We start from the raw sequence: 72,089 nt of genomic DNA, 5'->3' as shown, positions 1-72,089 counted from the left end.
ATCTTAGTATGATATATATACAGTTAAATGTTGTTACAACGATAATCGTTACATATATGTCTCGTTTCGAAATCATTAAGTTAGTAGACTTATTTTTACATATGTATTTCATTGTTAATACACTTAATAATATATTTACTTATCATTTAACATAATTAACCAAGTGTATCAATATCTTAATATGATTCATATGTACCTAGTAAGACGTTGTTATAACGATAATCGTTATATATATCGTTTTCGAGTTTCTTAAATTAATAGTCTCATTTTTATGTATATAACTCATTGTTAAAATACCTAATGAGATACATACTTATAATAAAATCATGTTAACTATATATATAACCATATATATGTCATCGTATAGTTTTTACAAGTTTTAATGTTCATGAATCACCGGTCAACTTGGGTGGTCAATTGTCTATATGAAACCTATTTCAATTAATCAAGTCTTAACAAGTTTGATTGCTTAACATGTTGGAAACACTTAATCATGTAAATAACAATTTCATTTAATATATATATATAAACATGGAAAAGTTCGGGTCACTACAGTACCTACTCGTTAAATAAATTTCGTCCCGAAATTTTAAGCAGTTGGAGGTGTTGACGTATCTTCTGGAAATAAATGCGGGTATTTCTTCTTCATCTGATCTTCTCGTTCCCAGGTGAACTCGGGTCCTCTACGAGCATTCCATCGAACCTTAACAATTGGTATCTTGTTTTGCTTAAGTCTTTTAACCTCACGATCCATTATTTCGACGGGTTCTTCGATGAATTGAAGTTTTTCGTTGATTTGGATTTCATCTAACGGAATAGTGAGATCTTCTTTAGCAAAACATTTCTTCAAATTCGAGACGTGAAAAGTGTTATGTACAGCCGCGAGTTATTGAGGTAACTCAAGTCGGTAAGCTACTGGTCCGACACGATCAATAATCTTGAATGGTCCAATATACCTTGGATTTAATTTCCCTCGTTTACCAAATCGAACAACGCCTTTCCAAGGTGCAACTTTAAGCATGACCATCTCTCCAATTTCAAATTCTATATCTTTTCTTTTAATGTCAGCGTAGCTCTTTTGTCGACTTTGGGCGGTTTTCAACCGTTGTTGAATTTGGATGATCTTCTCGGTAGTTTCTTGTATTATCTCTGGACCCGTAATCTGTCTATCCCCCACTTCACTCCAACAAATCGGAGACCTGCACTTTCTACCATAAAGTGCTTCAAACGGCGCCATCTCAATGCTTGAATGGTAGCTGTTGTTGTAGGAAAATTCTGCTAACGGTAGATGTCGATCCCAACTGTTTTCGAAATCAATAACACATGCTCGTAGCATGTCTTCAAGCGTTTGTATCATCCTTTCGCTCTGCCCATCAGTTTGTGGATGATAGACAGTACTCATGTCTAGACGAGTTCCTAATGCTTGCTGTAATGTCTGCCAGAATCTTGAAATAAATCTGCCATCCCTATCAGAGATAATAGAGATTGGTATTCCATGTCTGGAGACAACTTCCTTCAAATACAGTCGTGCTAACTTCTCCATCTTGTCATCTTCTCTTATTGGCAGGAAGTGTGCTGATTTGGTGAGACGATCAACTATTACCCAAATAGTATCAAAACCACTTGCAGTCCTTGGCAATTTAGTGATGAAATCCATGGTAATGTTTTCCCATTTCAATTCCGGGATTTCGGGTTGTTGAAGTAGACCTGATGGTTTCTGATGCTCAGCTTTGACCTTAGAACACGTCAAACATTCTCCTACGTATTTAGCAACATCGGCTTTCATACCCGGCCACCAAAAATGTTTCTTGAGATCCTTGTACATCTTCCCCGTTCCAGGATGTATTGAGTATCTGGTTTTATGAGCTTCTCTAAGTACCATTTCTCTCATATCTCCAAATTTTGGTACCCAAATCCTTTCAGCCCTATACCGGGTTCTGTCTTCCCGAATATTAAGATGCTTCTCCGATCCTTTGGGTATTTCATCCTTTAAATTTCCCTCTTTTAAAACTCCTTGTTGCGCCTCCTTTATTTGAGTAGTAAGGTTATTGTGAATCATTATATTCATAGATTTTACTCGAATGGGTTCTCTGTCCTTCCTACTCAAGGCGTCGGCTACCACATTTGCCTTCCCCGGGTGGTAACGAATCTCAAAGTCGTAATCATTCAACAATTCAATCCACCTACGCTGCCTCATATTCAGTTGTTTCTGATTAAATATGTGTTGAAGACTTTTGTGGTCGGTATATATAATACTTTCGACCCCATATAAGTAGTGTCTCTAAGTCTTTAATGCAAAAACAACCGCGCCTAATTCCAAATCATGCGGCGTATAATTTTGCTCGTGAATCTTCAATTGTCTAGACGCATAAACAATCACCTTCGTTCGTTGCATTAATACACAACTGAGACCTTGCTTTGATGCGTCACAATAATTCACAAAATCATCATTCCCTTCAGGCAATGACAATATAGGTGTCGTAGTTAGCTTTTTCTTCAATAACTGAAACGCTTTCTCTTGTTCATCCTTCCATTCAAATTTCTTCCCTTTATGTGTTAATGCAGTCAAGGGTTTTGCTATTCTGGAAAAGTCTTGGATGAACCTTCTGTAGTAACCAGCTAGTCCTAAAAACTGGCGTATGTATTTCGGAGTTTTCGGGGTTTCCCACTTTTTAACAGTTTCTATCTTTGCCGGATCCACCTTAATACCTTTTTTGTTCACTATGTGACCGAGGAATTGAACTTCTTCCAACCAAAATGCACACTTTGAAAATTTAGCGTACAATTCTTCCTTCCTCAATACTTCTAACACCTTTCTCAAATGTTCACCGTGTTCTTGGTCATTCTTTGAGTAAATAAGTATGTCATCAATGAAAACAATGACAAACTTGTCAAGGTATGGTCCACACACTCGGTTCATAAGGTCCATGAACACAGCTGGTGCATTAGTTAAACCAAACGGCATGACCATAAACTCGCAATGACTGTAACGTGTTCTGAAAGCAGTCTTTGGAATATCATCTTCTTTCACCCGCATTTGATGATACCCGGAACGTAAGTCAATCTTTGAATAAACAGACGAGCCTTGTAGTTTATCAAATAAGTCGTCGATTCTCAGTAGTGGGTAGCGGTTCTTGATGGTAAGTTTGTTCAACTCTCGGTAGTCGATACACAACCTGAATGTACCATCTTTCTTCTTGACAAACAAAACAGGAGCTCCCCACGGTGATGTGCTTGGTCGAATGAAACCACGCTCTAAAAGTTCTTGTAATTAGCTTTGCAGTTCTTTCATCTCGCTGGGTGCGAGTCTATAAGGAGCACGAGCTATTGGTGCAGCTCCTGGTACAAGATCTATTTGAAATTCAACGGATTGATGTGGGGGTAATCCCGGTAATTCTTTCGGAAATACATCGGGAAATTCTTTTGCGACGGGAACATCATTGATGCTCTTTTCTTCAGTTTGTACTTTCTCGACGTGTGCTAGAACAGCATAGCAACCTTTTCTTATTAGTTTTTGTGCCTTCAAATTACTAATAAGATGTAGCTTCGTGTTGCCCTTTTCTCCGTACACCATTAAGGGTTTTCCTTTTTCTCGTATAATGCGAATTGCATTTTTGTAACAAACGATCTCTGCTTTCACTTCTTTCAACCAGTCCATACCGATTATCACATCAAAACTCCCTAACTCTACTGGTATCAAGTCAATCTTAAATGTTTCGCTAACCAGTTTAATTTCTCGATTCCGACATATTTTATCTGCTGAAATTAATTTACCATTTGCTAATTCGAGTAAAAATTTACTATCCAACGGCGTCAATGGACAACTTAATTTAGCACAAAAATCTCTACTCATATAGCTTCTATCCGCACCCGAATCAAATAAAATGTAAGCAGATTTATTGTCAATAAGAAATGTATCCGTAACAAGCTCCGGGTCTTCCTGTGCCTTTGCCGCATTAATATTGAAAACTCTTCCGCGGCCTTGTCCATTCGTGTTCTCCTGGTTCGGGCAATTTCTAATAATGTGGCCCGGTTTTCCACATTTATAACAAACTACGTTGGCATAACTTGCTCCGACACTACTTGCTCCGCCATTACTCGTTCTGACACCATTTGTTCCTTTCGTTCTGTTAACCCCTGGTCCGTAGACCTCACACTTCGCCGCGCTATGACCATTTCTTTTACACTTGTTGCAAAATTTGGTGCAGAACCCCGAGTGATACTTTTCACACCTTTGGCATAGCTGCTTCTGATTGTTGTTGTTGTTGCGATTGTTATTATTGTTGGGACGATTGTTGTAGTTGCTGTTGTTGTTGTTGTTGTTGTTGTTGTTGTTGTTGTTGTTGTTGTTGGGCCGTTTGTTGTAGTTGCGATTGATGTTGCGATTGTTGGGATAATTGTTGCGATTATTATTTTAATTGCTGTTGTTGTTGTATTGGTGATTCTTATCACCGTTTTCCTCCCACTTTCTTTTGACTTGCTTCACATTGGCCTCTTCAGCCGTCTGTTCTTTAATTCTTTCATCAATCTGGTTCACTAGTTTGTGAGCCATTCTACATGCCTGTTGTATGGAGGCAGGCTCGTGTGAACTTATATCTTCTTGGATTCTTTCCGGTAATCCTTTCACAAACGCGTCGATCTTCTCTTCCTCATCTTCGAACGCTCCCGGACACAATAGGCACAATTCTGTGAATCGTCTTTCGTACGTGGTAATATCAAATCCTTGGGTTCGTAACCCTCTAAGTTCTGTCTTGAGCTTATTGACCTCGGTTCTGGGACGGTACTTCTCGTTCATCAAGTGCTTGAATGCTGACCATGGTAGTGCGTAAGCATCATCTTGTCCCACTTGCTCTAAATAGGTATTCCACCATGTTAACGCAGAACCTGTGAAGGTATGCGTAGCGTACTTCACTTTGTCCTCTTCAGTACACTTACTTATGGCAAACACCGATTCGACCTTCTCGGTCCACCGTTTCAATCCGATCGGTCCTTCGGTTCCATCAAATTCCAAAGGTTTGCAGGCAGTGAATTCTTTGTAGGTGCATCCTACACGATTTCCTGTACTGCTAGATCCAAGGTTATTGTTGGTATGTAGCGCAGCCTGTACTGCGGCTATGTTTGAAGCTATAAAAGTACGAAATTCCTCTTCATTCATATTCACGGTGTGTCGAGTAGTCGGTGCCATTTCCTTCAAAATAGTCAAATAGAACAAGTTAATCATACAGAATATTAAGAGTATTTAATAGTATTTCGTAGCATAATATGAACTCATTTATAAAAGTTTTTTCTTCATATTAGCGTTTTATAAGTTTAAATTCGGGTAGTACCTACCCGTTAAGTTCATACTTAGTAGCTAATATACAATTCAACTACTACAATTCTATATGAAAAACTGATTATAATAATATTTCGCGTTCAAACTTTTATACAATATTTTACAAACTTACAATACCGCTTATTTTACATAAAGCATGAAATATAGCACACAATAACTTTGATACAATATAGTTGTGAAGATAATTCTAGCTAGCACATAAGTCGTTCAGCAAAGGCAATAAAGACACGTAATTCATACGTCCAGAAACAAGTCATGCATTCTGGTTTTACTAGGACTACTTCCCATCCTTGGTCTTGTGGAACATAACCGTTATGGCCGTTAATAAGACAGCGTGTTGTAACATCGTCAAAGGGACGAGGGTTACGTAATGACCAACAGTCTCGTAATAACCTAAAAACCTCATTTCTTACCCCAATTACCGACTCCGTCACTTGTGGGAACGTTTTGTTTAATAGCTGTAGCCCGATGTTCTTTTTCTCACTTTGATGAGAAGCAAACATTACTAACCCTTAAGCATAGCGTGCTTCTTTATGTTGCATGTTAGCCGCTTTTTCTAAATCATGAAGTCCTATATTCGGATACATTGAGTCAAAATAATTTCTTAACCCGTTGCGTAAAATAGCATTTGGGTTCCCCGCAATATATGCGTCAAAGTAAACACATCGTAACTTATGGGTTTCCCAATGTGATATCCCCCATCTTTCAAACGAAAGTCTCTTATAAACCAAGACATTCTTGGAACGTTCTTCGAATGTCTTACAAACTGATCTCGCCTTAAATAGTTGTGCCGAGGAATTCTGACCGACTCTAGACAAGATTTCATCAATCATGTCTCCGGGTAGGTCTCTTAAAATATTGGGTTGTCTATCCATTTTGTGTTTTTAAACTGTAAAATAGACAAGAGTTAGATTCATAAAAAAAATACTTATTAATACAAGCAATTTTTACATATATCATAAAGCATAAGCACACTATATTACATATATTACACCACACGAATACAACTATCTTATTCCGACTCGCTCATTTCTTCTTCTTCGGTTTTGGTTCGTTTTGCCAAGTTTCTAGGGATATATGATGTTCCCCTAATACTAGCTGTCGTTTTCCACAACGGTTTAGAAAAACCTGGTGGTTTAGAGGTTCCCGGGTCATTGTTACAACTTAAGGACTTCGGGGGTTGACGATACATATAATGTTCATCAGGGTTGGAATTAGATTTCTCTATTTTTATGCCCTTTCCCTTATTATTTTCTTTTGCTTTTTTAAATTCAGTTGGGGTAATTTCTATAACATCATCGGAATTCTCGTCGGAATCTGATTCATCGGAGAATTGGTAATCCTCCCAATATTTTGCTTCCTTGGCGGAAACACCATTGACCATAATTAACCTTGGTCGGTTGGTTGAGGATTTTCTTTTACTTAACCGTTTTATTATTTCCCCCACCGGTTCTATTTCCTCCTCCGGTTCCTCCTTTTCCGGTTCTGATTCTTCTTCCGGTTCTGATTCTTCTTCCGATTCCTCTTCGGGAACTTGTGAATCAGTCCAATATATATTCGACTCTTCGTTATTATTAGGTGAGTCAATGGGATTTGTGCTAGAGGTAGACATCTATCACACAATATCAAACATGTTAAGAGATTAATATATCACATAATATATACATGTTAATAATATATAGTTTCCAACAAAAATGTTAAGCAATCATTTTTAAAGAAAACACGGTCGAAGTCCAGACTCACTAATGCATCCTAACAAACTCGATAAGACACACTAATGCAAATTTTCTGGTTCTCTAAGACCAACGCTCGGATACCAACTGAAATGTCCCGTTCTTATCGATTAAAAACGTTCCATATTAATTGATTTCGTTGCGAGGTTTTGACCTCTATATGAGACATTTTTCAAAGACTGCATTCATTTTTAAAACAAACCATAACCTTTATTTCATAAATAAAGGTTTAAAAAGCTTTACGTAGATTATCAAATAATGATAATCTAAAATATCCTGTTTACACACGACCATTACATAATGGTTTACAATACAAATATGTTACATCGAAATCAGTTTCTTGAATGCAGTTTTTACACAATATCATACAAACATGGACTCCAAATCTTGTCCTTATTTAAGTATGCGACAGCGGAAGCGCTTAGTATTCACCTGAGAATAAACATGCTTTAAACATCAACAAAAATGTTGGTGAGTTATAGGTTTAACCTATATATATCAAATCGTAACAATAGACCACAAGATTTCATATTTCAATACACATCCCATACATAGAGATAAAAATCATTCATATGGTGAACACCTGGTAACCGACATTAACAAGATGCATATATAAGAATATCCCCATCATTCTGTGACACCCTTCGGATATGATATAAATTTCGAAGTACTAAAGCATCCGGCACTTTGGATGAGGTTTGTTAGGCCCAATAGATCTATCTTTAGAGTTCGCGTCAATTAGGGTGTCTATTCCCTAATTCATAGATTACCAGACTTAATAAAAAGGGGCATATTCGATTTCGATAATTCAACCATAGAATGTAGTTTCACGTACTTGTGTCTATTTTGTAAATCATTTATAAAACCTGCATGTATTCTCATCCCAAAAATATTAGATTTTAAAAGTGGGACTATAACTCACTTTCACAGATTTTTACTTCGTCGGGAAGTAAGACTTGGCCACTGGTTGATTCACGAACCTATAACAATATATACATATATATCAAAGTATGTTTAAAATATATTTACAACACTTTTAATATATTTTGATGTTTTAAGTTTATTAAGTCAGCTGTCCTCGTTAGTAACCTACAACTAGTTGTCCACAGTTAGATGTACAGAAATAAATCGATAAATATTATCTTGAATCAATCCACGACCCAGTGTATACGTATCTCAGTATTGATAACTCAAACTATATATATTTTGGAATCAACCTCAACCCTGTATAGCTAACTCCAACATTCACATATAGAGTGTCTATGGTTGTTCCGAAATATATATAGATGTGTCAACATGATAGGTCGAAACATTGTATACGTGTCTATGGTATCTCAAGATTACATAATATACAATACAAGTTGATTAAGTTATGGTTGGAATAGATTTGTTACCAATTTTTACGTAGCTAAAATGAGAAAAATTATCCAATCTTGTTTTACCCATAACTTCTTTATTTTAAATCCGTTTTGAGTGAATCAAATTGATATGGTTTCATATTGAACTCTATTTTATGAATCTAAACAGAAAAAGTATAATTTTATAGTCAGAAAAATAAGTTACAAGTCGTTTTTGTAAAGGTAGTCATTTCAGTCGAAAGAACGACGTCTAGATGACCATTTTAGAAAACATACTTCCACTTTGAGTTTAACCATAATTTTTGGATATAGTTTCATGTTCATAAGAAAAATCATTTTTCCAGAAGTATAGCTTTTAAATCAAAGTTCTTCTTAGCTTTTAATTATCCCAACCAAAACAGCCCCTAGTTTTACTACGACGGCGTATATCCAGTTTTATGGTGTTTATCGTGTTTTCGGGTTTTAAATCATTAAGTTAGCATATAATATAGATATAGAACATGTGTTTAGTTGATTTTAAAAGTCAAGTTAGAAGGATTAACTTTTATTTGCGAACAAGTTTAGAATTAACTAAACTATGTTCTAGTGATTACAAGTTTAAACCTTCGAATAAGATAGCTTTATATGTATGAATCGAATGATGTTATGAACATCATTACTACCTCAAGTTCCTTGGATAAACCTACTGGAAATGAGAAAAATAGATCTAGCTTCAAAGGATCCTTGGATGGCTTGAATGTTCTTGAAGCAGAATCATGACACGAAAACAATTTCAAGTAAGATTTCCACTCGAAATAAGATTGTTATAGTTATAGAAATTGAATTAAAGTTTGAATATGATTATTACCTTGTATTAGAAAGATAACCTACTGTAAGTAACAAAGGTTTCTTGATCTTGGATGATTACTTGGAATGGATTTAGAAAACTTGGAAGTAAACTTGCAATCTTGGAAGTATTCTTGATTTTATGAAACTAGAACTTTTGGAATTTATGAAGAACAATTAGAACTTGAAGATAGAACTTGAGAGAGATCAATTAGATGAAGAAAATTGAAGAATGAAAGTGTTTGTAGGTGTTTTTGGTCGTTGGTGTATGGATTAGATATAAAGGATATGAAATTTTGTTTTCATGTAAATAAGTCATGAATGATTACTCATATTTTTGTAATTTTATAAGATATTTCATGCTAGTTGCCAAATGATAGTTCCCACATGTGTTAGGTGACTCACATGGGCTGCTAAGAGCTGATCATTGGAGTGTATATACCAATAGTACATACATCTAAAAGCTGTGTATTGTACGAGTACGAATACGGGTGCATACGAGTAGAATTGTTGATGAAACTGAACGAGGATGTAATTGTAAGCATTTTTGTTAAGTAGAAGTATTTTGATAAGTGTCTTGAAGTCTTTCAAAAGTGTATGAATACATATTAAAATACTACATGTATATACATTTTAACTGAGTCGTTAAGTCATCGTTAGTCGTTACATGTAAATGTTGTTTTGAAACCTTTAGGTTAACGATCTTGTTGAATGTTGTTAACCCATTGTTTATTATAACAAATGAGATGTTAAATTGTTATATTATTATGATATTATGATATATAATATATCTTAGTATGATATATATACAGTTAAATGTCGTTACAACGATAATCGTTACATATATGTCTCGTTTCGAAATCATTAAGTTAGTAGTCTTATTTTTACATATGTATTTCATTGTTAATACACTTAATAATATATTTACTTATCATTTAACATAATTAACCAAGTGTATCAATATCTTAATATGATTCATATGTACCTAGTAAGAGTTGTTATAACGATAATCGTTATATATATCGTTTTCGAGTTTCTTAAATTAATAGTCTCATTTTTATGTATATAACTCATTGTTAAAGTACCTAATGAGATACATACTTATAATAAAATCATGTTAACTATATATATAACCATATATATGTCATCGTATAGTTTTTACAAGTTTTAACGTTCGTGAATCACCGGTCAACTTGGGTGGTCAATTGTCTATATGAAACCTATTTCAAATAATCAAGTCTTAACAAGTTTGATTGCTTAACATGTTGGAAACACTTAATCATGTAAATAACAATTTCATTTAATATATATATAAACATGGAAAAGTTCGGGTCACTACACATAGCCGCTTTGAACTCCTCCCATGGCGTAGCATACGCCTCATTAATACCTTGTGCCTGTGCCATGGTGAAAGGACCCGTTCATATACATTATAAACGATTCACAATAGTTGATTACATCGCAAGGTATTTGACCTCTATATGATACATTTTACAAACATTGCATTCGTTTTTAAAAGACAAACTTTCTTTACAACGAAAGTTGACAGCATGCACACCATTTCATAATACATCCAACTATAATTGGCTTAATAATAATCTTGATGAACTCAATGACTCGAATGCAACGTCTTTCAAAATATGCCATGAATGACTCCAAGTAATATCCTTAAAATGAGCTAATGCACAGCGGAAGATTTCTTTAATACCTGAGAATAAACATGCTTTAAAGTGTCAACCAAAAGGTTGGTGAGTTCATAGGTTTATCATACCAATCATTTCAATATATTAATAGACCACAAGATTTCCGTTTATAAATATATGTACACTCGCAAGTGTATAAAAGTATTCTATAAGTTGTAGGCACCCGGTAACAAGCCTTAACATTCATGTTTTACCCTCTGAAGTACACCAGATCAGGTGTGTTTAAAATAACCTCGAAGTACTAAAGCATCCCATAGTCAGGATGGGGTTTGTCAGGCCCAATAGATCTATCTTTAGGATTCGCGCCTACCGTACATAGACAAGTAGTTTAATGTTACCAAGCTAAGGGTATATTTCTGGTTTAAACCCACATAGAATTAGTTTTAGTACTTGTGCCTACTTCGTAAAACATTTATAAAACAGCGCATGTATTCTCAGCCCAAAAATATATATTGCAAAAACAATTAAAAAGGGAGCAAATGAAACTCACAATACTGTATTTCGTAGTAAAAATACATATAACGTCATTTAACAAGTGCAAGGTTGGACTCGGATTCACGAACGTATCAATATTGAGATTCAATATTGCAGGAAAGTACGTAGACGCAACGGAGATGATAAACACTAGATTGACCTCACGAGCATACCCATGAACCATACCCATCACCTCCATAGCTATAACCCATAATTTCCTTAGCTTCGACTCATTCAAAAAAACTATTTTGAAATCACTCGGACAGCACTCCGTCGTAATATTTTATGTATACTAATAATATCTTGAAATAATACAAAGAAAATATATATATGTAATTCGATTGAGAGAGTTTAGAGAAATATATTTTTAAGTTTCTATGAAATAATGAAACCTATTGAATTCTATTTATAACAGATTTTTGAATTATTAAAGTGAATTATTAAAGTATGAATTATTAAAGTGAATTATTAAAGTATGAATTATTAAAGTGAATTATTAAAGTGAATTATTAAAGTATGAATTATTAAAGTGAATTATTAAAGTATGAATTATTAAAGTGAATTATTAAAGTGAATTATTAAAGTGAATTATTAAAGTATGAATTATTAAAGTGGATTATTAAAGTATGAATTATTAAAGTATGAATTATTAAAGTTAAAGTAAAGTAAAAGTAAAGTAAAGGTAAAGTTAAAGTATAGTAAAAGTATAAAAACTATGTATGTATAATACGCGTATAAATATATATAATATTAATTTAAATCGTTATATATATTTAATAAAATAAAATATAAATATCGTTATCTTTATCATACTGGTTAAGTAATGAGTTGTCAAAAGTGATTCTAGATATTTATAAAAGTTATATACGTTTTAATAATAAAGTTCTTTTTATATTGAAAACGTCTTTGTACGTTTGAAAATAGATTAATAGAATATTATGGAAACCAATTCTCCACTAACTTTTGTCTAACTTTCGTAAATGACACTTTATGTTTTTATTTTTAAATAGCTTTACAAATTATTCTGAATATCGTTAAGAGGAATAGATTTTCTCAAATCATAGTGGACCTCTCAATAGAGACTTGTAATCATAATTCAATGTTTCTGATAATTCAATCATTTAATATATATTTTTTAATTTCGTTAAAAATCATATTGAAACAAATACATTCGGATAAAGTATTATACGTTTAATACTTTATTAATATTCTCAAGTTATAATATATATATACATATACATATCTATTTATATATAACGGTTCGTGAATCGTCGAACACGGTCAAAGGGTAATTGATTACATGAATGTAGTTCCAAACTTTTTGAGATTCAACATTACAAATTCTGCTTATCGTGTCAGAAACATATAAAGTTTAAGTTTAAATTTGGTCAGAAATTTTCGGGTCGTCACAGTACCTACCCGTTAAAGAAATTTCGTCCCGAAATTTGATCGAGGTCGTCATGGCTAACAATAAGAATGTTATTATGACGAATATAAGTTGATTCATAGGGTTTTATCATGATTGAGAAATATGGATAAAATAATTCAATTACTCAAAACGTATGAGTGAAGCTATCGTAAAAGAGTGAAATGAGAAAATAGGGATTCGTCTTATCTTTTGACGTCATCACGGTTGATCTCCGGATTAAAGAAAATCTTTGTAATCTATATAGGATTTGATTCTTCGATGATTAAGGAAATTATGATCCTCTTCGATTTAATGCGATGATTCATCTCGATTTTTCTGTCGGATATTTCACTATAAATCCACCTCCTTCGTTTCCTTTTAATTCACGCATTCTATTCTTTCTCCCTCAATTCTTACTTTAAAATTATTCGTCAATATGCTTCATCCAGTGCTGATTCTCGATATACTCCTCACTTTCATATCTGTCGTTCTTCTTTTTCATCTACCTCAGGAAGAATCTATTTACTTATACTATACTCTTGGTTTTATAGTGTTTTTTGTTCTCCCGTGTCTTTATATTGCTATATGCATCGATATATACGGTTTATAATTTCTGGGTTGTTGTTGGGTTTTATATCTTCCCTTATATTTCGATTTCCCTACTTCTGTCTTCTATAATCATTGTCATCCCCAATTAATGCTCTCTTTTATTTGCTGCGATTTATACCCCAATTTCTATTTCGGAGTTTTGTCCTTTCGTTTCTTCTTCTTGCGATTAAGCACCGCTTGTAATGGTCCAGAATTCGCATATATGAATTTCGGAATGAACATTTGTTAATGTTCTAAGAAGGAAATTGTAATGGCACGATCTTGACTTGTCAAATTACTAGAATACCTCGGATAAGGCCGAATCATCAAGAAATATTTTCTTGATATTTTAGAGGTTAAAGAGAATACAAGAGTCGTGTAACATAGAACATGATGACGTTATAATCTGTGAATCATCGCGTTCCATTTAGAAACTCAGCATGACTTACTGTAATATAATCACGTTGATCAAGTGTCATTATATTATACTAGTTCATGCTTCAGTTCCCAACACTACTTCAAAAATATTCCTATTTTAAATTCGAAAGTTTCAGAATTTAGAAACTAAAATAGTTTCTTTTATGATGTAATACAGACAGCACGAAGAGGTAAATGATTTCAGATAAGAATAATTATGGAAATATCTTCAGAAATATGGAGGATATTTATAATGAAAGATACGATGATATCTTAAAATTTCTAATATCAGAGGATGATGAAGAATATTGTCCGTAAGGGTTTAGAGTCAGGAGCAAGGTATTCGATAATGACTTCAGCAGACATGGAATCATTTGGATTCTTTGAAGGTAGATTTCGTCCTTGTGATTTATCCACAGTCTTCTTCATGGTTTGCTCAATCCGTATTTTTCAGTACCAAATCTTCTCTTTTTCTGAGCTTTGCTAACACACTACTCTTTATCATCAAACTTTTTACTATTAAGGTCGTTTATAGTTTTTGCTGCTTCATCAGTATTTCGAGAACTAGTTCGCAGTTTAGGGCGTTTTTCAGAAACTTCACATTCAAAGTATATAAGTCCAGAAGATAGACACATATAATTGTTGATGTAGACATGCTGCGAGATTTCAAAATACTGATTGCTAATTTCCGATGATTCGTATGGCAATTCTCGTTACAAGATGCAGATGAGTAAATGATGGGGTTTTGATAAATATAAAGATTTTTCGGAAAATCAAAGATCAATGAAGTTGTTAATAAGTTTACTGCAAATGTGGCGAGATATGAAAGGTTCCCCGGTAATAATGATGAAGGGGTAATCATTATAATAAGGCTTATTCGAATGAACAATTAAAGTTGGTTTGCTGGAGCTGTGACAAAACCGTCTATTTTTAGAAGGGATTGAAAAGTTATTTTATCTAGTAAATGCCAAAAGGTCTGACATGGATACATGTTAAATTATGACTTTGGTTTCAAGAGTTTTTCAGGTACGTAACTGTGGATAACATGTGGTTGGATCATCATCTCGATTGTTCATTATTTGAAGTGTCTTCAGGTATTTCGAAGGGTTTGAACACAAATTATAATCGTTAATATACATACGATGTTCTAACACAATTTTGAAGTTAAAGTATAGCTTTGAAAGATGTAAGAATCTAAGAGTGATGATACCGGTTATAACTTGAATTGAATTCGGCGATTTCAAAATCAGAATATGTAATTAGATTTTTGAACGAGTATGGTTGTTTTGATTTCTATAAAAGAATGTATATTGTTGTGAAAGTAGGGAGTATAATGGATGATTTGCTGAATCAGATTCGAAGAATGTAACATATTAATTGTGAATTTATATATCTCTCGGGTATTACCTACCCGTTAAAAAAATGTCACAATTAATATTTTGTACAAAAGAATTTTATTACAGTCTTTATGGAAATATATGTGTATATTTCTTCAGATGTAATATAGATTTAATGAGTTAATATTAAATTAAACTCACTTGATTTATGGTTAAGGCTAGGATAGATAATTTCTAAACTTTAGAAATTACATAATCGTCGTAGAATGTTTTCCCAATGAAGTTATGAATCAATACTTCATCGTTGTGGTATTCCTTAGTATCTACAGGGCGTATGACGTCGATGTTCATGGGACTGATTGTGAAGTTGAGGTTTGCGATGCGGTTGTTGTTGGTGGTGGTAATGGTACTGTTGATGTTGTTGATGATGGTACTTGTTATGTTGCTGGTGCTGCTGCTGGTGTTTGTAACCTTTGCACCATATTCTCCAAAGCCACTACCCGAGCGCGAAGCTCGTTGACTTCTTCTATTACACCTGGGTGATTGTCAGTTCGGACGAGCGGATAAATAAGATCTAGAATTTGGTGTAGTATATAATCATGACGAGATACTCTGGAAATGAGAGAAAATGGTGTTTCGAACAGGTTCGACGGTAAGTGCTTCAGGTTCATTGCCAAGAGGGCAATGTGGTGGATGGAAAGGATCGCCTTCTTCTTGTCTCCAATGATTAAGGAGGCTACGAACCCATCTCCAATTTATCCAGAATAGATGATGGCTGATTGGTTGATCCATTCCAGTCACACTGCTTTCGGAGCTTGAGTGGGATTCCATTTCGGAATCCGAGGAACTTGAACTGATGACGAATTCCATTTCGGACGATTTGATAAAGGATTTTTCGATACGAAATGATTTTTCGGCTATCGGGTGGTATTCTAACTACATAGAATATCTATATATATAGATAAAAAGATTTCATAGATTACGGAGAAATTTACAGAATATGTCAGGCAAAGTTTACGGTAATAGATGCGATAAGATATGATTTAGCAGATACGCTAAGATATGAATTTTGTCTATACACTATTCATGCAATCAATGCAGCAAGACGTGTCTAGACTAAGAATGATAAGCAGGTAATTTCCTAAGGATGGTAAGTAGATTTCCGACTAAAAATGATAAACAAAACTTTTGACATGCAGACACGGTCGAAGTCTAGACTTACTAATGCATCTTAACAACTATCAGTTAGACACACTAATGCAAGACCTGGTTCGCTAAGACCACCGCTCTGATACCAACTGAAAGGACCCGTTCATATACATTATAAACGATTCACAATAGTTGATTACATCGCAAGGTATTTGACCTCTATATGATACATTTTACAAACATTGCATTCGTTTTTAAAAGACAAACTTTCTTTACAACGAAAGTTGACAGCATGCACACCATTTCATAATACATCCAACTATAATTGGCTTAATAATAATCTTGATGAACTCAATGACTCGAATGCAACGTCTTTCAAAATATGCCATGAATGACTCCAAGTAATATCCTTAAAATGAGCTAATGCACAGCGGAAGATTTCTTTAATACCTGAGAATAAACATGCTTTAAAGTGTCAACCAAAAGGTTGGTGAGTTCATAGGTTTATCATACCAATCATTTCAATATATTAATAGACCACAAGATTTCCGTTTATAAATATATGTACACTCACAAGTGTATAAAAGTATTCTATAAGTTGTAGGCACCCGGTAACAAGCCTTAACATTCATGTTTTACCCTCTGAAGTACACCAGATCAGGTGTGTTTAAAATAACCTCGAAGTACTAAAGCATCCCATAGTCAGGATGGGGTTTGTCAGGCCAATAGATCTATCTTTAGGATTCGCGCCTACCGTACATAGACAAGTAGTTTAATGTTACCAAGCTAAGGGTATATTTCTGGTTTAAACCCACATAGAATTAGTTTTAGTACTTGTGCCTACTTCGTAAAACATTTATAAAACAGCGCATGTATTCTCAGCCCAAAAATATATATTGCAAAAACAATTAAAAAGGGAGCAAATGAAACTCACAATACTGTATTTCGTAGTAAAAATACATATAACGTCATTTAACAAGTGCAAGGTTGGACTCGGATTCACGAACGTATCAATATTGAGATTCAATATTGCAGGAAAGTACGTAGACGCAACGGAGATGATAAACACTAGATTGACCTCACGAGCATACCCATGAACCATACCCATCACCTCCATAGCTATAACCCATAATTTCCTTAGCTTCGACTCATTCAAAAAAACTATTTTGAAATCACTCGGACAGCACTCCGTCGTAATATTTTATGTATACTAATAATATCTTGAAATAATACAAAGAAAATATATATATGTAATTCGATTGAGAGAGTTTAGATAAATATATTTTCAAGTTTCTATGAAATAATGAAACCTATTGAATTCTATTTATAACAGATTTTTGAATTATTAAAGTGAATTATTAAAGTATGAATTATTAAAGTGAATTATTAAAGTGAATTATTAAAGTATGAATTATTAAAGTGAATTATTAAAGCATGAATTATTAAAGTGAATTATTAAAGTATGAATTATTAAAGTGAATTATTAAAGTATGAATTATTAAAGTGAATTATTAAAGTATGAATTATTAAAGTTAAAGTAAAGTAAAAGTAAAGTAAAGGTAAAGTTAAAGTATAGTAAAAGTATAAAAACTATGTATGTATAATACGCGTATAAATATATATAATATTAATTTAAATCGTTATATATATTTAATAAAATAAAATATAAATATCGTTATCTTTATCATACTGGTTAAGTAATGAGTTGTCAAAAGTGATTCTAGATATTTATAAAAGTTATATACGTTTTAATAATAAAGTTCTTTTTAAATTGAAAACGTCTTTGTACGTTTGAAAATAGATTAATAGAATATTATGGAAACCAATTCTCCACTAACTTTTGTCTAACTTTCGTAAATGACACTTTATGTTTTTATTTTTAAATAGCTTTACAAATTATTCTGAATATCGTTAAGAGGAATAGATTTTCTCAAATCATAGTGGACCTCTCAATAGAGACTTGTAATCATAATTCAATGTTTCTGATAATTCAATCATTTAATATATATTTTTTAATTTCGTCAAAAATCATATTGAAACAAATACATTCGGGTAAAGTATTATACGTTTAATACTTTATTAATATTCTCAAGTTATAATATATATATACATATACATATCTATTTATATATAACGGTTCGTGTTCGGTCGAACACGGTCAAAGGGTAATTGATTACATGAATGTAGTTCCAAACTTTTTGAGATTCAACATTACAAATTCTGCTTATCGTGTCGGAAACATATAAAGGTTAAGTTTAAATTTGGTCGGAAATTTTCGGGTCGTCACACATGGTGTTCCACCACGTGAGGGCGCCATCAGATAGCATGCAGGAAGCAAATTTGGTTTTGTTGGACTCGAAACAGTTGCTGACTCGGAATACTGATTCAAGCTTTTCAAACCATCTTGTGAGACCAACAGGCCCCTCAGTTCCGCTGAAGTTATGTGGTTTACAGTTATGGAATTCCTTGTAGGTGCACCCGTTTCGAACGGGTTGGATAACCGGCGGTGGTTCAGCTTGAGGGTTCATTTCCGTCAAGGCTGTGGCGACTCGTTCATTAATCATCTCTTCGATTTGAGCTGCTGTGGCTGTTGTTCGTGTGTTTGCCATTGCCCTTCGAAACAAAAGTTTTGACTTAAGTCAAAATCCAGCATACAACATACAATAATACAGTATATAGTAAATAGGGAAACAACACAACGCATGCCAATATAGTAACGCAACTAGGTACAAATACAACAAAACCAACATACAGTAACGTAAATAGAACACTATGCAAGGATTAAACAACGCAAAGTTCCATTAATTAATAAAGAGTTGCATACATTCGCATAAGTTCACATATTACATAAGGAAAACATGGAACTACAAACGAGATTACAAAATGAAACCTACTACAAAGCTCTATGGTGACGGTGGGTAAAGGATGTCCAGCACATGGGACATCTGCTCCTCGAGCTCAGTTACCCGAGCATGGAGGATCTCCACCTCCCTCATCAGTTCCTCGACAGAGGGAGGGGCTGGCAGAGCAGGCGGAGCTGCTGGTGCAGGTGGTGCTGGTGGTGCAGATGGTCCGGCTCCAGAGGTAGATGTTGCACGGAGGTAAGGCTTACGCACGAACGGATCAGCTGGGTAAGGCACGACCCGCTTACGGGCGGTAACCCTACAACGCTGGCCATGTGCGTCAGTGAATGCTCGTCCTCCGTTGATCCCCGGAATGACGGTGCCATCGAAACGGTACCGTTTCTTCGGCGGGGTGGAGGGTGGCTGCACAGGTGCATCATCAAGGTCCTCCTCGTCGGAGTTTTCATCACTAGAGTCGTCTGTGGATGAGCCGTCAGATGATGAATCAGCTGGGAGTGGCTGCACGGGTGGCTGTACTGGATGTCCTCGAGCGGCCATCATCTGTCGGTATCTGCCGGGCGGAATCGGCACAAGACGTCCATCAGGAGCGCGTCGGCACCACATGCGTAAATGATTACGGAATGGACCTTCCTCGAATTCCGCGGGAATCACAACACCACCGGGGCAGGGCTGTGGCTCCTGAGGTACCGGGGCAACTGGAGTTGGAATCTCTGGAGGGTCCTGGGCTCCGACTGCGGTAACCACTGGTACAGGTGTATGGCTGCTGGTTCCGGAGGATGAAGCGCCGAGGTCACTGGTTAACGGGATCTGTGTGTTGGTAGCAGCAGTATGTGAGGTGGCTGACGAGTCTGAATCTCTGTCCAAAATGATGACAGGTGGAATATCCGACATCTGAACAAGGAAAATAACTTTTCCATATCAGTAAGTCATAAACAAGCATGTATTAGGCACTATAGCAACCTAGCATGGCAATAACAACAGTGCTAAACAGAAATAACATGTGAAAGCAGATTGTAATCATGCAATAGCGGAAATAAGCATACAACAGGTTCGCATGGCAGTGAAGATAAGCAATAGTATGCAGTAAGATCACATAGCAGTAAAAGTAAGCAGTAGCATGCAGTAAGTCTCGCAGAAACAAGTAAACTAGCAAGTTGTAGATTAGTCCTATTAGTGAATCCTACTCGGGTCGGTCTAGACTCACTAATGCAACCTAATTCCCTACAATCAATGCTCTGATACCAACTGTGACACCCCGTACAAAATCATCGTGTACGATTCGCCAACAACGGGATCTTTACACGGTTGAATACTACATGCTGTTTGAAAACCGATTTGCATTCATAAAAGATAACGTTTTTACAAAAGATAGCGTGCATCCTATGAATAGGAGCATAAACATAATTATTTGACCCTAAGGTCGTTACAAAGCCATTGTTTGAAATTAACATAAACTACGAGTGCAACAGAAAAGTTCCATGAATGAGACATCTCTAGTAATGCAGCGGATAACTAATACAGCAGGTCCTTAACATCAATTCAATAACAGCATGACATCAAGTCTAACAGCGGAAGCAATAAACCTCTAGGCACCTGAGAAATACACGCTTAAAAAGTCAACACGAATGTTGGTGAGCTATAGTTTAAGTTGTAATAGTAACGTAAGATAGGCCACGAGATTTCAGTGCTGCAAACAGCGTATCAAATAGTATGAAAAGTATATGTATGACCGTGGGCACCCGGTAACTAGACTTAACGTTTATAACCCCCTGAAAGTACACTTAGCGAGTGCGTATGTTCACGAAGTATTAAACACTCGTTAAATTCTAGCGCAACTAGCCCGAGTGGGGATGTCAAACCCTATGGATCCATATCTAAGATTCGCGTTCACCGGTTCAAAGACCAATGACTAAACGTTACCGTGCTAAAGGGAATATTTATGCCGTTGTATAACCCACACACATATAAAGTTTAATTACTCGTGCCTAGTATGTAAAACGTAAAAGCACATGTATTCTCAGTCCCAAAAATAGTAACAGTGGTAAAAAGGGATGCTATAACTCACAGTGATAAAAGCGGTAAAGTCGGTAATGAAAGTACGCAAGTAGTAAGTCGGTCCGAAAGGTCGTCAACCTAAATCAAAGGTTACTAGGTCAGTAGGTTGTCTTTATAAATTCTAATAGTGCATAAAATAAGTTTAAGTGTCATCATCATCATCATTCATCATCATAAAAGCTAAGTAAGTTCGACAAGAATAGAGATCGAAACAATAGGCTGAATTCGGTCAGGTGCTACGACCTCTACGTAAATCGAAAAGACTCATAGTCAGTGGCTATGGCTCCGTATATGAGTCCCCTAACCAATGACCAATTTCCAGAACCTAACTCGTCTTCGTTTGACCGTGGAGACGGTTTAAGTGCGAGTAGGTCAGAAATTTCAGCACAACGTTAATAGGGTGTAGTGACTCTCGGAGGGCCATAAATCCTAAACCGTAACTCGGATTAAGATGAGGCCTAAACGGAAAATCATATACTCGAACCGAAATAATTGAAAATCAACTTTCCAGTAGCCCAGGTGGTCTGATAAGATACGAAAATCAGTGGACAAGTGCTCCGGTGGGGTTCTTGGTGCTTGATGCTCATCACGGTTCTCATCCTTGATGCTTGTAGCTTCAAGTGTACAACTCGTTGATGGTTTAGCATCACTTTTGACCAAGATTCACCATCAATACACAATATGTTAAGACCAAGTAAGAACACAACTCATTCATGAGTCTTAGATGGATGATGAACCAAGGTTACATCATATCCTTAGTCTTAACACAATTTCAATTCACAATTACAACTAAAGCTACAAACTTTACATCAATTCAACAAGTATAAGCACAATCTAAGTCAAATGAGGTGATGGAACCCTAAGCTAGAGAGCTTGGATCCTTTTCACACAAGTTACAAGGTTGCAAAGCTAGAAAGCTTGAACCTTTCGTGTTCTTGAAGATCTTGAAGCATAAAGCTTGGATCTTGAAGATACATGAAGATTACAAACAAAAGTTTGAATCTTTTTCACAAAACAACATGATCAAAGCAAAAAGAACTTAGATCTAACAAAAAGATATGAAGATTCAAGCTAGAAAGCTTGCATCTCAATTGTTCTTGAAGATCTTGAAGCATAAAGCTTGGATCTTGAAGATGCATGAAGATTACAAACAAAAGTTTGAATCTTTATCACAAAATAATAAGATTAAGTAAAAGAAAGATGAATCTACAAAGTTGGTGAAGATTCAAAGCTAGAAAGCTTGAATCTTCAATGTTCTTGAAGGATTCATGCTTGAATCAACAAGATATAAGCAAGATCAAAGCTAAAAGGAACTTTGATCTCCATAAAATGATGATGATGATCACGAATTTGAAAAGAAAAAGGAAGAAGAAAGAAAACTTACAAGTATTACTAGAAAGAAAAGAAAGAAAGAACAATTGTGTGTGAAAATCAAATGAACAAGTGAGAGGTGAATGGCTAGTATTTATAAGCAAGGAATTTCACTTGGATTGATGAGGTGGCCAAGGCCTCTTGGCCGTGATTTTTGAGGGAGGGGAGGGGGAGACAAAACTTGCTTTATGGATAATGGTTGTCTAAAGTGTGTACTAATGCTAGAATCTCATGTGACAAATAGATAATCCTTATCCATTATGCTAGTATGACTCATTAATTAATTAATTATTTATTTATTTATTATTATGGGTCACTAGTAATAATACTTGGGCTAATTAATTGGATCACTAGCTAGAGTAGGGTGGGCTTGAGCCCAACAAGGTAGAAAGTCCAACAAAACTAACTATTGGGCTTTAGCAATTAAATAAATAAAATTAAGCATTCAAGGGCCCAAGTAATTATTATTATAAACTAATAATTAATATTTCGCTTCCCAAATATTCCGGTTCCGACAAAAGTCAAACGTGTGCGCAGTCCGCGGTTTATCCGTAACGGCAAGTAACACTAACGGTTATAAAGCATCCAATGGACAAGTTAAGCATCCTACGTACTCTAAGGCACGTTTTAACATATAATTGGAAGTAAACCACGTATATCAAGTTTCCAGAGTATAAAGTAACACAGTACGCACAGATACGCAGTTTCGCTAAAATACAAGGCACAAAAGCAAGTCGAAAAAGTCGGGTCGTTACATTTACCATTATTAGTATAGTTACTTAGTGTTATGCCATAAACAAGTGGGAGTCTGTAGGATTAATGAGCAAGGTACAACATATAACTATATGGCCAACTTCATTTGAGCCTTCGAGGTCACACACATATACACCGAGACGTCAAATAAAATATATATATGATGTATAAATATTACTCAAGTAACAAAATAGTAAATCGAAATTAATTCATTTACTATTTATATGAATAGTAAATGAGTCGAAATTAATTAATTTACTATTCACATGAAAGAGACATGATAGAAATTATTAATTATAAGTTACATAACATACCCCTGAAGTATTTGAGAAATACGCTTTATGATATATATTCGTTGTAATTTGGATTCACAGATTTTTCAAAAAGGTTCACGGGTGTTTTGAAAAAATATCTTTATATATCGCACCAAATTAATTCATATCGTATTCTTTCAGAAAACTAAAACACATATTACATATTTTGATTTCATAATATTAACCAAAGGTTGATTAATATTACTTGGGTTTGGACTAGCATCAATTGACGGTCGTTTGAAGTGTAGTGTGGACTATCCAAAGAGACGGTCATACTTTTGATCGTAAGTTTCTCTCCGTCTCATCAATTCTCCAAGAAAGGTATATCGTTAACTCCTCTTTTGTTTTATATTCATGACAATTATTATAGTGTAACTGGATCATTGAGAAAGATTAATCGTGTGCATGTTTCATTAAATAAGTAAAAATTTAATCTTGTTAAATTTTGTTCATAAAATAATAAAAGATTATTATTTTAACTATCCGCTGCATTAATCTGTTTTAGTAAAAGTACTCACGATTTTTCAACATCAAGTGGTCACACTAACATTCTAAAATGGGAGTTGTTTTACCTTATTTGAGTTTGTGTCGCGATAGGCTCGAGTCTTGTAGATAAGTCGGTCAACGGTGGAAATCATGATTAAAAATAGGAAAATAAAACATTGACCATGCATATATTTGAACGAATTGTGTTTTGTTAATTTTGTTAAACTAACGAAAAACCAAGTTGTGTTCCCTTTATATTTAAATAAAGGAGTGGACATAAACATATTTTTCATCTCACGATTCACCGGTGTATCTCTTATCTATAATTTGAACTTATTATTAAAAAAGTTAAGTTGTAGAAAAAATTATTTTTGAAAAAACACTCCTTGAAAAAAATTATTTTTCTTCCTTAAATTATTCTGTCAATTACTACTACTTATATCAGTCAAATAGATGAATTGGGTTTTGGGCTCGAGTAAGTGGATATCGGTTTGTTGTTTGATATTTTTGAGTTACGCGTCGTTAGGCGGTTAGATTTGAGTTTTTAATTTGGGTCTTGTATTTGGTTGTGTTTCGGGCTCGTCTTTTTGTGATGTGATTGTTAAATGCCCGGTTTTAGTTAGCTTTTGATCATTGTTTAGTGGTTAGGACTCGTTTACTGCTTTCGGGTCTTGCATTTTGTATCTTTATTGTTCTTTTTCATCTTTTATTGAAAAGAATTAGTTTTAATGTTATCGTTATTTTAGCAAAAAAAAAATGTCAAATAAATGAATATAGATAATATAATGTTCAATGCAACTTAATGACAGTTTTTAAGAGTGTTCGTCACCAAAATCCTTTTTTCACTTCCACTATAATTTACATTTAGTTTTAACGTTGTGTAAGCAAAGTCACTGTTGAGAGTGTTTAGTCACTGATGTGCCGCTGATGTGACAGCTAGTTCTGAAAGACTTGAGTGTCACCATTGAGAGCACTCTTACTACCCACTTGCAACGTTGAAAAATGATGTTTTATTTTTTAGTATAATTTTCTATTTTCTTAAGAGAATTAGAGAAATAAAAACTCAATAAATCTGACTACCTTTTTAGGGCAACTAAACATTTACTATTGTCTCATCGAACACTTTCTCTTTTGTTAGCTTCGGTTTCTTTGTCTTGCTCTATTTTAATGGTTGTTGTAGTTTCTCTTTATATCTCTTTGTTGTGAGCTCGAGTATTTTTTTTATTTTTGTTGTGGTGTTGAACTCATATGTTCTTATGTTTATCTTCAAATATAATTGGGGCTTCATCTTTTGGATGAAACGAGTAACAACAACTCTTTTATAAAGTTCTAAGTATTTTTTTGAATTAAAAAAAAAAGAATTTGCTAGGGTTGTTTTTAACCTGAATAAAATGATTGTAAATTTTGATTACATACTTGTTACCGGCAGTTATTGAAATTTACAATTACTTTTTAAGCGGTAACGTTCTAAGTTTTTTTTGAAAGAAAAAAAAAACCGAATAAAAATTGTGCTACTGTAAAACGTAAACGTACGAGGTCTATTAACATACATAAAATGATGATTGTACGTGAGGTCTATTAGCATACATAAAATGATGATTGTACGTGATAAATACACACTTACTTTTTAGTGATGTTATTAAAATGTACAACTATTTTTTACAGGGTAATACATTCTAAGTTTAAAAATAAAAATAGAAATTGTGCTACTCCCTATCGTTACTAAAGTATTCATCCGCTTAACTTTTCACATCAGCGCCACATTAACACCAATATCCTATAACTAACTCATAACTAAACACTCTCTGTCATGGCTAAAACAATACTCCTCTTAATATACAACGTATAAGCAATAAAGCATCAAGTCCAACAATAAAAAGTCATTGGGACCGACAATTCATATAACTAACCAAAACTCTTCCATTAAATTCATGGTGAGTGCGGGTAACTAACGCGGGTAACTAAGCCGTGCCTATGGTTCATTACGGGTAACTACGGGTAATGAGCGGATAATGACGGATAATGAAATCATAGCGAGCGGTCTTAGGCCACTCCCTATCGTAACTAAACTATTCATCCTCTTAACCTTCCACATCAGCGCCACATCAACACTAATATCCTATAACTAACTCATAACTAAACACTCGTTATCATGGTTAAAACAATACTCCTCTTAATATACAACGTATAAGTAATAAAACATCAAGTCCAACAATAAAAAGTCACTGGGACTCACAATTCCTATAACTAACCAAAACTCTTGTTATAAAATGGGTATGAAATTGACTGCCGGATTCGTTCTTGAATCGTGTATTCACTTTCTCTATAAAGTATTTCGACCCTACGATTGCCTCGGTTGCACGAAATCTTTACAGGGATAAGACAAGAACGCAATCAGTGTTTTTGGCAATGAAATCACTGATCAAATTGTTAGAGAATATGTGTGTGTTTTCTGTTTGTTAAAACGAAAGCAAAAACATATTCCTATATTTATAGGAAGTGAAAAGGTGCGAGTGAAAGTACGCAACTTTTCAACCAAATGATGTAACCCTTCAACGAAATGACGCAACCTTTCGTTCACATCATTTAGGAAATGACATCACTCTTCATGAAATGATGTAACCATTCATGGTTACCTTTCATCAAAAGATGTAATTTCCAAGACCTTATTGAATTAACTCAAACGAGCGTGCACTCCGCACTCTCCAAACTCGTCATTAAGCTTAATTCGATAAGCCTTTGCTTTCTAGTAAATCCCAATTAACTAAAATGATTGTTGATAACACTAAAATCACCAACAAATCCCCCCCCATTTTAGTGTAATCCTTGATTTACTAAAATAAGTAAACAAACAGAACAAACTAATGCATAAATGAAAATGTTTCAGAAATTGAATTTTCACTTAGTATAATATTTACGAGAATTCGAGTATCAGGGTGTTTCAGAAATTGAACCCTTCCACTCATATGAAGACTATAAAATATTATACACATCAGTTTCTTACATATCCCTAAGACAATCTTGACACTATTATAAGCCATGTGTCCCAATCCTTCAGTGAACATATTGGCAGCTAAGTCCAAAGCTCCATTGAAGCGGCAAAACTTCATGTTCACATAGGTAGCTCTTTTAGTCTTGCACCCGCATATGTAATTTTTCAAAAGAGCTATTAAGAAGTTAAACCTTCAACCTAACTCCACTTACGGGTTTAAACACATACTTTGGGATCAGAATATTTATGTGTTTCAATCTTCAGAAAGTAAGCTTACCTCATTGAATTCAGCTCCTAGCGTTGTACTAGAAGGGAATTGGGCGTCTCACTTTGGAAGATCTGGTTGGACTTCAATCCCACATCATTAGCCAACTTGTGCGCACTTAAGTCTTAGGCTAATTCTTTTATCATGTGATTTGAAATTTTGTTGTGACCCAACAAAATCCACATATATCACACCATTCGTGATCAACTCATGAAACACTAGTTGTCTAAGGCATAAGTGTCTAGACTTTCACTTGTTCAAATACATGCCTTAGTCACAAGATATTCCATCACTAGGGATCACCATGAACTTTAATCTTATTCATTAGGACTTCAATCAATTTCCCTTTACAATCCTTTTATCCAAGGATTTATCAAATTCTTATTTACCATAAGAAACACGCGTGTACTCAAAGTTAAATGATTGATCAGTCATTTACATGTCCACTTTTCACAAGTCACCAATGTAAACTTATAATTTGTACACCCTTGATAATGTATCCACATTATCATTATGCACACAATTATTACCTATTACATTTGATAGTAAGATTACAATATAAACACACCTTAGTCAAATTTACTTATAGAATCAAGAAGTAATGACAAGTAGTTTATAATGTCAATAATCTAAATAACAACCTTTTGATCCAAGATACCTCATCTATACCAAGTGTTAAAATCCAATAACTTGTAGATGTATAATCCTCTTGATCAATAGTAAACACAATATAATTTAATATGCTTCAAGAATTCACATTGTGAGTTAAATTATAATATATGGATGACTTGTACAAGTACTAAAGTACTTAAGCCCCATCAAAATGTATTCCTCTAGACTATGCTTAATCTATCTAACATCATGCTATATTGGTTACTTGATGTAATCACATACATCATACCACCAATTTTCAAAGCAAATCGGTACTTAGAAATAATTAAGCAATATCTAATCCTCATCCCATATCAAAATATATTCGTTTCACTAAGTTGTATCATTTTAATAGATTATCAAATCCTTTGTGGACATATCTCACCGATGAATAAAATTTCATAGTAATTCATTTGGCAACAAAACAATCACCTCACAATCATATAAGATTGTTTTGTGACTTTTAACCAATTATCATCATTCGTTAAATGGTTTTACAATTGTTACCAATCAAACCATTCTGATTACCAACATATAAATATTTGTTGTAGATCAATGTTTTGATAACACTACGGTGCCATCCGAGGAAAATCGTGATTGTTAACCTTTTTCACAAGTAATACTATAATACAATTTAAATGGTGTTGATGCAATATTATTTGATCATGTAAGTGTCAGTTACACATTACATGTTTCACCAATTGCATCATTGTAATTAACAAAGACAGTATACAACTATCTCTATTTGCAGACACCATTACCCAAAAATTATTAATCGATAATGTTCAACCATCTTATTGCAAATAAAGATATCTATGATGATTAACAATGATATAATCAGAGATCTTACTATTTCAAATAGAAAATATTAATAATATAATTATCGATATTTCTATTTCTATTAATAACTTTATTAATCATCATTAACGGTATACAACCACCATATGAATTATGAGTAACTATGGTTTTATATAACAAATTATTAATTTAATCATCATTATATTTTATCTTCAATATTCCCATAAGTTACCGACGAAACAACTGTTTCTCTGGCACCGGAACTACCAATTTACGGTCGTGATCGTTACCAATCAATGATTTCCCGTCATTTTCCATGGTTTTTAAAACCATCGTTAAATGTAAATATATAAGTTGGTTAAAACCACATAATTAGTACTCCACTAATTATGAATGACGTGCACCCGAATGAGTTTTATGAGTATTCTGACAAAACCATAATATCACTGACAGTTACGTAACATAACCGACGTGTAAACAACTTCGGTTACCATATTAAAACTTTTCAGAATCCTCGTTAACTTAAAACCTTTTGGAATATATCATGCATGTTCAATAGAATATCCAAGTTAATGAACCAATTTACTTGATGGAAATAAAATACATGAGTGGATCAAACGATATCTCCACCGATGTCAATTAAAATTATTTAATTCATCAGTTGTATATCTATATGGTCATTATCCACTCAATTAAATCCATCCACTTCCTTGAGTAAATAGAAAGGGTGCACGTGGATGACAAAAACACCCTACACTAAAATATGATTAATAGATTCTCCCACCGACTTGAGTTTTAGATAATAATGTAAATGTAAATGTAAATGAAAACTTACAGACTTGAGTCTGGACGGGCTCGTTGATCCAGTCGATGAAAAGAACACATGACGTAAAAATGCGTGTCCAATGAATTATTCCAAAATACCAAGTCTTAGAAATCTTCCACAAAGAAAATTGCTCTCTTAATCAACCGACAATATCATCAATTTCCAGAAATTGACATTCAACGTTAATTTCTTTACATATGCTTGTCCACCGTCATAATTAATCAATGGGGTGTAACATCTTCCAAACCATCCATAGGCAACCGTACGTCATGCATGTCCAGAAACACGAGTCTTTATCCTTATCACCATGAGAATTCATATCAAATCTCATAACAGTTTCCACACATTCAAATCCATGTTCATCAACAAAATACTTTATAGATTTGTTATAAAATGGGTATGAAATTGACTGCCGGATTCGTTCTTGAATCGTGTATTCACTTTCTCTATAAAGTATTTCGACCCTACGATTGCCTCGGTTGCACGAAATCTTTACAGGGATAAGACAAGAACGCAATCAGTGTTTTTGGCAATGAAATCACTGATCAAATTGTTAGAGAATATGTGTGTGTTTTCTGTTTGTTAAAACGAAAGCAAAAACATATTCCTATATTTATAGGAAGTGAAAAGGTGCGAGTGAAAGTACGCAACTTTTCAACCAAATGATGTAACCCTTCAACGAAATGACGCAACCTTTCGTTCACATCATTTAGGAAATGACATCACTCTTCATGAAATGATGTAACCATTCATGGTTACCTTTCATCAAAAGATGTAATTTCCAAGACCTTATTGAATTAACTCAAACGAGCGTGCACTCCGCACTCTCCAAACTCGTCATTAAGCTTAATTCGATAAGCCTTTGCTTTCTAGTAAATCCCAATTAACTAAAATGATTGTTGATAACACTAAAATCACCAACAACTCTTCCATTAAATCCATGGTGAGTGCGGTTAACTAATGCGGGTAACTAAGTCGTGCCTATGGTTCATTACAGGTAACTACGGGTTATGACCGGTAATGAACGTGTAACTTGGTCTTATAAGGCCACTCCATATCGTAACTAAACTATTCATCCTCTTAACCTTCCACATCAGCGCCACATCAACACCAATATTCTATAACTAACCCATAACTAAACACTCCCTATAATGGCTAAAAAAATACTCCTCTTAATATACAATGTACAAGCAATAAAGCATCAAGTTCAAACAATAAAAAGCTATTGGGACCCACAATTACTATAACCAACCTTCATACTTCCGTTAAATCTATGGTGGAAGCGGGTAACTAAAGCGGGTAACTAGCTCGTGTCTATGGTTCATTACGGGTAATGACGGGTAATGAGCGGGTAACGGACGGATAATGAGCGGGTAACGGACGGTTAACTCACTATACGAGTGGTCTAACACGTAGCGAGGTCTATTAAACATCATACTACCATGCGACTTTCGGCTTCATTAGTGTCACTCTTGGATCTGTTTTTCATTCAATTCAATTCATCAATAAACCATTACATGTGCTTTTCTTTTGTTTGCCCCCCAATTTCCACAAACTTGCCCCACTATCAACAAATTAGTTAAATCCTCAATCAAATCATACTCAAACTGAACTCCATAACCCAAACCGACACTGATTCTCTAAAATTCAGCCAAATGGGTTGCTAAATCTCGGAGCTTTTGATATATAATCATCATTGGATTATCCAATCACCGAGTGATTTGATTTGTTTCACATGCTACTATTTGATCGCGTAAATTGATATAGATATGCGCCGGCGGGCGGCGGAATACCGGCGGCCGGGACGGCGGAGATTTTCAGTTTGGATCTGGGTTGTTCTTGGTTTATGCTGTATTGCTGGATTTATATTCTTAGTAATTCAACAAAATCAAGAATATAAAGATCAGGTGAAACAACCCATACAGGTAGTCAACTTTTATGATTATCATTATCATAAACATTATAACATTATTTGTACATCTTTAGTTTTGGGACAAAGTGTACTCCAATGTACTCAAGTGTACTTAGTTTATAATCATGTATTTATTGTAATTGAATATTAACATGTGAGGTATTAAGTTAAATAAATTTAACTTTACTTTTTGATATAGTGTACAATATGATGCAAGTTAGTTGCATCTTAATGTTAGTAGGAAAAAAAAAATTGCTTTAATATATGTTATAAAAGTTTGTTTAATCAAAAGGTACAATTTCTGAAGTATACTATAGGCAATAGTAATGTTTATAGATTGATACATTTTAGTATAATTTGCCCTTTGTTTTATGCAACTGGTAATCCTTTAAGAGCTGTTTCGTTACGTTTTGTTTTCAAAGTGGTAGATTAACGATTATTAGCGTTTAGATTGCTGAAACTGATAAACCAAATGGATTTATGATTATTTTGGGGTTAGAATACATCTAATCAGGGGCGAAATATGTAGGGGCAGGGGCACCTGTCCCAAGTGGATTCGTACTTTTTAGTGCAAAAATTTTGGATTTTTCGATTTTTGCCTCGAGTGGATTTTTTTCCCCAAAAGTCACTATAATTTGTCCCCAAAGCCTCAATATTTTGCCCAAAAACCTTCATAATTTGCCAAAAAAGGTTGCTACGATATTAAAAAAAATTCATCACCGGTGAAAAAAATGTTTGTTTCCGCCACTGCATCTAATATAAGTCCTTCAATAATCAGAATTTACCGAACTATCAAAAAGCTGATTAACTGATTATCTAATTGTCACAACTCAGTAACATCATACATCTTGTTACATCTGATTATTTAATCCTATCACTTTATTTCTTAGAAAAGTTGAAATTTATTTTTGAAGCAACTATTTATGTGACAATTGAACCTTTTTCAGGATAGAAACGGTGGACGACTACAGTTTACTCATAAGAACCAAAATCAAACGAACGAGATAACAAACACAAATTCATATGCCAGACAACTACTTGTTCAAATGACACTTGCAAAAGCGTATATAGTCATTGCAAAAGAGCACAACAACCATCATCTTGCTTACGAATTGACTTCGAAAATACGAAGCTGCCAGTTTCTGCTTTCAAAAGCCGCCATGAGAGATAACCCGATGACGCAAAATGAAGCAGAACCACTTATCAAAAGCCTATCAACTCTCATATTTAAAGCACAAGATGCACATTACGACATCGCAACAACCATCATGACCATGAAATCTCACATTCAAGCTCTTGAAGAACGTGCAAACGCAGCCACCGTTCAAAGTACCTTTTTTGGACAGTTAGCAGCTGAAGCAGTTCCTAAGAATCTTCATTGTGTCAATGTTAAACTGTTAGCTGATTGGCTAACGATAAACAGATTACAAGAGGTAGCAAACGAAATCAAGAATTCGCCAAAATTAGTAGACAATAAGCTTTTTCATTTCTGCTTATTTTCGGATAATTTATTTGCGGTTTCAGCTGTGGTCAACTCTACAGTCTCCAACGTTGACCAACCGAAACAGCTCGTTTTTCACATAGTTACAAACGAACCTAACTATGGAGCTATGCAAGCTTGGTTTATTAGTAACGACTTCAAAGGGTCTACGATTGAAATTCAAAAAGTCGAAGACTTCAGTTGGTTAAATGCTTCATACTCACCCGTTGTTAGAAAATTAACAGAACCCGCGTTGCAAGAATACTACTTTGAAGGGTCTCGAGATTTAAATAACGAGCCGAAGTTTGGGAACCCAAAGTACGTATCTTTATTGAACCACCTTCGATTCTACATTCCCGAAATCTACCCTCACCTAGAAAAAGTGGTCTTTCTTGATGATGATGTCATCGTTCAGAAAGATTTGATTCCTCTTTTTTCATTAGATCTTCATGGAAATGTAAACGGAGCTGTTGAAACGTGTCTTGAAGCTTTTCATCGGTTTTACAAATATTTGAACTTTACAAATCCGGTTATTAGCTCCCGGTTTGACCCACAGGCGTGCGGGTGGGCTTTTGGGTTGAATGTTTTCGATCTTGAAGTATGGAGGAAGTCTAATGTGACCGCCATTTACCATTATTGGCTAGAACAGAACGAAGATGGAAGCTTATGGAAGTTAGGGACTCTGCCACCTGGTCTATTGGCTTTTTACGGACAGACTGAGCCACTTGACCGAAGATGGCACGTTTTAGGGTTGGGTTATGATCTTAACGTTGATAATAGGCTCATAGCAAATGCAGCTGTGGTTCACTTTAATGGGAACCTGAAGCCATGGCTAAAGTTTGGTATTGAAAAGTACAAACCGTTATGGGAACGGTACGTGAATTCAACACACCCATATCTTCTTGATTGTGTCTAAAATTGAGAGGTAAATTAGGATTCTCAGAAACTGTAGTCTTATTGGGATTGTTTAGATGTTACCATTTTTTTCTTCATGTTGTATTCTTTCTTTCTTTCTTTTTCTGAAGAGAGATTTTCATGAAAGAGCATTATTTATAACATTTGCAAATTTTTGAGTAACAATCTCGCATTCGATCTGACTTTGTTTCTTGTTTCTTACTGTTGATTTAACTTCCTGCAATCGATGTTGAACCATGTTCGTTTGTAGCTAATCAAGCATCATCTATTAAACACATTACCTTTTAGTATCAAGTTACAGAAAGTAGAAACTGACCTCAACAACTTAATCATTTGCGCAACAATGTCCATTAAAGTTCATTGCCAAGCGCACTGCTACCGCTGATTGTGGATGCGATTAATCATAGAGGTATCGTACTAGACTAGAATCTGCAAAGTTATATTAATGGTGTTAGGAATAAAACACGTGAGCCCTGACAAGACTTGATAACCTAGGTTATCAAACCCACTTACAATAAACGAAAATAGTTGATGTATACGAAGAAACTAACAAAAACGATAAAGTCAAGAGAATTTAACGAGGTTATATGTAATCACAAATGATTACTTTAATCCTCGATCACCAAAGAAAATTCTTTTATTGATACTGATGCAGGATTATGTGTGGATGGTACCTAATCCATTAACAAAGCAGGCTGAATATTTGTTATTATTTGGGTCGCAACTCCCGCGAATAGGAGTGGGCTAAAGCCACGTGATGTCAAGTGAAGATAGCTAGCAAACCAGAATTCTTATCTACATTCATATTAGTTATTTTTAATGTTTATCCAAAATTAGTTATTTTAATGTTTATCTACATTTAAGTTTTCTAGTGTTTAGCATCTTCTAGTATTTATATTATGGTTGTACGAGTGGAGAACTCAGTTTATTTTATTATTATTATTTTACGTGAAGTAATAAAAAGAAGCCGTAGGCTTTTGTGTGTTACGTACGAGTAATACAATTCATCAATCGATATTTTCTGTTTGGCCACGATTCTCTTCATTAAATACTTTTCGTAATAGGCAAAACAATACAAGGAAATAGCTTTGAGAACAAGGAAACGCGGTTTCTAGAATTTTCTCCCCGTTAGACACGACTCACGATCGCGAGGCTCTATGCCTCACCAATCTCGCAATCGCGAAACTGCTCCTTACAGCAAATTCCAGTCGCAAGATTTGGACTCGCGATCTCGACCCTGGTGCGGCTATTTTTCCGACTTTTGACTCTTGTTTAACTCGCTTCGCACTCCTAACAATCTCCCACTCGAAGAGACGTTAAACAACATCTATCTTAACCTAACATCATCAACATCAACATCATTATACCACATTGACCCGCTAATTATACCTCCTTTTGATACCGCAGGAAAATTGAACCCGAATCACGCCGCACTTCACCCGATAACCTTCGAGCAAGTGAAGTCTTTCGACACCAAAAAATACCGTTGAGCTACAATTTGATCCTTTTGTTACTAGCTTGGGAAACAAGAACTTCTCTTTGTCTATGGCACCTACCTCCTTAGTTTCGGAGATAACAGGTCGTTTGAGTGCGACCCGACCCAATTAACCCCATCGCCCAAGCGATTCACCCGTACACAATATCATCCACCCGATTTAACTTTTCAATAAAGAATAAACCCGCTAGTAGAACGAACACATGGACATTAGCGATTAAGACCTTGCACGAGAGCACTTTCGCATACTTAATCGTCCACTTTAACACCTTTGCTTTCACCATTGAAACACCGACCACATACGTGCGCACGTCTTTTAACAAACCCGATTTTCCATCCCAAACCAACTCCCATTGTACGGATGTATCATCAACCATGACTCTTAAGGAAACCTCTTGTTCACCTTCCTCGGTCGACCACAACAAAATTGTCATTGGAGAAGATCTACCCGAAGTACCGAAAGCTCTAGTGTACCCAATTCGACCCGAATTTTCACTAGCTTCGACTTCCTTTGAGCTCCCACTCAAACAAGATCCCTCAACAATACCGAAAAGCATTAGTATGCTAGGACTTTTGACATCCACAAAATCACCTAGTCATTCGTCCTTAGGAACTTCAACCATATACATTATGGTTCCCCTTTTAAACCCGCGAGCAACCACATAATCTCCCATAAACACTACCCACTTATGATCTCCAAATAGGACAGGACAATTATCGTCATCCAATTGCCAAACCAAAATTAACCGACTCTTGAGCTTTGGAACGAACCGCACATTCCTCAGGATCCAAGCATAATTCAAGTGTCTAACCACGAGATCACCAATACCCGCAATATCAAGTGTACTCTCATTCGCAGCTCGAACCTTACCGGAGTATTCCTTGAAGTTCACCATCTCGTTCATGTATGGGGAAACATGATACGAGGCACCCGAATCTAAAACCCAAGATTCGTCAAGAACATCTTTTTGACACATCAACACATCTTCGATCACCATAGTCGATACGCTTCCACCCGATTTATGACTGGGGCACTTTGACTTAAAGTGACCAACTTGTTGACAATTCCAACACACCACGTTCTTGCTCCTTGATGGACTTCTTGACCTAGTTCTTCCCCGACTAACACTTAGAACCGAACCCGAACTTCCATTCAAATCTTTTCTACGAATGCCTTCGGTGAGAATCAAATCCCGGATTCCTTCAAAGGTTAACTTAGTAGTTCCGGATGAATCACTAACCGCTGTAACCGTACCGGCCCAACTATCGGGTAATGAAGATAGCAAAAACAACGCCTCATGCTCATCATCGAATCCAATATTCACCGATTTCAAACGAGTTAAAATCGAATTAAATTCGTTAACATGATCCGCCGCAGAGGAACCCTACATCATCCTAGCATTCACCAATTGCCGAATCAAGAAAACTTTGTTCAAAGCGGATGGCTTTTCATACATGTTAGATAAAGCCGCAAGCAATCCCGCTTTTGTGGTTTCACCCACGATGTTGTAAGCAATGTTCTTAGCCAGGGAATGTCGAACAACTCCTAGGGCTTGCCTATCCAACAACTCCCACTCGCCTTGAATAATCTCTTCCGGTTTAACACCCTTCAACGGTTAGTAAAGCTTCTTTTGATAGAGCACATCTTCAATTTGCATCATCCAAAAGCTAAAATCATTCCAATCAAACTTATCAATCTTCACATTACTCTTTTCCGCTATTGGTCCCGTGAAACCGAACCGATGCTTTGATACCACTTGTTAGGAATAGAACACGAGAGCCCTAACAAGAAACGAAAATAGTTGATGTATACGAAGAAACTAGCAAAACGATAAAGACAAGAGAATTTAACGAGGTTATATGTAATCACGAATGATTACTTTAATCCTCGGCCATCAAAGAGAATTCTTTTATTGATAATTTTCGTGGATACATGTATGAGTTACAATAGAATGCTTAAATAGACAAAACAATACAAGGAAATAACTTTTGAAGCAAGAAAACGTGGTTTCTAGAATTTTCTCCCCCGTCAGACACGACTCCTATGCCTCACCAATCTCGCTATCGCGAAACTGCTCCCGACAGCAAATTCCAGTCGCGAGATTTGGACTCGCGATCTCGACCCTGGTGCAGCTATTCTCCGACTTTTGACTCCTTGTTTAACTCGCTTCACACTGCTAACAAATAGTGAAAATTTTTGTTGTTTTCGACGTATTTGTTATCGTTGAGATATGTACTTATGCTACCAATACTAAGAAAAAAAAGATGTATGAGAACTCATATCGAATATTGTTCAAAATTTTATATCCAACTGTTTTCTTTTGCATAAATGCCACTAACATACAATATAAAATATGTACATATGAAATAATACAGTTACAATAATTATAACAGTATGTTATGTGTATGGAAACAGGTTAGTTAAAATTTAAATTCTCCAGTTCCAGAACACCCTGCAATTACATGGAAAAAGAAAAGATTGACAGATCAAAATATAGAATAACGTATATCTAAACTATAACACTTGGGAGTTTGGAGATAACCTTAATGATCATTATAGCTGCATCTTTGTGCAATACTTCATTGTACTCATGACATGAAAGATTCTGCAACAGGACAAATAAAAAAAAAAAAAATTACTCCTTCAAAATAAGTGGAAGATCTAAAGTATAAAATTAATTAAATAATTAATTAATTAATCGGTAAGTGAAAACCAACTTGAACGCAGTTGGGACAACCAGTGTCAACAGAGCAGCAGCAAGAAGTGACAAGTTCCAATGCAGCGGTTAAAAGCTCAGTGAAAATCGGTTGAACCTACATTTGGTCACCCTATATGTCACGATGTCCAATTTTTTTAAAAAAAAAAAAAAAAAAAAAAAAAAAAAAAAAAAAAAAAAAAAAAAAGAAGAAGAAGAAATAAAAAGGTTTACCTGAGCTGAAATGCCGGTTCCCCCTGGATGAGAATCATAGAGTAAAATTCTTTCAGGAATGTAACGTGTGTCGTGAGGATTTATACACTCAGAAGACAAATCAGACGAGTTGCAAATAATATATCTGCATTCAAATAAAATGTTTAATAAATAAATTTACACAAGCTGCGTATGTCAATTGAAAGGTGCGATGTAATAGAAGTTAACTTACAGAGGTATGACATGCAGAAGTGCATGGCCAGCAGCATGCAATCCTCCACGAAAGGAATAATTTTCAGTTTCCACAGCTGTTTTTATTGATTGTGGTACTCGAATCCAAACAGCCTGCACAAATCAAGGTCGATTCAAGTTATTGGATTAGTCAAAAATATGATTATTTGAGACTTATCAGTACGGGTCACACGTGCACCTGTGAGTCGTATGTATAAGTAGGAAGTGAGAGATCAACAGTATCAAATACTCGGTTACTTCCTCTCCATATACGTCTAAATCCAAACCACGTAGTAGTCACTTTACATGGGTTCGATTGGGCACTTGTTCTTGATTTTTGGATATTACAAATCTTCGCTGGGTAGGCCTAAACGACCATATACTATTAGTTATAAATAAGTGTTGAAGCTAGTTAATCTTATATAAAATTTAGGCTGAGATTTGAGACTTACAATCTGACCACCTACAACTTCAACATCTGTGTAATCACGGGTCTTGGTGTAATACTTCAAGTCGGCTTCATGACATAAAGCAACTTTACTATTTAAATCCAGATTCTTGACTAGATAGGTTTTCGCCTGCTGCATGTAAACAGCGCCATCATACACCTGAAAGACCAATTAGCATAAAAGTTCAATCACTACGTGAAGTTACAAACAACTTTAAAGAATATTACAACAGCTACCTGAAAGAAAGCTTTACTCTCTTCAATTTCTTCAAGAACTTTTTCATTTTTCATGTCGATCACCTTGTATCTCTCAGACTCTATTGCGCGTATGCTAACCGAATGAGAAGGCATTTTCTAGTATATAATAGTAGAAGTTGTAAATAAAGTGTGTAAGTAATTTATTTAACATGTATACTCACATTTTGCATACCTCAAGTCCAATGTAGTTCCATATTTGGGCAGAGGGATCCCTAGATGGATCGGTAGTAACATGTCCCTTGCTTTTGAGCGACATTATGGCACTTTTTAGAGAAGGGCCAAAGTACTTTTCGTCATGAACCATACTTAAAGGATGTTCAAGAGAAGCACACATTAAGTGCTGTTCAAGCACTTGTTGGTTTTTAGCATCCACATGACAACATTCAATTGGACCGCCAAAAAGTTTATGAGGATTTTTCATAAAATACTGGTCAAGAGGTCCTTCAAACGCAACGTATATAGCGAGTGATGGCTGTTCCCTTCGTCCAGACCTCCCAGCTTGCTGCCATAAGCTAAAATTGGAGATGGTTGGTCTTGGAGAAACATACAGAAGACTAAGGGTGATTTTGATTACCTCTTAATTGAATGGTTCAGAACTCAATGTTGAACCGTTCAACATTCGGTGCATTTGTTTGTGACATCTGAATAATAAATGGTGTTGAACCGTTCAACAATTTGTGTTGAACCATTCAGAGTCGAAATACTCTTAACCATTTAGCACCTCCATTTCCTTTAATACACTATTTAAATTTATATTATATCCAGAATGTTTATCAAACAACTATATTCTCTTATTAATAAACTTATAAGGTTAATATACTGATTTTACAATCACTCATATAGTTCATTCAGAATGATTATCAAACTATATATTGTCATTCAGACCCAAATTCAATCAAAGCCTTTAAATCATTCAGCTCCTAATCATTATGTTTTATCAAACACACCATGCACGAAAACAGAATCAAGTCACATACCTAGCTATGCTACCAGGAAACCCTAGATGTAGGGTGACATCGATGTGCCCAACATCAATTCCTAATTCAAGGGCATTTGTAGCAGCGACGCCACAAATTTTCCCACCAAAAAACTCACTTTCAATTCTTCGTCTGTCCTGTTATATCATTTATATAAATTAATATCATATATCCTTACAGCATCTTTCTCATCCATTACATTATCCAATCAAACATGCAGATATTAATTAGAGAACAGAATACAGAACGTATGTATGAACCTGAGCAGTATAGCCAGCACGATAAGCAAATACAGATTTTACAAGATTGGGTGCCGTCTTTTGAAGAATTTCGCGCCTTACCACAAGCATCATTACTCACATTAGGTTAATTGTACAATATAAAAATAAGACTGTAATGTAAAGGAAATGGTCACATACGTATAGCTCAATACGAGTTCAGACAGTTTGCGTGTTTTGCAGAATGCAATGCAACGAAGCCCGTGTTGAACAATTTCTGCAAATAGACATGAAATTTCCAAGATAGGACTGCAAAACATTTATTAATCATAATCATCAAAGAGATCACCGAAAGATAGAAAATCAAAAAGCTTAATTGTATACATACAACAAAACTTCAGTTAGCTGTATACCTTGATCGACCAACAATGACTGTTCTATCAGATTTGCCAGTATTTACACTACTTCTGGTTCTCTTGTTTACCTGTAATTTGGCAGATTAAGGAATAATCACTACCTAGTAACAAGAGAGATATAGATGAAAGCGTCGACAAAACTTACAGTTTTCATGCGTAAAGGAGGGTTCCATAAAACAAAGAGTTTGGGGCCTGAAGGGCTGCCATCCTTTTGAATTAGCTCCAATGTTGATAAACCTGCAAGTTCCTGCAGAGTTTAATAAGTGGATGAATATGTTAACTTATAGAAAATAGATAAAATTAAACTTACGTAACATGTCAGAAAAACCAGGTGTATCTGAGTATATACGTATCATCTTACCATTGCATGTTCACGTGGATTGGCAGAGGTTGCAGTGCAAAATACAAACGATGGATCACTCCCATAAACTGCATATATAAAGGCATTATGTGAAGGTACATATTTACATGCAAAACAAAAAGTAGAAGCAAATTTACTTTGAAGACATTATGATTCTCCCTTTAGTTTCACATGTTTTATTCAACATGAGACTTTTTACACTCTAATCTATAAATCCCATTAATACTAACAATGATGTTCCATTAATATATTAGTCAAAATGTTCAGACAAAAAAGACCATCTGGTTAATATCAAGGAATGGGACTTTCGATACTATTTACAAGATTCGATGTGGGTATTTGCATAAATATACTAGAACGTACTGTGAGCACAGAGACGCCGAAGCCTCCTTATAATAAGAGCAGAATGGCATCCAAAAGCTCCTTTATAAGAATGAGCTTCATCAACCACCACAAACCTGAAGCGTAATAACATATTCTTCAACTTAAGAATGATGATATAACAGAGCACAACTACTAATAGTAAACTGAGACACTATTGTGACTATTTAGCAGCATGAATTTCTCAACACAATCAGATATACCTAGCATAGGTTACCTGAGGTTTGTTAAGAATCGACTGAACTGGTTATGAAACGGCAATATTGACATATGAAGCATATCTGGATTGGTGATCAACTACAAATAAGTTCGAACAAAAGTTGGTGAACAGAAGACAGTTGCCAACTGAAAACTGATTACTTACCCAAGAGAAAAGTAATAAAAGACAAAATATCACTAATGGTTCATTTTCCGTCAAGGATGGTCCCTGTGATTTGCATTTGAATCACCGGTGGTCCCTGTGATTTCATTTTTTCGTCAAGGATGGTCATTGTGGATATGCACCAAAGGGACCATCGGTGATTCAAAATGCAAACCACAGGGACCATCCATGACGGAAAAAAAGTACAAGTACAAACCACAGGGACCATTCATGATATTTTGTCGTAATAGAATATAGAAGTTATGAATGTACCAGTCTAGAATTATCTCGCAACCATAATCTATCTTCCTGAGAAGTATCTCCATCATATATTCCGATGTTCAAATCTACATCGAAACCTTCTGTCATAGTTAGTAATGCTCTTAATTGATCTTGTGCCAATGCCTGCATGCATTTTATTCTCATTAGAGAAAGTGCAGATAAGCCATACAAGTGACTGAGGCACTATCGTTGAATAAATGTACCTTTGTAGGAAAGAGGTATAAAGCACAAGCTGAAAGATTTTGAGATAATACTTCCAGAACTGGTAGATTATAGCACAGAGACTTTCCACTAGATGTCATTGTTGAAATAACCACACTTTTTCCAGAAAGGGAAGCCTCAATTGACTCTTCCTGCAAATACCTCAAGATTAAAGGGACAAAAGGTCATTTTACGTTCAGATATGTATTGGTGAAGATTTCACAAATTATACCTGATGGCTATACAGCTTTGAAACCCCGGAAGATTTAAGTGCAGATCGCATTCTCTCGGATAGATAACTGGGAATCTCCACGAAACTGGGTGTTCGGCCATTAATCTCTTCTACCTGTACAATCTGAAAGTTTCAACGTACAAAGAACATCATCTTGCATAAGATAGTTGTTTTATATACACTTGGTAACTTAAATGGTGCTTTTACAATTCTGAAAGTAACTCGACGGACAGTAATAAAAGAGTACGTGGTTATAGCAATTGGAGAATATAACAAATGATTATTTATAAACTTATGTATATTGAAGCTCGAATAAACAAAGATGTAACCTGTCCTTGGGAACCAATGCCTGCTCTCAGATGCTCAACCATTTCTTTAGGTAGCAAAGGATTTGTCTCCTGTAGGGGAAAAGATTATGAACATAACACATCTTACAAATATCTCTAAAATAACGGAGATAGATGATACATACATTACATTGTGCTTCAAGTGAAAAAGAAGATGACGATTCGGACAAGCTTCTCTTTGTTCGTTTAGCATCAGCCTTAGTTTCTTGATGTTTCCCATCAGCTACATGTTCCAATAAATCATTCAGCGAATAGGACTTAATAACCGAATTCCCCTTTTTATCCTGCAGTACATTATGTTATGAACTTTAACAGTTTTCTAAAAAAAAAAAAAGAGATATTAATGTAAGAAAAATATTTAAGCCAAGAATTGACTGACAACTTGACTAAGCTATCGGGATATAGCAGATGAATATACTAATGAAACCTTGAAGATAGATACATAAAGATGAGTCAAGCCAAAATACAAAATGTGAAAGTAAAATCCCAAGTCAACACATTTTCAAGATTCGCTTACTCCAAGGAAACCTAAGCCAACCGAAACTCCAAGCCAAGAAAGGCACTTTCATCAAATAACAGTTGCGGAAAAGAATCTTACAAACATACTAAGCTTACATCCTTAACTATCTTAGTGTGATCATGTAAAGAGATAAATGGTTCTTAGAAACAAGCTCATTCTCAAAATTAGTTGCAGTTCAAGTGACCTATTTTGCCATAAACATTACGTGATCCTAACATTAGCCACAAAAGGACAGAAAAAAATTGTTAAAGCGGTTTTTTATGTTTTAGTAAATATCAAAGAAGCAACAGGACCTTATGTTTACACGTACCATAAGTGATTTAATGGTTGCACATAGGTCTGCTTTGAAGGCACCTTCTCTTTTTCTAATCGTATTAACTACATTTTTGGCAAACACTTTTCTCTTACCTAGATAAAGACAGTAAGAAGTTAGCTTCCTTGTAAATTGACATGCAACCAGAGTGATCATGAAACCAGAAAAAAAAAAGTAAACATGATTAGAAAAGGGACACGTTTACCTTTAGTTGGGTACTTAAGATCTAGATTTGACTTAATGATAACAATCATGTTGTTTGACCTTTTATAGTCAGTCTCATTGTCAATTAACTGTATAACCTGCAAAAGAAAAAACATGATGTTTGAGATAACACTGCAACAAAGACGTATGTATTTTAAAATTCATATGTCAATACCATAGACTACCCAAAAGTTAAGATAATAACACAAATTAGTACATTTCTAAGCACACTATATACATGTACAAGAGAACGTGATGAAGGCTAAAGGGAGGAAGTATAGTGAACATATATGATCACTGTGAGTTATTGTGAGCATGAAAACAGGAGAAACAAGGGCAAACAAATATTCTGACTTCAGGACGTTAAACAAGCCTGAACGAACTAGTAAACGAAAGACAACAATAAGAAGAGTAAGCCACGTACAATACAAGTAGTCTCTGATTTTTGTTATGGCCAATGACATTCTTATGTCTCTATCGGACTACGTCAAGCATAAGTCACTTCTAGGATTGCAACGTCCAAGATGAATCAATAAGAAAATTTGTCTTTAATCTACGTCCAACTAGTGTTGGCCAATGACGAAGGCCCAAGAGAGAAGGATGGATGTGGAATGAGGATGCTTAGGCAGTTAGGTGAACGTGTGGTAAGACCACGTTAGATATGATACCGGATGGAGTTTTTAGGGAGAACCTAGAAGTTGGAACATCATCAACAAGATGAGGAAAGGACGACTTAGAAGGTTCGGTCATGTAATTAAGTGTCCGATTATAGCACCAGATAGAAGAGTAGAGGCCCTCACGGTTTGCCGCGTAAGGAGAAGGGGTAGACCTAGATGCAGGTTGTACCAAAAATTTCAATTATAATAAATCATTGAGAAGCTGTACCACCTAGATAACCGCTTGTATGCCTAGACACAAATTAAATACATGAACTGTATTCTGTTGTCCAATACCCATGGCATTGATATACAGTTCACATAAGCTAATACGTTGTGGTGCAAGTTTAGTCATGCGATGATATAATATGGCCAATTAAACAACCTGAACGAACTAGTGAACGAAAGACAACAATATGAAGAGTAAACCACGCCCAATACAAGTAATCTCTGATTTTTGTTATGGCCAATTACATAATTGTGTCTCTAACGAACCACGTCAAGCATAAGTCACTTCTAGGAATGCAACGTCCAAGATGAATCAATAAGAAAATTTGTCTTTAATTTACGTCCAACTAGTGTTGGCCAATGACGAAGGCACAGTGTTGGCCAATGACGAAGGCACAAGAGAGAAGGATGGATAAGGATGCTTAGGTGAACGTGTGGTAAGACCGTGTTAGATATGATACCAAATGAAGTTTTTAGGGAGAACCTAGAAGATGGGAACGTCATCAACAACATGAGAGAAGGGCGACTTAGATGGTTTGGTCATGTAATGAGACGTCCACTTATAGAACCAGTTAAAAGAGCACTTTGCCGCATAAGGAGAAGGGGTAGGCCTAGACGTAGGTTGTACCAAAAATTTCAATTATAATAAATCATTGAGAAGCTGTACCACCTAGATAACCGCTTGTATGCCTAGACACAAATTAAATACATGAACTGTATTCTGTTGTCCAGTACGCATAGTTCACATAAGCTAATACGTTGTTGTGCAAGTTTAGTCATACGATGATATAATATGGCCAATTACCTTAGGACAGAGCAAAAAAAGATTTGCAAGATCAGCAAGTTCTAATCCTGATCCAAACTTATGTAGCTGGTTCAGTCCTTCCTCTAAACTATGCAGAATAACCTTTTTCAGCCTCACTAGAAGAAAAGCACAGTAAATGTTTAAAAAATAAAATGCCTTCAAAAGAACCTTCAGCCACGATGGACAATGACATAAATTACTACTTTCAGCAAGAAAGTCGATTTCACTGCTCCGTATATTCAAATTCCTTAACATGCAATTCCTAGTTTTTGTATCAGATAAACAACTAACTGAATCCAAAACCTTCATGAACATCTCACAACTTTTTATATCCAGTTCAACATCATCACAAGACTGCAACGCATTCAAAAGTTCATGTATCCCATCATCAAACAAACTCTCATTTTCATCTTTTCGAGCATCCGAACCTGCACTCGTAAAATCAACAGGAGAACGACACTCATTTCCGTCACTCTCTCGTTCCCGAAGAGAAGATAGATCTCGCATCATATCAGACCATGCCGATTCAGCAAATTTCGAAGTGGAACACTGATCGAAATTTTGAGAATTCGTTTCATTCGCGTCCGCCTCTACAGCTTTCTGCTTCTCCTTCTTCGTGAACGGAACGAGAACAATAAACTCTCCACCGGATATCAAATCACTACTTATCTTACTCTGCAAACTTAGTTTTGTGCCCTAATCCAACATATTAAAGTAAACACAATCAGATTGCTGTATTTTATCATACTATTCGAATTAAGCATAAATTAAACCTAATCCTAATAAATCAAATATACATATTACATATAACATATAATATGCATAATCGGATACCTTGAGGAATAGATGGAAATTAGTTGATGAAGTAGCGGGAAGAAAAACTTGTTTGAGAAGAAGCTTGAGATCATGAATTGTTCGATTTGATGAAACAGAGACTGTAATTGATTCACCGGTTAGGGTTCTGACTTCAATTTCCGTCTCTTTTTCGCTCATATCTGCAAACAGTTAGATCGTTGGTTATTGAAAAGTGATTTGTTGTATCAGTGTGAAAAATTAACAGAATTTGTTTAGTTCTGGACTGGTTTAGGGTTTTGATTTGGTAACTGTAACACTGGCACCGTTGAGAACAGATGAACGACAATTAGGGATTTGGCGGGGAATTTTTACATGGGTGAGAATTTTAATTGAAGGGAAATCAAAGGTTATAGCATAGCACTTGGACAATTCAACTCCAATAACGAGTAGTCATGAGTGAAAAATGAATTTTTGAGAGTGACGTGTCAATAAAATTAAATAGTGATGAATCTTAAATAAATTTATTTAAGTTAGATACGACATCATTCCCAAATTTATAGTCCAGTATTCTATTTTGAGATATTCTAAATTAATTGTTTACTTTTATAAATAGAATTTCATAAATAGAAAAAAATAAAAAGATTAAGTTCTATTATGCCCTTAATATATATATATATATATATATATATATATATATATATATATATATATATATATATATATATATATATATATATATGTGTATGATAGGATTAAAAGAGAAATAAAAAATAAGAGTAAAACTGAAAAGTAAACAAAAAGTATAATATTTTTATGATATTTTCTTAAACGGTGTATTTTTTATCTGGAGACAATTAAATTGGGATGGAGGGAGTAAAAGATTTTGAATAATGTGATAAAATATGATTAGAAGTTGGTATATGATAAATAAATTAATAATACATAAAAATATTTGGTGGATTCTGATTGAATTAAAAAAACTAACGCTGATCTTTTTTCTTAGTGACTGTCGTCCTGGCGACTTTAGGGGGCGTCAGATCTGACGCGACGTTGGGGGCTTTAGGCTTCAAAGTTTGTGCCACTTTACATGCCCACTATAGCATCCTTTTCTTTAAAAGGTGTAAAACTGGAAAGTAAGAAAAAAGTAGACAAAAAGTACATGTGACAGTCACTTTTTCTTAAACTGTGTGTTTTTTATATGTGGACTATTAAATTGGGACGGAGGGAGTATAATTTATTGTTATAATTGTTATTTAACCCAACTTTGACTAAATAAGGACTTATTTTTGCAAAAAACCTCAAGTGGGGAAGGGTAAAAGGGTACTTATGCCCACAACAAGTCTCTAGATGATTATAAACACCCCTCACTTCTCATTTGGTGCAGCAAATTTAGAGAGTGTATGTGTGTGTGTGTGTGAGGTTGGCGAATTTGGGAAGAACAAGCTCAAATCTTTGAATCTTTTACATACAACTTGGTCATAAGGTGTCATCCAACACCTAAACATTTACTAGGCCTATTGGTGCTTAAGATTCTTCATCTCATTTTCACCTTTGTGTGATATTTAGGGTTTTCTAACCCTAGTTTGAGGAATGGTAAAATATTCCATTAAATTCGAATTATTTATAGATAGATGATGTTTTTATTGATGGAATTAAGGTTTTTGGTTCAATTCAAACCTTAATTTGAAATTAGGGTTAAGTTTCATAAAATTGAGTTTTGTAAAGATGAGAACTAGTCAAAATGAAAGCTTGTAACTCGTGACTTGTAGGTTTTAGGTCAAACTTGATTTTATATAGTTGACTACATAATTTGTATGTAAAAGTTAAGAAAATTTAAGTTGTTTAAGAATTTGTGCTAAAAGACTATGTAAGTATTGGCTTTGATTAAAAAGGTGTCAAAATGGGTTTGGTGGGTTTTGTAGATGAACCCTAGTTTGATTGGTCTAGATTATACCAAACTTGAATGTGTAGTGATATTTACATGTATGCATAAATGATTAGGTGAATTGCTTGGAAGTTGATAATTGTCGCTTGGCTATATGCTCATTTTGTTGCAAATTAGTCAACCAATGTGAGTTTAATAACTATGTCTATGTATGTGTATGCGATTAAGGTGTCCGGGACATCATGAATAATGTTGATTGTGGAGGAGTCCTCAGGACGTCATTACCTACTTATCGTCTTGAGCATTAAGTTTGAGGTCATGCATCCAGGATACAGGTGGAACTTCTAAGTGTGTTCGGTACGATACACACTAGAGTGTCCAACTAGCACCTGTTTGTGCTTTGATGATTATACGACATTCGGGATGCTAAGGGGGTTTGTTTCATGATGATATGGACAAACCTCGGGATGACACGAGTTATCCTTGGTTATGATGAGAATTTGATTGTGATTGATGGTATGCGTACATGTACATAATTGTTGTTCTCACTAAGCTTTTCGCTTACTCCGTTGTGGTTTAACATTTTGTAGGATCCGGTCACGATAAGGGTAAGCAAGTGGAGATGATAGATTGATTGTGGATGTTGAATTGCTTGAAGTCTTGATTAAATGCTTGTTGTGCTTTTTGTTTTGATATGATGCTATGCGAACATCTTTTGCTTACCTTTGTTCGGTAAATGTATGTGGGTAATCCCGGAACTCTCGCTCTAATATCGTGTCAATTGTTATTTTGGTCTTTTGGGTCAAGATAATCACTCTCTTTTGTAATGGGTCGTTCTATAAACAAAAATGTACTTTGGTGTATGTAAAAACTTGTTAGATTGTAAATTTATAGGTGCATGATGATTAAAACAGGTTGGAACTGAGTTGTTATGCGTTGGTGGCCAAACGGGTCACAATGTGTTAATTTGGGTAAAAGCTACCCTGTCAAGGTCCGATCCCGGAATGGGATCAAAAGATACCAGATTTGGATCGAAGGTAATTTTTCCATAATTTTGATTAGAAAAGGATCCCATAGTGGAATGGTTAAGATCCCATAATGGGATCTAAAAAAAAATTGTTTTTCGACAATGAGTCGAGGTCGTTTCACCCACTCGGATTTAAGGCGTTAGATTTAGGATTTGACAATGCGTTAAAACTGGTCTAAAATAAGGGGAGTGTTTAGTGTGTAACTATATTTTTTATTTAAGATTTGAAGTTTCACTAATGGAGAAATCTTGACGTTTCATGACTTCATCGTTCCGCTACCAGCATTTAACATTAGTTACAACTCGTTGTGCTCTAAATAAACTTAACAATTAGATACGTGATGATAGGCAGATTATTAAAAAACTTATAGTTCAACAAAAGCGAAGTATACCGAGATACCCGCCTATTTTCCTTTTGTGAATTCCGACACCCGTTGTTTTAAGTGAGTATTACATATTAAGAATTGACAAGCTTGTACGAGTTCTACGTTTTCTAAAATCCTAGCAGTGAGAATCAGAAATCGACAGAATGGACCAATTCAACAGGGACTACAGCTGGAAAGTTTAAATGTGTAAATGTTCGAATCAAAGTAGCTACATCACACTTTCTCGTAATAATTTAATAATTGAATAAAAAAGATGTTGTTAGAAGAATTAAATTTTTTCAAAACATTTAGGCATCAATTATAGACTCAAAATATACTAGGACGCTTGAAAGACATCGTAGATGTTATCCACGTTTTGGGGAAGACACTCCAAGACGTTTACGAGATACTACCTTAATAGTGGTCTTCAGGTCGTGACCACAATTTATCCCTCAACTTTTACTAAAGCTACAAATCTGTCGAAAATTTTGTGGTACATAATTATTTTTTGAAAATGTTACATTTTCTATCTTTCATAATATTTCATTGATATTGAATTAAAATCTTATCATATATATTTTCAAAATACTAAACTCTTACCTAAAAATACTCATATTATATTTTCAAAATACTAAACTCCTACTTAAAGATAACATCAAAAGTTCATATTTTACTAAATCCGGACATTTAATATATTTATATATTCAAAGTATATACGAGATTATAAGATGAGATCTTACATTTGTATTTGAATATAAGGAGAAAATGAATATGATACTATTGTACATATAAGCTTATATGACAAACACTTTAAGATCACGTTATTTTAATGCTTTTCATGTAAATTAAAATTCATTTCGACTAATTTATAACATCTTCTAAGATTAAACATCAATTTGAAACAACAAAATTCAAGTAGATTCATGTTATATCTAAATTTTTCTCAAACCTTATTATTAACCGTTATTTCACTTTAAATAGAATGTCACTCGTAGATAGTGAACTCTATGAATAAACATGGTAATAACAATTTTTTTCTCCCTTTGATTATGTTTCTATAATGTATTTCAAAACATTAAATAGAAGAAAAGTATTAAAATAATATGATGTTTGTCATATAAGCTTATATGTACAACAATAACATATTAATTTTCCCCTAAATATAAATGGCTAGAGATATATGCTTGGATATACCTGTAAAACGTGGATAAAATATACTCCTCACCGTATCGCAGTGATACACATATTTATATGTTGAATATGTACGCAACAAACTTAATTTTCTTGTGTTTACAGGATGTGTTAAACGACTTTTATTATCATTTGATTCAGTTTAATTAAATCTTTATTGTATATTAAAACTACAAGAAAAATGTTGATATACTCACGAATTTGACCGTCAGATACTAATTTATGACTAACACGATAACTAGATTAACCACAAATTTAAGTACATCGTATTGAATTCGCAGCCTAACTAAGAAGGCAACATTAATTTATTTTATTAGTACATCTAATCTTCGTACATTGCTTTTGGATTTTCGCGCCATTTAGTGGTTGTTCTAGTAATGTTTTTTCGATGGGACAAATTTTTTCTCAAAAAATAGAAATGGATTAGTTAATAACGTAACGATTAATTATACTAAACTCGCGTACATTATTATGATTCAGTTCAATTCAATCTTTATTGTATAATAACACTACAAGAAAGATGCCGATATATACTCACGAATTTCACCCTCAGATTCTAATTTAAGACTACAACGATAGATTATCCACAGATTTGAGTACGCGTATTTAATTTGCAGCCTAACTAAGAAGGCAACATTAATTTATTTTCTAACACCTTTAATCTTCGTACATTGTTTTTATGCCATTTAGCGATTGTTTTAGAAATGTTTTTCGATGGGACAAATTTTTTTTCCAAAAAATTAGAATTGGATTAGTTAATAATTTCACGTTTAATTATACTAAACTCGCATATAAATAAATACTTAAAAGGATTTCGATCATCAGAGGCGACTGACATGTCCTATGACGATTCTACCTGTGCTGCCAGTACGCCTTCTATATAGTTTTCACATTTAAGTGTTTTTAAACACAATTTTCCTATTTATTCACTAATTAAAATTAAATTTATATAATTAATTGTTAATTTTATTAATTATTACGGAGTATTAATAAAATGACTAAATCAAAAAAGGAGTGTATTATATTTTCATTTAGGAGGGAAACAATATAATTTAAAAAAGTAGCATGATGGGCAGTTTCCATGTATACCTCCAGATTTTTCTCAAGTATTTACAAAAATCAACCGACTCATTTTCAAACCCTAAAATTCCGTCTCTCACAATTTTATTTCAGACATGAGTACGCCGTACACGTTGATGAGATGTCGGATGAAAGATCTGATTTCATGTTTCAACGGATGCAAAGTTATCGAAAAAGACGTTGATGATGAATCCGATCAACAGAATCCGAAAACGTCATCGGGAACTGGTGTTGATATTAGGGAACATAATAGAGATCAGATGAAACAAGTGGAAGATGAACCGACGACGGTGGTCGGTGGTGGTGGAAAAGAGTCTCCGGCGAGCTGGCAATCGTGTGAGTCGGAAGAAGATGAGTATATTGTGTTTTACTTTAAGGATGACGACGTTGGTGGTGACGTCATTGAAGAACGAGGCTTAGATAGCTCGTCGTCAAAAAAACAAGTTGCCGTCCACGGCCGTAATCGGTTGAAGGTTTGTTTACTTATTATGGAGTACGATTTATGTCCAGTTAAAATGTTTGTTCCTGAGTTTATGAATTTGTTATGCATTAGTTATTTCAATATTAAAATGTGAATTTGATTACTTTTTTTGGTGTCATAACTATAAATTAATTAAAATTGACTCGGTATATATAGTAGTTTAAATTGAAGGTTTATTATGAAATCAGAAACAGTTTTTGTGTTTCGATAACAATGATTGGTTTCTCAGTCGTATTTGAGATTATTTGCGTAATTTTTATTTTTATTTTTTTTATTTTTTATTTTTTTTTGAAATGCAACCGTAAAAACTTTCTTGCATAACAAAAATAGTTTTTTTTCATCAAATTAATTAATAATATTAATATCAATTTTTGCATGTATCTGTTGTCAAATAATTCAGATTTCTAAACAAATAATTAGCGTCAGTTTTTTTTTTTTTTTTTTTCGTTTGTATTTTCATTAGATAGTGTTAAGTGTTATTGATGTAATTTATAATTACAAAAATAGATAGATATTACTGATTACTGTATTATTTTTAATTATACTTTTAAATACTGATTTAAATACTGATAAATATTATGACAGCTCAAGCCAGATCGTTACTTTTGAAAATGAAATTTTGGAAATGGATAAAGTTATGACCAATTAATTAGAGCAGTTCATTTTTAATTTTACAGTTGATTTTATTTGCGAATTATTTGGCAATTTTATAAGAGGGATATAAATATATCATCATTTATTTCGATTTTAATCTTTTTAAGTTGAAAGGGTGATAAACCTCAACCTGTTTAATTTGAAAGGGTGATAAGCATCAATCGATTAATATAAAAGTCATTGTTAATTTGTGTGATGGTTTCTATTATGCATATGAAATCAATAATCACTAAATTGATACTCCATAAAGAAATTAGTAGATTAAAATTGCGTTTAAAAGTTCTTTCACAGTAAAAGTTCTTCTAATCTAATCATGACTCCATAAAGAAATACATTAATGCTTTAATTAATACTAGCAACTTATTTATCATGGTATTAAATTGCATTAATTAAATTAAATTTGATTCAGTGTATTTTAAAAATATGTGTTCATCTTACCTATACAGTAATTTTTCTAACCACATTATGGTTGGAAGACCTTGGTTGTCTAAATCCTTTTAGTTAATTTAATTATCCAACGATTCAATTCAATTCAGTTCTTTAGTAATTAATGGAACACTTATCATGCAAGTAAACCTTATCTTTTGTAAAATGTTCATTTTAGTGTTCATATTTTTATTTTTCCTTCATTTGCAAAATAAATATTCATTATACAATATTTCAAACAATCAAAAAGGATCTCAATAGATAGAAACTATATTTATATTGTAGTTAGCAAAGATTTATAAAATTGTATGCATACTCAAAATGTGAAATAGACAGAGTTAGAAAATTAGTGTCTTAGAGGGCTAGTAACGGTTATGTCGTTGCACCCGCCGTTGCCTCCGCCTTCCCATTACACCAATATTAGCAATTAGCCGTTGGCTAGTGGTTGATGTCATGTACTCCATTTCGTCGTTGCCACGTACACACAATTGATCACGGAACCGAAAGCATATATTTGTTGTACATTTTACTTTATTACTTGTACCCGTAAATAATTAATTAATTTAGTGGGTGTGAGGAAGTGTGTGATGAGTATGTCATAGTTGTTAGCAGTTAGTCTTTGGTTAGTGATGAAAAGGAGGTGCTGATGTGGTAGTCCGTCCTGGGATGACATTATGTCATGGTTAAGAGTGCACTAACACTTCATTATGAGTGACTTTTAACTCTCAATTGCTATTTAAACACTTCAATAATTATTAATTTTATGATCTAATTGTAATACAACTTATGAATCTTATTTTAGACTTTTATGCTTAATATACCCTCTAGAATGGTAGAAAACAAACTATCAATCTTTCAATACTCTTCCTCAATAGTAGTACATATGAAAGATCTTGTTAATTTAGTTTTGTAGTTTTTCTTTTAAAACACACAGATTCTTTAGTGACAACAATATAACATGATGTTGTAGAGACAAGAAACACGCAAGACCCAAGTTGGTGCGAAACATGTTCCTGTAGAAACTGAAGATCAGCTGAATCATGAGTCTGAGCATCAAAGGGAGGGATCAAGCGACTCGAGTACTAGCTCTTTTGCGTTTCCAGCGTAAGCAATTAATTACTAATATGTTACTACTAATTATGAAAATTATGAATTTAAGTATTTATAGTGCACAAATAGTTATTTTATTATGCTGTTTTTGTCTACGATAATATGCAGAATACAAAGGGAATGGCCAGGTAGTCCAGTACTGATGCCAAGACCAGAGGGACATAACAAGAGGAGTGTTTGTGTTCAATGTTGTAAATTCTAGCATCATTACATATTTATTTATAATTAAATTAATCATCTTTATACCTACATTTCAAAACATATTTGATCGGAGTTCAAATTCGGCAAAAGTTCAGAACTAAGGATGCAAACCTGATACCGGCAGCCATGGGAATATACTGATCGTCTGTATGTTTTTAATCCCATTCGACGAATCTGCATCTCATCAGTATACAATGAAATTTGAATATCAAGAAATTTGCACATTGCGCTTCATTTCGTTGCAACTTGGTTTGCATGTTTTGTTTATCCTACATTGATTTTGCAATGTCTGATTATGTTAGAATCTTGTATGAGCTTTTATTTATTATTAATGATCCTGCATCCTCAACATTATACATGATTTGATTATCTTTATATGATCTTAATGATGTCTTAGAATGAACATAGTGAAATTATATAAATAGCCAACATTGGATTGGATTAATTGTTATCTACTATGTTTAATAGGTCATTATATTGAAATTTAGAAGGTTCACGGTATCTAACTTACAAAAATAAGAGAAAGATAGTTCTTGAAAGGGGCATTAGATCGACTTGTATCCTTGTTAGGGAAATCGCATCGATGCTTTAATGTAGCCATTGTTCGATAGTAATTATTAAGGAGAAGTAAATCTTGCATATTTGATACATATGCTCATGTTCCGCGGTTGGTCTTATATATAGAAGTTCATCTCTCAAATCATTAAAGAATTAAACAACAGAACATGTTTATTCTCATGTTAAGCATACTCGTGTTACGCATGCTCATCCTCATGAAAAAAATTCATACAAAAGCTATTCCATAATAGCCAAGTCTCATGTTCATATTTCACTAACATATCTTAGGGTGGATAGAGTAGTCACGAGATAATTCGATTATTCCACGTACAACTGAGTAAAAATACTCTCATTGCCTGGCGTTTATATCTTGGATTGATGTAATTGGTTTAATAAATGGGCAAAACCGAGTAGTTTCTTTTATTTACAACGACACAAGAAAATTTTGTGGCTCGTGGTTTACAATTGTTAGAATTATTATTTATTTAGATTTGTTGATTAGTTTCAATTTAGATGTATTATAATGTTTATGATGTTGAGGGAGTGTTTTAGAAATTATAATGGAGAAGAGTTTTAGAAAGTTGAGTTTTTATTACTTGAAATTGTGTTGAGAGTTTTTGTACATCCATCAAGCAACACCAATTGGCTATTTATAGCCATACAATGTCGGCTATGCTTCACTAGAAGCTTCTGATTTTTTTACCAACCATATTTCTAGTTACTTCTAACTACACTAGCTACTATACTGTAGCAATTTCTAGTAATTAGTAACTAAATATCTATTAGTTAAATATATATTAAGTCTAGATTATTCTAGAAATGCATTACTAATTTTAACAAGAATGAATAAGGGTTAAACTTATATAGATAATAGGATTGCTAAAGAAGGAAACAAATCGAAAACTAATCTTGTTGTTTGCGCAGACTTCGTGTGTTGAATTAATACAAGTCATTTTGTGGCGACCATGGTCCGTGGTGCCACAATCTATATCTTTCAATTCATGCTGGTAAGAGCTATCAGCCTTTAACACGAGAAGTTTTAAATTCTAATTAAAGTCCGTGCAGTGAAGTCATCAGTTTAGCATCTTACACCGATCACTTGAATGCGGTTAACAAGGCTTTAAAATCTCAATTCGGGTTTCTTCATGGTAACGATCTTGGTTTGGTAAATAATTCGGTTGTGGATTCTGCTCAAGTTACTCCTACTGTTCTTGTTTATAGTTTGGCCAATACAACGGTTATGGGAACTAATGTGGGGTCTGTTAATGACCTTACCGTTAATGATCCACTTGTTGTTAATGATGATGATGATAATGATGTTATTGTTGATGATAATTTTGTTATTGGTGATGTTTCTACCAACCTTGGCAATTTCCCATGTTTGGATTCTGTTTGTGACAAGGTTTGGAAAAGACAAAGCTGAAATTAAAATCGTTGCATAACGGTAGATCGATCTTGGTTGGGTTAGATGGTCTCGGGTGATCGAGCCTAAATTTGATCAATTAGATCAAATTCAGTCCGAGTGCAATAAGGTTGGAGATTGAAGCTTTTTTGAAGTTTAAGGGATCTTATGATCGTTTTCCATTCATTAAGAATGGTCAATCACAATGTCCCGGTCTTGATTGTACCTTATGAGATGTGAAGAGAAGCTATAACACCTCTAGAGAATTCACTGGTTCAACAACCTTCAAATGAAGACACAAGCCTCCTATTTATAGTTTTCGGATGATTGCGCGCTGTATTGTATAGGCGCTAATCTTTGTGGATTTACGCTATCTTTGTAATTTTATCTGCGCGATAATCAAATATTGCGGTTTATATTATATTATTCACGCAACTTTGCAACTCATTGCTTGTCCTTGCGCAATACTTATAACACTGCACATATTATGTGTATATTTATACATATCATCAAGTCCCCCAGTTCATTACGTTATTATTTTAGTTGTAATATAAAATGTAATATGATGAACCTTGATATGGCTGAAACAGATGGTTTCTTATTATGAGTAAGGGAAGTATGACCTAGAGTCGTATTTTTAAGATATCAGTAGAATCGAACCTATACTAAAGCTTAAGATAGTTATGAAGGAGTAATGGTTACCTGATTTTTAGGGTTTTCTAGTTTATAAGACAGATAAAGTAAATGCGATAAAATTCGTAATTCAGATAAAGTTAAAATAAGTGCATACTATGATTTCATCAGTTATTCTGCTGAGATTATGAAATGCTGGCTCATGAATAGGCAGAGGCCTTGTATTCATTATACTGGTCCTAAACGCCCCTGTCGTAAGACATGTCACTGGGTAATGCGATAGGCTTGAAGATTCTGAATAGACAGCAACGTCCCTTACCCCCGACGCCCGTGCAGTTCGACTACAGGCATACACGTTCAGACGGCTCATCCAATTGAGCGATTCGGTTGGGTGGCGTATTAACATTCAACAAAGGTCTAAACTTTCTTAAGCATAATAGAATACATGGTTTACCATATCCGAAAGACGTGATGTGTTTCAAAGCTTTCGTTAATGATTGGTTTTAAAAGATAGTTAGGCCCTTAAAAAGAGTTCAACCATAAAGAACACTATGGCCAAGTCAGGTTGACTTTCATGAACACGTTCGGTTATCCTAACGGTCCAATCCTTTATGTGTTTAAATAAACAATTTTTTAATTAACTAAGAATCCCTCAAGCGGGGTGCAATGCTTGAGACCGCGTTATGGTGCAGTGTACTAATCAACACTGATCGTGTTCCATGGCCTTACTTAGCAGAGGTACAGCTTACAACAACCGTTGTGCTTCAGCATGCACGTACGAAGTTTATATGCTTGGTGACTACACTAGTATGGTCTGGGACCGACAATGTACTAAGGGTCTAGTCAGATGTTTCACTACAAAAGAGTCCTCAGTCGAAATCCAAAGCTTGATAGACTTACTACAACCGGTGTGCCTCAGTCGATCTTACGTTGTATCCGATAGACTTCTTTTACCAAGGGGTGACACAGATAGTGTGACGACCAGGAAATTTCCGACAAAATTTAAACTTAATCTTTATATGTTTCCGACACGATAAGCAAAGTCTGTAATATTGATTCTCAAAATTTTTGAACTAATGTTATATATTCAGTTAACCTTTGACTATTGATCGACGATTCACGAACATCTATTTGTAAATATATATATATATATATATATATATATATAAGTTGGAAATATATATATATATATATATATATATATATATATATATATATATATAAGTTGGAATATTAAGTATTCATAAATAACTTGCAATGCGTATTTAAAAACTGATTTATGTATATTAAATAATGATATATACATATATATAATTTCAAGTTATTTAGAAAATGATAGTAACATTCATTTGTCGATTCGATTGATATTTATATAAGTTAACTAAAACGTTTAAGATGAACAAGTAAAACACTAATTTACTACAGTATTTTCGAATTGCTACAGTACCCGAAAAGCTACAGTGTTTTCGAAAATCACTATTTGCTACAGTAAAAATCATTTTGCTACAGTGTTTTTTCGAAAATCACTATTGAATACAGTGAAAACGACTTTGCTACAGTAAAAACTATTTGCTACAGTAAACACTATTTGCTACAGTGAAAAATGTCGACAAACAAGAAAACAAAACATATTGGGTGCGTACCAGCTGGCCATACGATCGCATGGCAAATGGGCATGAAACCCATGCGATCGCATGGGGTTCAGTTCCAGGCCACATCTATAAAGCTCACAGTTTTTGCTCCGAATTCATTCACTTCTCTCAATCTATATCGATATCTCTCTATATTTATATAATAATAATAATAATATTATTAATAATAATAATAATAATAATAATAATAATAATAATAATAATAATAATTATTATTATTATTATTATTATTATTATTATTATTATTATTATTATTATTATTATTATTATTATTATTATTATTATTATTATTAAGATTAATAATATTATTAATCTTATTATTATTAGTATTATTATTATTTATACATAAAATACTACGACGAGGTTCTGCTCGCATGTTTTCAAAATGGGTTTTGCGAGCGGGATAGAGCTAAGGAAATTATGGGTATGGTTCGAGGGTATTGCTCGTGAGTCAAACTAGTGTTTATCATCTCCGTTGCGTCTACGTACTTTCCTACAATATTGAATCACAAAATAGATACGTGAGCATTCATATCTTATCTTTTATATATTAATAGTGTATCCATGTCTAGTGCTCGAGTATATATGTTTATGCATGCTTGTATGCTTTAATTTTGTCGTTAAATAGTTTATGATGAATCACGAATTTGATACATATGCTACTCATATAAAGTATATGATATGCATGTTCTTGGAAAGCTGGCGAAAAATTATTAACTTTTCATTTAGAAATCGCGTGATTTCGATGAACGGATTAAAAGATATGGTCAACTGAATTATGTTTGACGTTAATTGAAATTGTGTTTGAAACTGTAAATTAATATTTAAACAACTTGTCTATGAGATTGATAAATTGGATTTTTAGATATTATTAATTGAGTAAATGAATTTCTATATAAGGCACGTCTCGTTTTGTTGAACAATTGTCAAAGTTGACTGTCTTATCAGGTTTTAAAGCTTTATAAACACTATAGTCTGATTTTACAAGTATTGGAAAACTATGTGAAATAATAAAATATTTTTGATTGCCATGATAATTCAAATATAATATAGTTCCTGAAATAAATAATATTTTGAGTTTGATAAACTATAAATTCGTTCAATTATCAAGACTTATACTATGATAATAAACATGTATAGATTTAAAGATCATATTGGGTCAGGTTGACTTTTGAGATGACTTTTGTTAACTTTTGCATATCGGTCTCGAGCATTAGGATCGTGATACACTATGACCTGACCTAGCTTGTTAGACATGTATTAACCAACATATGTTCTCTAGGTTGAGATCTACGGTTATTTTGCATTCCAAGTTTCGGTCACATTTCGGTGAATGACCTTATGTGCTGCTAAGGTGAGTTTCATATGCTCCATTTTTAATTGCTTTTGCAATCTATATTTTTGGGCTGAGAATACATGCACTTTATTTTAAACACAATGGCCACAAGTACATACTAAATTCTACACTGAGTTTGAACCGAAAATCCCTTAGCTTTGGTAACTAGTAACTGCCAGTTATAAGAATTGGTGGGCGCGAGTAGTTGTATATAGATCCATAGGGCTTGACATCCCCGTCTGTTCCAGGTATAGAAACCCTAGCTTGAACTATAAAACAGACGTATGCTATTTGAGTTTAGTACACGTTGGATTACGTGTATTGTACATGTTGGTTGCATGTATGTTAAAACAGGGGTACTTATAATAACGTTAAAGTTTAGTTACCAGGGTGCTCAATTTCGTAGAATATTTTGATAAATGTTTCTGGATGAAACAACTGAAATCTTGTGATCCACCTTTATATACAGATTATGCGCAACATTAAAACTATGAACTCACCAACCTTTGTGTTGACACTTTTAAGCATGTTTATTCTCAGGTTCCTAGAAGTCTTCCACTATTTGCTTATACGTTATACAAGCTATGTGCATGGAGTCATACATGCTTTATTAGAGAAAACTTTGCATTCACAAAATCATCACCATGTATCTTATTTTGACTGCATTGTCAACAGATGTAGTATTGTAAACTATTATTTACGGTGATTATCTATATGTAGAAATCATCAGATGTCAAAGACCTTGGAATTAGATATTCATTTATGGTGTGCCTTTTCAAAAGAATGCAATGTTTATAAAACGTATCATATAGAGGTCAAAACCTCACTATGAAATCAATGAATGATGTATTCGTCCAAATGGATTTGGACGGGTCATCACAGTTGGCATCAGAGTTTGAGGTCATAGGGAACCAGAATTTGCATTAGTGTGTTTAACTGGTAATTGTTAAGATGTATTAGTGAGTCTGGACTATGACCGTATCTATTTTTACTGAGTTTTACTTATCATTTCTTGTTGAAAATTACATGCTTATCATTCTTAAGTCTAGACACATCTTACTGCATTGATTACATGAATAGTGTATAGACAAAATTCATATCTTAGCGTATCTGCTAATTCATATCTTAGCATATCTGTTACTGTAACTTTGCTTGACATCTTCCGAAAATTTCTCCGTAATTTACGGGATTTTGGTATTATATATACATATGTAAATTATGTATTGAAGAGTATCAATCTAAATTCTATAATCTATTTCATATCAAAAATCATCTCCCTAATTATACAAGATGGATCCCGTATGTAGTTCAAATTCCTTAAACTCCGATAGCTATTCCGATATGGATATTCACCTGAACTCCGAAGACAGTGTAACCAGAATGGATCAACCAATCAGCCATCACCTATTCTGGATGAATTGGGGATGGGTTCGTAACCTACTTAGTCATTAGAGATAAGAAGAAGGTGATGAAAGGACCCGTCCTAATCCATCTGGATGAATACATTACATTTGGTTACATCGCGAGGTACTTGACCTCTATGTGATACATTTTACAAACATTGCATTCGTTTTTAAAAGACAAACTTTCATTACATCGAAAGTTGACGGCATGCATACCATTTCATAAAATATCCAACTATAATTGACTTAATAATAATCTTGATGAACTCGATGACTCGAATGCAACGTCTTTTGAAATATGTCATGAATGACTTCAAGTAATATCTCTAATATGAGCAAATGCACAGCGAAAGATTTCTTTCATACCTGAGAATATACATGCTTTCAAGTGTCAACTAAAAGGTTGGTGAGTTCATAGGTTTATCATAATCATTCATTTTCATCATTTTAATAGACCACAAGATTTCATTTATTCAATATTCATACACTCGCAAGTGTTTAAAATTCATTCATATGGATTGAACACCTGGTAACCGACATTAACAAGATGCATATAGAATATCCCCATCATTCCGGGACTCACATCGGACATGATAAATCGAAGTACTAAAGCATCCGTAACTCGGATGGGGCTTGTTGGGCCCGATAGATCTATCTTTAGGATTCGCGTCAATTGGTGGCAATTATCATAAACACCAACACTTAGGCTACCAAGCTAAAAAGGGGCATATTCTTTTCGATAATCCAACCATAGAATGTAGTTTCGATTACTTGTGTCTATTTCGTAAAGCATTTATAAAAGCAGCGCATGTATTCTCAGTCCCAAAAATATATATTGCAAAAGCATTTAAAAAGGGAGCAAATGAAACTCACTATACAATATTTTGTAGTAAAAATATGCATACGACGGAACTGAACAATGCAGGGTTGGCCTCGGATTCACGAACCTATATCAAGTATATATATATTAACACATCTATTTGTAACCGAACAGATTTATATCTTATTAGTGATATAAATGTTATCCTATTAAGTTATATGTTTTGTTAATAATTTAATTAATATATTTATTTTATATGCTTTTAAATAATTAATTAATATTTCTTATAAGAGTATTAATATAGTTTTTGTTAAATATATTTTTATATAACTAATTTTTATTGTAATAATATTAATAACAATAATCGTAATTTTGATAATAATAATATAGTTATAGTAATAATAATAATGATACTAGTAGTAAAAATGATGATAATAATAATAATAATTTTGTTAAAAATGATAACTTTTCTAATACTGATAATAATAATAAATTTGATAACAATAATAAAAATGAAGATTTTAATATTTTTAATAATAAAAATGATAATAATAATAATAGTAGTAATAATAATAACTATATTAATTATGATAATAATAATTTTACTAATAACGATAATAATAATGATATCAATACTAATAATACTTATTTTAATAAAAATAGTGATATCAATGATAATAATAATAATACTTCAAAGACTTAATGATAATACTTATTAATGATAATAATATTAATCATGTAACAATAATAATTAATAATAATAATCATAAAAATAATAAGAATAAGAATAATAAAATAAGACTACCTTTAAAAGCTTTTCGTAAAAAAAAATACCTTAGACCGGGCTTGAACTCGAGACCTCTCGCTTAACCCACAATACACTTAACCATTCCTCCATTTTTATTTTTCTGTAAATATACGAATCTAATATTTATTTAACCCGTAAATTTCTGTTTTCATCTTTTTCATAGTTAAAACTAATCATCAACATGTCTTCATTTACCCACAGCAAAAATAGTTGATTTCTTGCAGGAACACTAAATCCTGCAGCCCACTTGTGCAAAAGAAAATAAATTTGGCCCAACATTCACACTAATCTCGGCCTACAAACAAGAATTGAAATCATAGCCCATTTAACCGTTTTACTTGAATAACTTAATTGTGTTTTCTGTCGGTGGGGAGAGAATCGAAGGAAAAGAAGAATAAAACAAAAACTGTTATATTATTCCTTGTTATAATATCTTCTTCATAGCTCACCATTATCTTTCTTTATGTCCATAATAACAGCTTCAAATGCGTGATCAGGTTTGATCATGGTACCGGTTAGATCGTCATCTTCTTTAGTTCACCACCTTCATCACTTATGACCTCGTAACATTAGCTTATAACAGTAGAATTTTAATGGGTTTTTAGTGGTTGTTGTGGGGGTTTAGTGGCGATGAGAGTAATCGTGGAAGTGGTTGTGATGGTGAACCGGATGGTGTGGGCGTGAGGTTGACCGAATGGTGGTGATAGTAAAACGAAGATGGTGTTCGACAACGGAGATGGTGAAGGGTTGGTGGTTTTGGTCATTCATGAAGGAGAAGAAGGAGGCAAATAGGTGGTGGTTGTGAGGATAATCAATGATGGTGGTAATGAACGAAACATAAATAGATATGGTTGATGGGCGACCGAAGGTGGTCGATGGTTTACGTATAGCTGTAGCAATCCAAGTGGGTTTTGATGGGGACTAGAGTTGTCGAAAAGAAATCATTAAGCTTATTAGTAGCTGGTCGTGAGTTTCAGAAGAGAAAGAGAGAGGGAGATAGTTAGAGAGAGAGAATGGTGTTCGGTTGCCGGTGTAAAGGTGAAGATGGTAATCGAAGAAAAAGGAAAGAGAATGGTGATGGTGAGGTAGTTCGAACGATATCAACACCCAAGTGGGTTTGGGTTTGGTTTGTAGTCGACTAAAGTCGACTTGTTTGTGGTTTTAAAAGTCAACAACAGAAAATATATATGTTTATGTTTATGGTGGGTTTTATGGTTGTGGATAGCGGTTTAGTGGTGGTTGTAGGTGGTTAATCGGTGGTGGAATGAAGGTGGTTGTAGTGAAGTGGTTCTCGAATTTGTAGTAAACATAAACGGTTTTAAGGTGGTTGTTGGTTATGGTGTTTAAAAGACAAAAGTAAGTGAAAGAAATAGTAGTAGTAGTGGGTTTAGAAATAGATAGATGGTTGTTTATGGTGTTTAACAATCGTGGTTCTTGAATGTTAAAGGTGATGATCGGGAGGTTGATGATGGTACCGAGTGTTGTGTGGTTTGTGGGTTCATGAATGAAGATGAGAGAGGGAGAGTGAGATGTTACAGGTAGATGTAGGATGTATATGCATACCAATAATCTAACACATAATTAGTAGTAATTATACAACAACAATAATAAAGTAATATTATCAATCATATAAACGTGGGATGATTTTAATTCACAATAGTTCAGCAGCCATAACTTTGTAGTTATGTACCGACAGTTTTCACGGACTGTGTATTGTGCGAAATCAGTGGCGGATAAAAGTGTTCAGAAAAATTCCATATTTTTAAATTAATTATATTTATTTATTTTTGTCATTATGGTATAAAATTCTATCATTAACTATTAAATAAAAATTATATTAATTATTCACTCTCAACCCCAAGTAAAATATAAAAAGTTTTAAAATTCAACAAATAGTTCCTAAATACATTTTTAATAAGCCTAAAATTTATATTACTCATTTTCGGATCATTGTTTATTTTAAAATCACGTAAGTTCGAATTTAACTTGTTTAATATTAATCGGATCATCAAACGAGTATTACAATAATTAAATATTTATTTTTAATATAATTTATTTATATATAGATATGTTTTAAATAATAATTATCGTAATATCCTATTTTTATTTTATTTCACATAATTACTTATAACAACAACATATAATATTTCAAATTACATTTCCAATTATTATTTATATATATATACACACACTTATTTATGTATATATATATATATTTATTTGTAACTAATTGTTCGTGAACCGTCGGTAATGGTCGATGGGTAATTGAATACATAAACATATTTTCAAAGTTTTCGAGACTCAACATTATAGACTTTGCTTATCGTGTCGGAAACATATAAAGATCAAGTTTAAATTTGGTCGAAAATTTTCGGGTCGTCACAGGGGATCCCTTCTATCCACCACATTCCCCTCTTGGCGAAGAACCTGAAGCACTTACCAGTGAACCTGTTCGTAATACCATTTTCTCTCTCATCTCCAGAGTATCTCGTCATGATTATATACTCTCTCAAATTCTGGATCTTATTCATCCGCTCGTCCGAACCGCCAATCATCCCAGTGTAATAGAAGAAGTCAACGAGCTTCCCGCTCGGGTAGTGGCTTTGGAGAATATGGTGCAAAGGTTACAAGCACCAGCAGCATCACCGGCATCAACAGTACCACCGACAACAACACCAACAGTACCATTACCACCACCAACAACAATCGCATCGCAAACCTCAACTTCACAATCTGTCCCACGAGCATCAACGTCATACGCCCTGTAGATACCAAGGAATACCAACAACAACAAACGATGAAGTATTGATTCATAACTTAATTGAAGAAATATTCTGTAGTGAATATGTAGTTTCTAAAAGTTTTAGAGATTATATATTCTAGTGCAAATTGTAAATTAGATGAGTGGGCGGATAGAAATAATGAAGTGAAACCCTGACAGGAATAGTGCGCGATTTACAAGCTAGACTTGTTATACAAGCAGCATCAACAGTACCGTCAGCATCACCAGCACGTCAGTACTATCAGCATCGTCAGCACTAGTAGCACCTATAACATCACAAGCTCCGCCAGTTCCATAATCACCAACATCATCACAAATCAATAACGCGTATATTGTATCAACGAGTTATGAAGTATTAACTCATTTCCCCTGAAGAAATTATATGTATATTTTATATATATATATATATGAATTTTGAAATCAAAATAAATCTTTTCGTACTAAGCTATTACGTATGTATCTTAACTGGTAGGTACTACTCGGTTAGTTCATGTTACTAATATGCCATGATGTACATCCTTCGTTAATGACTTAACAATCGTTAACTACAATCTCTGCTTCGACCTAATAGATTCCATTTCATAATAAATCAAGTGTATTATTCAAATACATGTTTAATTTTATACTTTCATTTTCTATGTACTTGAAACTTTCCAGAAAACATCATTCGTACCTTACGAAACTCACAAGAATTCCACGAGCACCAACATCATTCACCGAGGAATATCAATAAGAATAGATAATGAAGTTTCGATTACATTAGTGAAATACTCCGCGAAGATTATGTAATCTCTAATGTTTTAGAGATTATTTATTTCTAGTTCCAGTCGAAAATCAAATGAGTTTAATAGTATATTAACTCATTAAATCCGTATTACATCCGAAGAAAATATACATATATATTTTCATAAAGACTGTAGTAAAATTCTTCTGTACAAAATATTACTTGTGAAATTTTTAACGGGTAGGTAATACCCGGAAAATATATAAGTTCACAATTAATATGTTACACTGTACATTCTTTAATTTTGATTCAAGAATCATTAACTATACTCACTACATTCACATCGATATACATTCTTCCATAAGAATCATAACAACCATTTTCATACAAATTCGATTACACATTCTGATTTTTGACAGATCAGAATCCGAGTCAAGATTTAACAGACGATATCACTATTAGATTTTCACATCTTACAAAACCATACTTTGAATTCAAAATTGTGCTAGATCCTTTGACATTATTATTACCAAAAATAACTTTGCAACTCCTTTTCAAAGTAGCCAGTTTTGTCACGCCTCCAGAAAATCAACTTCGATTTTTCATTCGAATAAGCCTCATTATAACTTTGACATACACGTTTGCTCTTTCGTCGTTGTTACCGGGGAACCATTTATATTCCACCACATTATCAGCAGATGTACCATCAACTTAGTTACTCTTTGGCGTAAACCTCTCTGAAAAATCATTATATGTACTCATTGAAAACCCATCATCTATTCATCTGCATCTTGTAACGATAATTGCCATACCAATTACCGAGAATCAGCAATCAGTATTTCGAATCTCGCAGCATTTCTACATCAACAGTTATATGTATACACATAACATTTATTTCCTAGAATCATGATCTTCAATTCTGAAATTCTGAAAAGCACCCAGCCTACAAATCAATACCCTGAATTTTGAAAATGCCGATGAAGCAGCAAAAACTGTAAATGACCTTAACAGCCAAAAGTTTAATAATAAAGAATAGTGTGTTGGCAAAGCTCAGAAAAAGAGAAGGTTTGGTACTGGAAAACGGATTGAGCAAACTATGAAGGAGGCTGTGGACAAATCACAAAGACTAAGCCTGCCTTCAAAGAATCCAAATGATTCAGTATCTGCTGAAGTCATTAACAAATACCTTACTTCTGCTTTACGGACAAAACTTCTTCATCATCCTTCGATATTAGAAATTCTAAGATAACATCGTATCTTTCATTATAAATATCCTCGATATTTCTGAAGATATTTTCATAACTATTCTTATCTGAAATCATTTATCTCTTCGCGATATCTGTGTTATATCATAAAGGAAACTGTTTTAGTTTCTAAAATCTGAAAAATTCGAATTTAAAATATGAATATTTTTGAAGTAGTGTTGGGAATTGAAGCATGTGTTAGTATAATTTAATGACACTTGATCAACGTGATTATATTACAATAAGTCATGCTGAGTTTCTAATGGAATGTGATAAAAGTTCACAGATCATACCCTCATCATGAACCATGTTACATAACTCTTTCATTCTATTTAACCTCTAAACTATCAAGAAAATATTTTTCTTGATGATTCGGTCTTTTCTGGATATTCTGGTAATTTGACAAATCAAATCGTGCTACTACCTTTCCTTTCTACTTTGTATATTATGATAATTCGAAACTACATACCTACGAATTCTGGACCATTACTTACGAAAAGAAAACAAAAGCATGAAGCTCCGAAATAGAAAGGGGGTATAAATCGCAGCAAACGGAAAAGATCATTAACCGTAGATGTCAATAATTATGGAAATACAAATACAAGGAAGGATTATGAAAATCATCACCCCAAGAGCAAAATAGAAGTAAACAGATTCCTCCGGAGGAAGTTGGAAAAGAAGGATAATTGTTGTGACAGTTAGGAACATATCAAGGATCAGAACTGGATCAAGCATATTGACAAATGTTTTAGAAGTATGAATTGGAGAAGAAAGTATAGAAGATGGGAGATGTGGAAGTAAGGAAATAAAAGGGGTGGATATATAGTGAAACATCCGACAGAGCAATCGAAATAGATCATTGCATTTAACCAAAGAAGATCCTAATTTCCTTAATTACCGAAGAATCAAATCTTATTACGAAGATTTTCCTCTATATCCCTTGAAATCCGGAAATCCACCGTGACTACGTCCAAAGTTAAATCTCTATCTCAACCTTTTGTGACAGCTTCACTCGTACGCTTCACATAATCGAATCGTTTTATCTATATTAGTCAATAATGATAAAACTCTATTTATCCACTCATATTTGTCATAAAAACATTTTTATTGTTAGCCATGACGACTTCACTCAAATTTCGGAACGAAATTTATTTAACGCGTAGGTACTGTGACGACCCGGAAATTTCCGACCAAATTTAAACTTAATCTTTATGTGTTTCTGACACGATAAGCAAAGTCTGTAATATTGATTCTCAAAATTTTTGAACTAATGTTATATATTCAGTTAACCTTTGACTATTGACCGACGATTCACGAACATCTATTTGTAATATATATATATATATATATATATATATATATATATATATATATATATATATATATATATATATATATATATATATATATATATACACACAATAAGTTGTAATATTAAGTATTCATAAATAACTTGCAATGCGTATTTAAAAACTGATTTATGTATATTAAATAAAGATATGTGCATATATATAATTTTAAGTTATTTAGAAAACGATAGTAACATTCATTTATTGATTCGATTGATATTTAGATAAGTTAACTAAAACGTTTAAGATGAACAAGTAAAACACTAATTTACTACAGTATTTTCGAATTGCTACAGTACCCGAAAAGCTAAGTGTTTTCGAAAATCACTATTTGCTACAGTAAAAATCATTTTGCTACAGTGTTTTTTCGAAAATCACTATTTGCTACAGTGAAAATGACTTGCTACAGTAAACACTATTTGCTATAGTAAAACACAATTTGCTACACTGAAAAATATGTCGACAAACAAGAAAACAAAACATATTGGGTGCGTACCAGCTGGCCATGCGATCGCATGGAAAATGGGCATGAAACCCATGCAATCGCATGGGGTTCAGTTCCAGGCCACATCTATAAAGCTCGCAGTTTTTGTTCCGAATTCATTCACTTCTCTCAATCTATATCGATATCTCTCTATATTTATATAATAATAATAATAATAATAATAATAATAATAATAATAATAATAATAATAATAATAATAATAATAATAATAATTATTATTATTATTATTATTATTATTATTAAGATTAATATTATTATTAATCTTATTATTATTAGTAGTATTAGTATTATTATTATTATTTATACATAAAATACTATTATTATTATTATTTATACATAAAATACTACGACGAGGTTCAGCTCGCATGTTTTCAAAATAGGTTTTGCGAGCGAGATAGAGCTAAGGAAATTATTGTATGGTTCGAGGGTATTGCTCGTGAGTCAAACTAGTGTTTATCATCTCTGTTGCGTCTACGTACTTTCCTACAATATTGAATCACAAAATAGATACGTGAGCATTCATATCTTATCTTTTATATATTAATAGTGTATCCATGTCTAGTGCTCGAGTATATATGTTTATGCATGCTTGTATGCTTTAATTTTGTCGTTAAACAGTTTATGATGAATCACAAATTTGATACATATGCTACTCATATAAAGTATATGATATGCATGTTTTTGGAAAGCTGGCGAAAAATTATTAACTTTTTATTTAGAAATCGCGTGATTTCGATGAACGGATTAAAAGATATGGTCAACTGAATTATGTTTGACGTTAATTGAAATTGTGTTTGAAACTGTAAATTAATATTTAAACAACTTGTCTATGAGATTGATAAATTGGATTTTTAGATATTATTAATTGAGTAAATGAATTTCTATATAAGGCACGTCTCGTTTTGTTGAACAATTGTCAAAGTTGACTGTCTTATCAGGTTTTAAAGCTTTATAAACACTATAGTCTGATTTTACAAGTTTTGGAAAACTATGTGAAATAATAAAATATTTTCGATTGCCATGATAATTCAATATAATATAGTTCCTGAAATAAATAATATTTTGAGTTTGATAAACTATAAATTCGTTCAATTATCAAGACTTATACTATGATAATAAACATGTATAGATTCATATTGGGTCAGGTTGACTTTTGAGATGACTTTTGTTAACTTTTGCATGTCGGTCTCGAGCATTAGGATTGTGATACACTATGACCTGACCTAGCTTGTTAGACATGTATTGACCAACATATGTTCTCTAGGTTGAGATCTACGGTTATTTTGCATTCCAAGTTTCGGTCACATTTCGGTGAATGACCTTATGTGCTGCTAAGGTGAGTTTCATATGCTCCATTTTTAATTGCTTTTGCAATCTATATTTTTGGGCTGAGAATACATGCACTTTATTTTAAACATAATGGACACAAGTACATACTAAATTCTACACTGAGTTTGAACCGAAAATCCCTTAGCTTTGGTAACTAGTAACTACCAGTTATAAGAATTGGTGGGCGCGAGTAGTTGTATATGGATCCATAGGGCTTGACATCCCCGTCTGTTCCAGGTATAGAAACCCTAGCCTGAACTATAAAACAGACGTATGCTATTTGAGTTTAGTACACGTTGGATTGCGTGTATTGTACATGTTGGTTGCATGTATGTTAAAACAGGGGTACTTATAATAATGTTAAAGTTTAGTTACCAGGGTGCTCAATTTCGTAGAATATTTTGATAAACGTTTCTGGGTGAAACAACTAAAATCTTATGATCCACCTTTATATACAGATTATGCGCAACATTAAAA

General features: G+C 33.8%; 3 protein-coding genes across 3 annotated transcripts; 2 read left to right on the top strand and 1 right to left on the bottom strand.

Moving 5' to 3' along the window:
• The first annotated feature begins 31,223 nt into the window (after positions 1-31,223).
• On the top strand, positions 31,224-34,143 carry LOC139894492 (hexosyltransferase GAUT11-like). Its single transcript, XM_071877819.1, has 2 exons — positions 31,224-31,609; positions 32,562-34,143. Exons 1-2 carry the CDS (start codon positions 31,472-31,474, stop codon positions 34,008-34,010), a joined length of 1,587 nt encoding a protein of 528 aa, XP_071733920.1. The 5' UTR covers positions 31,224-31,471; the 3' UTR covers positions 34,011-34,143.
• A 3,685-nt stretch (positions 34,144-37,828) lies between these two features.
• On the bottom strand, positions 37,829-46,859 carry LOC139894491 (uncharacterized). Its single transcript, XM_071877818.1, has 26 exons — positions 46,687-46,859; positions 45,853-46,548; positions 44,165-44,261; positions 43,957-44,054; positions 43,252-43,410; positions 43,109-43,177; positions 42,780-42,902; positions 42,550-42,699; positions 42,338-42,469; positions 41,921-42,000; positions 41,686-41,780; positions 41,323-41,390; positions 41,107-41,208; positions 40,959-41,029; positions 40,747-40,854; positions 40,588-40,663; positions 40,328-40,464; positions 39,523-39,862; positions 39,330-39,446; positions 39,097-39,252; positions 38,844-39,011; positions 38,646-38,758; positions 38,435-38,558; positions 38,223-38,318; positions 38,048-38,110; positions 37,829-37,957 (listed from the first exon to the last, which is right to left on the bottom strand). The coding sequence occupies exons 1-26, from the start codon at positions 46,843-46,845 to the stop codon at positions 37,922-37,924; spliced, it is 3,633 nt and encodes a 1,210-aa protein (XP_071733919.1). The 5' UTR covers positions 46,846-46,859; the 3' UTR covers positions 37,829-37,921.
• A 5,431-nt stretch (positions 46,860-52,290) lies between these two features.
• On the top strand, positions 52,291-55,068 carry LOC139889202 (uncharacterized). Its single transcript, XM_071872166.1, has 4 exons — positions 52,291-52,668; positions 53,140-53,160; positions 54,727-54,860; positions 54,975-55,068. Exons 1-4 carry the CDS (start codon positions 52,291-52,293, stop codon positions 55,066-55,068), a joined length of 627 nt encoding a protein of 208 aa, XP_071728267.1.
• Positions 55,069-72,089: the final 17,021 nt, after the last annotated feature.

The sequence above is a fragment of the Rutidosis leptorrhynchoides genome, chromosome 2 (genome assembly GCF_046630445.1).
Source record: "Rutidosis leptorrhynchoides isolate AG116_Rl617_1_P2 chromosome 2, CSIRO_AGI_Rlap_v1, whole genome shotgun sequence".
NCBI lineage: Eukaryota > Viridiplantae > Streptophyta > Magnoliopsida > Asterales > Asteraceae > Rutidosis > Rutidosis leptorrhynchoides.
Note: the sequence above shows the minus strand (reverse complement) of the source record. Positions and strands in the feature narration are given on the sequence as shown.

Excerpts from the sequence above, each read along its gene's own strand:
- LOC139889202 (XM_071872166.1), top strand. The coding sequence starts at position 52,291 with ATGAGTACGCCGTACACGTTGATGAGATGTCGGATGAAAGATCTGATT. Across the intron at positions 53,161-54,726 it reads TAGTGTTAAGTGTTATTGAT|AGACAAGAAACACGCAAGAC; the intron begins GTAATTTATAAT and ends ATGATGTTGTAG. Across the intron at positions 54,861-54,974 it reads AGCTCTTTTGCGTTTCCAGC|AATACAAAGGGAATGGCCAG; the intron begins GTAAGCAATTAA and ends GATAATATGCAG.
- LOC139894491 (XM_071877818.1), bottom strand. The coding sequence starts at position 46,845 with ATGAGCGAAAAAGAGACGGAAATTGAAGTCAGAACCCTAACCGGTGAA. Across the intron at positions 46,549-46,686 it reads ATTTCCATCTATTCCTCAAG|GGCACAAAACTAAGTTTGCA; the intron begins GTATCCGATTAT and ends ATGTTGGATTAG. Across the intron at positions 40,465-40,587 it reads GTGCTGGCTATACTGCTCAG|GACAGACGAAGAATTGAAAG; the intron begins GTTCATACATAC and ends ATGATATAACAG.
- LOC139894492 (XM_071877819.1), top strand. The coding sequence starts at position 31,472 with ATGCGCCGGCGGGCGGCGGAATACCGGCGGCCGGGACGGCGGAGATTT. Across the intron at positions 31,610-32,561 it reads ATCAAGAATATAAAGATCAG|GATAGAAACGGTGGACGACT; the intron begins GTGAAACAACCC and ends AACCTTTTTCAG.